The sequence below is a fragment of the Ascaphus truei genome, chromosome 23, assembly GCF_040206685.1.
Source record: "Ascaphus truei isolate aAscTru1 chromosome 23, aAscTru1.hap1, whole genome shotgun sequence".
Taxonomy (NCBI): domain Eukaryota; kingdom Metazoa; phylum Chordata; class Amphibia; order Anura; family Ascaphidae; genus Ascaphus; species Ascaphus truei.
Window position 1 is genome coordinate 6,045,062 of NC_134505.1, and position 71,549 is coordinate 6,116,610.

General features: G+C 53.1%; 2 protein-coding genes across 5 annotated transcripts; both read left to right on the forward strand.

Moving 5' to 3' along the window:
* The first annotated feature begins 1,389 nt into the window (after positions 1-1,389).
* PHB1 (prohibitin 1) lies at positions 1,390-9,672 on the forward strand. The gene is made up of 7 exons (XM_075580346.1): positions 1,390-1,516; positions 4,138-4,262; positions 4,345-4,506; positions 6,197-6,339; positions 6,728-6,844; positions 8,571-8,666; positions 8,879-9,672. Exons 2-7 carry the CDS (start codon positions 4,175-4,177, stop codon positions 9,089-9,091), a joined length of 819 nt encoding a protein of 272 aa, XP_075436461.1. The 5' UTR covers positions 1,390-1,516; positions 4,138-4,174; the 3' UTR covers positions 9,092-9,672.
* A 3,351-nt stretch (positions 9,673-13,023) lies between these two features.
* KAT7 (lysine acetyltransferase 7) lies at positions 13,024-38,898 on the forward strand. 4 transcript variants are annotated; one of them, XM_075580347.1, is made up of 15 exons: positions 13,024-13,165; positions 17,277-17,412; positions 23,889-24,065; positions 24,242-24,481; positions 25,643-25,725; positions 25,893-26,000; positions 26,237-26,335; positions 29,330-29,440; positions 31,166-31,357; positions 33,315-33,404; positions 33,502-33,642; positions 34,874-34,967; positions 35,811-35,957; positions 36,436-36,542; positions 38,386-38,898. In XM_075580347.1, the coding sequence occupies exons 1-15, from the start codon at positions 13,151-13,153 to the stop codon at positions 38,485-38,487; spliced, it is 1,842 nt and encodes a 613-aa protein (XP_075436462.1). In that variant the 5' UTR covers positions 13,024-13,150; the 3' UTR covers positions 38,488-38,898. The 4 variants fall into 4 exon arrangements, with proteins under 4 accessions (XP_075436462.1, XP_075436463.1, XP_075436464.1 ...); XM_075580348.1 differs by having other exon boundaries at positions 25,911-26,000; XM_075580349.1 differs by lacking the exon at positions 23,889-24,065.
* Positions 38,899-71,549: the final 32,651 nt, after the last annotated feature.

Genomic DNA, 71,549 nt, shown 5'->3' on the forward strand with positions numbered 1-71,549 from the left:
ATTTCTCCACTTTTAATTAAAAGTAAATTGGGTACTAGGCATGGATGTCCCCTTTCCCTGCTCCTTTTTGCCCTTGTTATGGATTCTTTAGCTATCCAAAGTCTAACCCTAACATTAAAAGCATTCCTACTTGAGACACTGACTTTAAAATCGTTGCTGGTGATGTTCTTCTGAACTTCAGCTATCCATTCATTTCTCTCCCTAACTTTTTGGCCAAATTTCTTATAGTAAGTGTTAGTTAGATCCTCCAGGCCCGTGGACCTTACAATACATCACATTTTTAATAAAAAATGCTTTTTCGTAATAAAAAAAATCCTAAAAATGAGTGGTAGATCTTATTCACTACTTCGGGAAATCACTTCTTGTACAATTTGGATGGGATCCGTTGTGTTATATCCACTGAGAAATCCCGCGTGTTCTCTAGGCTGGGAAATGCTAATTATTGGACCTTGTTTCAAAGAATATCTCTCTGTATAAAGCTCCTTTACTTCCCTTTTTCAGTCTAGGGGTACCAGGGGTCCAGTATTGAACCGGACTGTCGTGTATTTGGACACTGTCCAGTAAGATATTAGAGTTAATACTGGACATGTATGTGTATACTGGTATTACCTCTCTGGACATAGTGACCTGACCGGCTTGGGGGGGGGGAGCAGGGCTGGTGCTAGGGGGCTGGGCAGCTTCCTCCATCCTGATTGGCTGCGGCTGCGTAGTGCAGCCAATCAGAAGGTGTCAGGAGCCTGGGGGAGGGGCCAATGAGAGGAGGAAACAGCATGGAGCGGAGAGAGGTGAGAGGGGTGTGTGTCTCTTGAGTGTGTCGCACCTTTCACCATGGTGCCCTGTATTTTTGGAGAAGCCACCAGGCACCCCTATTTTTCACTCTTGATCACAAACGTCGCTGCCAAATACTCCCAGATAAATATTGACACGGAATTATAATATGGCCGCCGGCGGGAATTATAACCCCGCCACAATCACAACTGCCTCGAAATTGCAGCCGCGGCCTGTCCTCGAGACCCTAATGAGGGCAGCGTGCTGTATATTTAGGCTTCATGGGATGTTAAGGGGTTAAAATGAACTGAAAGGTGACTAATGGGTGAGTGCTTAGTAGGTAGCTCAAGAGACGGTTCTGAAATCCAACCAATGGGATCAGCAGTCATCCACTGGATCTGTTACAAATGGCCACCATTCTCTACAATGAGGCATCTGAGGGAATGTGTTGGCATCTTTCCCAGATCAAAGATGGCCGCCAATGCCCTTCCCCCCATGTGACCTTACTGCCTCGGCGTGCGCACAGAGAACTGTATGATGGCCAATCATTGGGCGCGTTTTTCTTTTCAGCCCGCGGCGCCCGCTGGGTGTTGTAGTCCTTGGAGCCTAGGAAAGGCAGGGCGGCGGGTGAGTTCCAGTACTACAACTCCCAGCAGCCAACGCGCTGGTGGCAATTTAGCGTGACGGCGACGGCGGCGCATGCGCATTGGGAGCGGCGTGTCTCATGTGGAGGTCAGAGCTCGGGGAGGTGAGTGCGGGATATAGGGTGAGATATAGGGTCACCCCACTGGGGGCAGGTTATTAGGGTGAGATATAGGGTCACCCCGCTGGGGGCGGGTTATTAGTGGGAGATATAGGGTCACCCCGCTGGGGGCGGGTTATTAGTGGGAGATATAGGGTCACCCCGCTGGGGGCGGGTTATTAGGGGGAGATATAGGGTCACCCCGCTGGGGGCGGGTTATTAGGGTGAGAAATAGGGTCACCCCGCTGGGGGCGGGTTATTAGGGGGAGATATAGGGTCACCCCGCTGGGGGCGGGTTATTAGGGGGAGATATAGGGTCACCCCGCTGGGGGCGGGTTATTAGGGGGAGATATAGGGTCACCCCGCTGGGGGTGGGTTATTAGGGTGAGATATAGGGTCACCCCGCTGGGGGCGGGTTATTAGTGGGAGATATAGGGTCACCCCGCTGGGGGCGGGTTATTGGGGGGAGATATAGGGTCACCCCGCTGGGGGTGGGTTATTAGTGGGAGATATAGGGTCACCCCGCTGGGGGCGGGTTATTAAAGGGAGATATAGGGTCACCCCGCGGGAGGCGGGTTATTAGGGGGAGATATAGGGTCACCCCGCTGGGGGCGGGTTATTAGTGGGAGATATAGGGTCACCCCGCTGGGGGCGGGTTATTAGGGTGAGATATAGTGTCACCCCGCTGGGGGCGGGTTATTAGGGTGAGATATAGGGTCACCCCGCTGGGGGCGGGTTATTAGGGGGAGATATAGGGTCACCCCGCTGGGGGCGGGTTATTAGGGGGAGATATAGGGTCACCCCGCTGGGGGCGGGTTATTAGGGTGAGATATAGGGTCACCCCGCTGGGGGCGGGTTATTAGTGGGAGATATAGGGTCACCCCGCTGGGGGTGGGTTATTAGGGGGAGATATAGGGTCACCCCGCTGGGGGCGGGTTATTAAAGGGAGATATAGGGTCACCCCGCGGGAGGCGGGTTATTAGGGGGAAATATGGGGTCACCCCACTGGGGGCGGGTTATTAGGGGGAAATATGGGGTCACCCCACTGGGGGCGGGTTATTAGGGGGAAATATGGGGTCACCCCACTGGGGGCGGGTTATTAGGGGGAAATATGGGGTCACCCCGCTGGGGGCGGGTTATTAGGGTAAGATATAGGGTCACCCCGCTGGGGGCGGGTTATTAGGGGGAGATATAGGGTCACCCCGCTGGGGGAGGGTTATTAGGGGGAGATATAGGGTCACCCCGCTGGGGGCGGGTTATTAGGGTGAGAAATAGGGTCACCCCGCTGGGGGCGGGTTATTAGGGGGAGATATAGGGTCACCCCGCTGGGGGCGGGTTATTGGGGGGAGATATAGGGTCACCCCGCTGGGGGTGGGTTATTAGTGGGAGATATAGGGTCACCCCGCTGGGGGCGGGTTATTAAAGGGAGATATAGGGTCACCCCGCGGGAGGCGGGTTATTAGGGGGAGATATAGGGTCACCCCGCTGGGGGCGGGTTATTAGGGGGAGATATAGGGTCACCCCGCTGGGGGCGGGTTATTAGGGGGAGATATAGGGTCACCCCGCTGGGGGCGGGTTATTAGGGGGAGATATAGGGTCACCCCGCTGGGGGCGGGTTATTAGGGGGAGATATAGGGTCACCCCGCTGGGGGCGGGTTATTAGGGGGAGATATAGGGTCACCCCGCTGGGGGCGGGTTATTAGGGTGAGATATAGGGTCACCCCGCTGGGGGCGGGTTATTAGTGGGAGATATAGGGTCACCCCGCTGGGGGTGGGTTATTAGGGGGAGATATAGGGTCACCCCGCTGGGGGCGGGTTATTAAAGGGAGATATAGGGTCACCCCGCGGGAGGCGGGTTATTAGGGGGAAATATGGGGTCACCCCACTGGGGGCGGGTTATTAGGGGGAAATATGGGGTCACCCCACTGGGGGCGGGTTATTAGGGGGAAATATGGGGTCACCCCGCTGGGGGCGGGTTATTAGGGTAAGATATAGGGTCACCCCGCTGGGGGCGGGTTATTCGGGGGAGATATAGGGTCACCCCGCTGGGGGAGGGTTATTAGGGGGAGATATAGGGTCACCCCGCTGGGGGAGGGTTATTAGGGGGAGATATAGGGTCACCCCGCTGGGGGAGGGTTATTAGGGGGAGATATAGGGTCACCCCGCTGGGGGCGGGTTATTAGGGTGAGATATAGGGTCACCCCGCTGGGGGCGGGTTATTAGGGGGAGATATAGGGTCACCCCGCTGGGGGCGGGTTATTAGGGTGAGATATAGGGTCACCCCGCTGGGGGGTGGGTTATTAGTGGGAGATATAGGGTCACCCCGCTGGGGGGTGGGTTATTAGTGGGAGATATAGGGTCACCCTGCTGGGGGCGGGTTATTAGGGGGAGATATAGGGTCACAACGCTGGGGGTGGGTTATAGGGTGAGATATAGGGTCACCCCCCCTGGGTTCAGTTTATTAGGGTGAGATATAGGGTCACCCTCCCCCCCCGGGGGGTCGGTTATTAGGGTCACACATAGGGCTGACACTTTGCTGCTGGTAATTTGGGGTAAGATTGGGGCGTGGGGATGTCCTGTGTGACCCACGTTCCCCCTCCCGTGGCTGACACGTGGTGTCTGTGTAGGGTCAGTAGAGAAAGCAGACGGAACCCACAGTGACCAATGGCAGCCCGGCTCTTCGAGACGGTCGGCAAGCTCGGCCTGGGATTGGCTTTGGCCGGAGGGGTCGTGAACTCTGCTCTTTATACTGGTGAGTGACCTGCCGCCCCACCCTCCTTTGCCCAAACGCCACTCCCCCCCCACCCCTCACACTCCCTTTCCTCCTCCCCCAGTGGACGCCGGACACCGCGCTGTCCTCTTCGATCGCTTCCGTGGGGTGCAGGACATCGTTGTAGGGGAGGGAACCCACTTCCTCGTCCCCTGGGTGCAGAAGCCCATCATCTTCGACTGCCGCTCTCGCCCTCGTAACCTCCCCGTCATCACGGGAAGCAAAGGTGAGGGACCTCCCTGATCCCGGGAACCGGACGGGATTCTATGGGTGTCACCGACGGGCGAGCAATTCATTAGGGTCTAGCATGGGCAGCCCCACGTAGGAGCAAAGTGACCCAATGACAGGGACGTGTGTAATGGGTTAAAGGGTCAGTCCCACGGAGGGGCAAAGTGACCTAATGACAGGGACGTGTGTAATGGGTTAAAGGATCAGTCCCACGTAGGGGCAAAGTGACCTAATGACAGTGACGTGTTTAATGGGTTAAAGGGACAGTCCCACGTAGGGGCAAAGTGACCTAATGACAGGGACGTGTGTAATGGGTTAAAGGGTCAGTCCCACGTAGGAGCAAAGTGACCTAATGACAGGGACGTGTTTAATGGGTTAAAGGGTCAGTCCCACGTAGGGGCAAAGTGACCTAATGACAGGGACATGTTTAATGGGTTAAAGGGTCAGTCCCACGTAGGGGCAAAGTGACCTAATGACATGGACGTGTTTAATGGGTTAAAGGGACAGTCCCACGTAGGGGCAAAGTGACCTAATGACAGGGACGTGTTTAATGGGTTAAAGGGGCAGTCCCACGTAGGGGCAAAGTGACCTAATGACAGGGACGTGTTTAATGGGTTAAAGGGTCAGTCCCACGTAGGGGCAAAGTGACCTAGTGACAGGGACGTGTTTAATGGGTTAAAGGGACAGTCCCACGTAGGGGCAAAGTGACCTAGTGACAGGGACGTGTTTAATGGGTTAAAGGGACAGTCCCACGTAGGGGCAAAGTGACCTAATGACAGGGACGTGCTTAATGGGTTAAAGGGTCAGTCCCACGTAGGGGCAAAGTGACCTAATGACAGGGACGTGTTTAATGGGTTAAAGGGTCAGTCCCACGTGGGGGCAAAGTGACCTAATGACAGGGACGTGTTTAATGGGTTAAAGGGACAGTCCCACGTAGGGGCAAAGTGACCTAATGACAGGGACGTGCTTAATGGGTTAAAGGGTCAGTCCCACGTAGGGGCAAAGTAACCTAATGACAGGGACGTGCTTAATGGGTTAAAAGGTCAGTCCCACGTAGGGGCAAAGTGACCTAATGACAGGGACGTGTTTAATGGGTTAATGGGTTAAAGGGACAGTCCCACGTAGGGGCAAAGTGACCTAGTGACAGGGACGTGTTTAATGGGTTAAAGGGACAGTCCCACGTAGGGGCAAAGTGACCTAATGACAGGGACGTGCTTAATGGGTTAAAGGGTCAGTCCCACGTAGGGGCAAAGTGACCTAATGACAGGGACGTGTTTAATGGGTTAAAGGGTCAGTCCCACGTGGGGGCAAAGTGACCTAATGACAGGGACGTGTTTAATGGGTTAAAGGGACAGTCTCACGTAGGGGCAAAGTGACCTAATGACAGGGACGTGCTTAATGGGTTAAAGGGTCAGTCCCACGTAGGGGCAAAGTAACCTAATGACAGGGACGTGCTTAATGGGTTAAAAGGTCAGTCCCACGTAGGGGCAAAGTGACCTAATGACAGGGACGTGTTTAATGGGTTAAAGGGTCAGTCCCACGTAAGGGCAAAGTGACCTAGTGACAGGGACGTGTTTAATGGGTCAGTCCCACGTACGGGCAAAGTGACCTAATGAGAACGGGGCCTGTGTGGGTGAGGCGTGATAGCGGGGCCTGTGTGGGTGACGTGTTCCTGGCGCCCCCTGCAGATATGCAGAATGTGAATATCACGCTGAGGATCCTGTTCCGCCCGATAACCACCGAGCTCCCGCGGATCTACATGACGATCGGGGAGGATTACGATGAGCGCGTCCTGCCATCCATCACCACCGAGATCCTGAAGTCTGTGGTGGTAAGTGGTGTGGGGGGGGGGGGGGATCTTCCATACACTCCCTCTACCCCCTCCTCCCCCTCCCTGACACCTCTCTCTCTCGGGCCCCTCCCTGATCCCTCTCTCTACCTCCCTGACCACTCTTCCTCTGCACGCCCCCCTCCCCCCCTGACATCTCTCTCAGGCCCTTCCCTGAGCGCCTGCCTCTGCCCCTCCTCTCCCTGCCTCTGCCCCTCCTCTCCCTGCCTCTGCCCCCCCCCCCCCCCCTCTGGTGCCCCCCCACCCCCCTCTGGTGCCCCCTGACACCCCACTTCGGGCCCTTCCCTGTGCTCTCTCTCTGGTCTCTCCCCCCCCCCTCCCCACTCTCCTGTTTCGGCCGCGCTCCCTGACCCCTCTCTCTCGGCCGCAGGCCCGGTTTGACGCGGGGGAGCTGATCACACAGAGGGAGCTGGTGTCCAGACAGGTGAGCGAGGATCTCACGGAGAGAGCCGCCACCTTCGGGCTCATCCTGGACGACGTGTCGCTGGTGAGGCGCCGCGCGCTGTCCCCCCCCTCCTGCTGCCCGGGGGGGGGGGGTCTGAGAGGGGACAGGGGGTCACTGTGTTTAGGAGTCATTGACACTGTGGTTGGACATGAAAGTGGGGGGGATGTTGAAGTCCTTTACTGATGGGGTAGTGGGTTCAGGGAGCAGGATCCCAGCAGAGGTGGGACATGATGCAGGAAAAGGTTTAGGATAGACACAGAGAACCAGAGGGGTAACGTGGGGAGGCGCAGGCTGAGAGGGAAACTCGTATTCAGTATACATAAGAATAAAGGACTTCATTACCCAGAAGCCTCCACCACATCCAATCTGCCCCCTCCACTGCCAACTCAAAACTCAACTCTTCTCCATCACATTCCATGATCCCCCGTTAATCTCCTTCTATCCCTCCCCAACGCCCATGATCTTCCCTACCCTCACCCCGTCCTAAAGTCTCTCCAAAACCTTCCAGTGACCTTCCTCACCGATCCAATCGCCTCCACTGTCAGACCCATCTCCATGCTACTGACCAGACTAAATCCAGAGACCCCCACCCCTGCCCACCAACCAAGCTCCCACTGCACCTAACCCATAACCTGCCCATAATGTTCCCACCCCTACCCACCAACCAAGCTCTCACTGCATCTAACCCATAACCCGACCATAATGTTCCAACCCCTACCCACCAACCAAGCTCTCACTGCATCTAACCCATAACCCGACCATAATGTTCCCACCCTGCCCACCAACCAAGCTCTCACTGCATCTAACCCATAACCCGACCATAATGTTCCCATCCCTACCCACCAACCAAGCTCTCACTGCACTTAACCCATAACCCGACCATAATGTTCCCACCCCTACCCACCAACCAAGCTCTCACTGCACCTAACCCATAACCTGCCCATAATGTTCCCACCCCTGCCCACCAACCAAGCTCTCACTGCCCCTAACCCATAACCTGACCATAATGTTCCCACCCTGCCCACCAACCAAGCTCTCACTGCACCTAACCCATAACCTGCCCATAATGTTCCCACCCCTGCCCACCAACCAAGCTCTCACTGCAGCTAACCCATAACCTGTCCATAATGTTCCCACCCCTGCCCACCAACCAAGCTCTCACTGCCCCTAACCCATAACCTGCCCATAATGTTCCCACCCCTACCCACCAACCAAGCTCTCAATCCACCCAACCCATAACCCGACCATAATGTTCCCACTCCTGCCCACCAACCAAGCAATCTCACTGCACCTAACCCATAACCCGACCATAATGTTCCCACCCCTACCCACCAACCAATCTCTCACTGCACCTAACCCATAACCTGACCATAATGTTCCCACCCTGCCCACCAACGAAGCAATCTCACTGCACCTAACCCATAACCCGACCATAATGTTCCCACCCTGCCCACCAACCAAGCTCTCACTGCACCTAACCCATAACCCGACCATAATGTTCCCACCCCGACCCACCACCCAAGCTCTCACTGCACCTAAGTAATGTACATCACCCTGGATAAGGACGCTATATAAATGTTAATAATAAATACATTTGTACCTCATTTGACTACTCGGCAAACGTCGTCTTGTCGTAAACACTTTGCGTTTGCCACACATGTGCGCTGGCTGTTTTCCGTTCTTGTGATAGTTTGGGAATAGACCGTCCAATAAACGGGTTTAACTAACGCGTATCCGACCTCCCGCCGCCGCCGGCTTTTTCCTGTAGACGCATCTGACCTTCGGCAAAGAGTTCACCGAAGCTGTGGAAGCGAAGCAGGTGGCCCAGCAGGAGGCAGAGCGGGCCCGGTTTGTCGTGGAGAAGGTAAGCGGGGTGTCCTTTGGTCAGGTCCGAGGTGGCACCGGCCGAGGTTGGGCGGGAGAGTTCATGGGTCACCAGGAAGAAGGTGGAAGGATAACGTGGAAAGTAGAGACCAGGAGAGTGCACGGGACAGATGGGGTCATTGGGTCGCTTTGCTCCGACCCTTTGATGCGTCACTGGGTCCCTTTTTTAACCCCCGACTCTCCCACCCTCAGGCCGAGCAGCAGAAGAAGGCCGCCGTGATCTCTGCACAAGGAGACTCGACGGCAGCCGAGCTCATCGCCGTCTCGCTGGCGGACGTGGGCGACGGCCTGATCGAGCTGAGGAAGCTGGAGGCAGCAGAAGACATCGCCTACCAGTTGTCTCGATCCCGCAACGTCACCTACCTGCCTCCCGGACAGCGCACGCTGCTGCAGCTGCCGCAGTAACCAGGAGCCGGGTCCCGGGTCACTGCGTCCCCAAGAAGGACATTTTCCAGTAGGCCAAGTCACCGGGAGTGGTGCAGTTAGAGGTGGTTGTGTATGAGCACATAACCCCTTTAGTGGTCAGATTTAAGCGGTCAATGAGTTAAAAGGTCAGTCCAACGTAGTGACCTAATCACAGTTTAATGACCAATATAAGTGATGCCTGTAAAAATCTGCCGAGTATAAATATAGATCACTTTGCCCCTACGTGGGACTGACCCTTAAATGAAGTGCTCACTTAATCTCTAAGTACGGTATATAAGGTCAGTCCCATGTAGGGGCAAAGTGACCTAATGACAGTGAGGTGTTGAATGGGTTATACAAACCCATTCTGCCTTGTATAAAAGGTATTCACCAAGTTTGAGCCTATTGACCATATCGGACACCAAATTCTGCGGCCTCTGTTCTTGGTATAATGGATTAATTCCCAATTTCTCTGGAAGACGAGCTACTGCGGTTTCATCATGGAAGAGAAAAGATAAAGATTGTCAAAAACCCTCTGAATCGTTTGGAAACAATAAAAAAAGAAATGATTTCTAAATAAATACTTCCATTTGGTCAGAATTTCCTTTTCAGTGTCTCGGGTGAACAGGCGGTGAGACCGGGGGATGTCCAATGAGACCAGGCAAGCTAGACCGGGGGATGTCCCAGGAGACCGGGCAAGATAGACCTGGGGATGTCCCAGGAGACCGGGCAAGATAGACCGGGGGATGTCCAATGAGACCAGGCAAGCTAGACCGGGGGATGTCCCAGGAGACCGGGCAAGATAGACCTGGGGATGTCCCAGGAGACCGGGCAAGATAGACCGGGGGATGTCCCAGGAGACCGGGCAAGCTAGACCGGGGGATGTCCCAGTAGACCGGGCAAGATAGACCGGGGGATGTCCCAGGAGACCGGGCAAGCTAGACCGGGGGATGTCCCAGGAGACCGGGCAAGATAGACCGGGGGATGTCCCAGGAGACCGGGCAAGATAGACCGGGGGATGTCCCAGGAGACCGGGCAAGATAGACCGGGGGATGTCCCAGGAGACCGGGCAAGATAGACCGGGGGATGTCCCAGGAGACCGGGCAAGATAGACCGGGGGATGTCCCAGGAGACCGGGCAAGATAGACCGGGGGATGTCCCAGGAGACCGGGCAAGATAGACCGGGGGATGTCCCAGGAGACCGGGCAAGATAGACCGGGGGATGTCCCAGGAGACCGGGCAAGATAGACCGGGGGATGTCCCAGGAGACCGGGCAAGATAGACCGGGGGATGTCCCAGGAGACTGGGGGATGTCCCAGGAGACCAGGCAAGATAGACCGGGGGATGTCCCAGGAGACCAGGCAAGATAGACCGGGGTATGTCCCAGGAGACCAGGCAGTTAGACCGGGAGATGGCGGGGCTGTCCCGGGAGAACAGGCAGTTACACTGAGGGGGTTGTCTGGTGGGGAGAACAGGTAGTTACACCGGGAGATGGGGGGCTGTCCTAAGGACAGCACCAAACGTCTTGGCTGGAGGAACCTCTACAGCTCTTGCGTTGGAAAGACCATATTTTGCTTGTATGTTCATGAAATATAGTAATGTTCCCGATTTTTCAAATAAGCGAGTTATTCTACTTCTGCCCACATCTCGCCATCTAGAGAAACTGAAGTGGGAAGGGAGATGGTCAGTACCACCTTAGTAACACGTTTGGCCCAATAGAAAAAAAAGAGCATTGAGTGGAGGGAATATCGCAAGCTTCCCTGGGCCATATGGGTACCCAAAACTAAAGTAAGTTGGCAAGAGGAAAGGAAGGTAGCAATGTACGTTCAATTTCTACCCAATGAGGGTGGGTGGACATATGCCAATCATGGAGGACAGCGATATGAGCCGCTACTAGACGTAATGTGAAGTTGGGAAGGTCTCCCATAGCTGTAGGGGTTTGCAAAATGGCTGTGGCTCAAATGGGTCAGGGTGGGAGAGTGTCTGGAGAAGACATTAGGTGGGAATCTGTCATGGGATGAATGGGAAAACAGGTCTTCCAATATCTCTAGGAGCTCGATTTGTACAAATATAAAAGAAAATGGCTACAAAATTCTTTCCCGATGGTTGATGGTTCCTACGAGACGCCACAAAATGTTTCCAAATTCTTCCAATGGGTGCTGGGGAGACTGGGTTATATCCCACATATGGTGGTTGTGTCCCATGGTCTGACTTGTGAGACTTATCAAATCTCTCACCGGGGGGTGAGATACCAAGGGATCCGTTTATTGCGCTTCTGTATCCAGTAAGAAAATCCAGGGGGGGATCCCCAAACCGTTCCAGATTCTGATCTCTCGTATAGTGTCCGCGAAACATTGGAAATAGGAGGAACCCTCCCCCGTCCTTTTAATATCATTCTTCTTAAACTGCAGGAGGTTAACTTGATGGAGCATCTCCCTAGCCTAATACACCCAACCTTCGATGCATTTAGTAATGTGTGGCGTCCATGGGCGGTTTCACGTCATGAAACAGCCTGACGGCACATTTAATAGTCACGGGGGAGTTCTACCTTCTGTTTTGTTCTTTTCATGGAGAGTTCAATACACACGTGTAACTAAGTCTTTATAAAGGTTTGTGTGCTGGTATTTAATCCCATCTCCCCCAACCTGCTACCATCTTCCCCAACCCATTCCTACCTGCCTAACTTGTTCCCATCCATCTCCCCCCAACCTGTTCCCATCCATCTCCCCCCAACCTGTTCCCATCCATCTCCCCCCAACCTGTTCCCATCCATCTCCCCCCAACCTGTTCCCATCCATCTCCCCCCAACCTGTTCCCATCCATCTCCCCCGCTTAAGAGGAGCGGGGAAATTGGAAGTGACCAATGGGAATCGGACGGGGCGGGGCTAGGGGCCGGCCTCGGTTCCCTCAGAGATAGGAGCCTGAAAGTCCAGGGATGAAAAAATGGCTCCCCGACCTGAGTCCATGCTCTTTCCCCAGGGTCCCCAAGCACTTTGTGTCCCCCAAATGAGGTTACAGCCCAAGCCATCAGTGATATACACCACCGCAGAATCAACACGGGGAATAAACAGGGCCGCCACCACTCCGGGTTTCACCCGGAGACTACGGGTTTTGGCCACGTATCCTCCAATCTACGGGTTAACTTGTAAAACCTCCGGCTGGCGGCCGCGTCTCCCGGCACCTCCCGTCAGCAGGGCCTCGCGGCGTCAAATGCCACCGTGTTGCCGCGGCGGACGGGAATGCCACGTAACATCACAGCGTCACGCGACGCCGTGAGAACGCCATAGGGCGTCCCGTGGTCACGGCCACTTGACGCCGCGGCGTGACGTCACGTAGCGTTCCCGTTGGCGGCGGCCATGTGGACGGGAAGTTGCAGGTGGCAACCCTGGGAATAAACTGCCAACATGGGGGGGGGGGACCCGCAGCAACTATGTGAAGGTAAAAAATTCCTTGTTTTTGTTCTCAATTTTTATTCTCAATAAAGTTTCAGAAAAAAAAAAAAGAAGTGAGGAGCCATGTAGGTGGGCGGAGCCGACGCGCAAGGCATGTGAGTGGGCGGGTTTCGAAGCGCGAGGCATCTGTGAGTGGGCGGAGCCAATGCGCGAGGCACGTAGGTGGGCGGAGCCGAAACACTAGATTTAATGTTAGTGGGCGGAGCCGAAGCGCGAGGCATCTGTGAGTGGGCGGTGCCGAAGCGCGAGATTCAATGTTGGTGGGCGGCGGTGGGACTCGTTCGTGTGGGCGGGGTTACCGAAGCGCGAGACGCAGAGCAGGTGGGCGGGGCCGACGAGGCGCGAGACGCACGAGAAGGCCCCGCTCACACAGACAGCGCTACACGACGTGCGGGCGCGGCTTGAAGAAGGAGACGCAGAGCAGGTGGGCGGGGCCGGCGAGGCGCGCGGGGTTCAGAGACGGGGGGAGGGGGAGGAGGCATTAACAGGGGGGAGGAGCCGCGCTTGCGCGCGAGGGCGGCGCGAGACATCCGTTACTAGACGTTGCTCGAGACCCGGGCCCGCGCCGCGCACGCCGTGAGAAGGTGGCGGGGGGGAGCCCCAAGCGATGCCCTGGAGGAAGGTGAGGTGGAAACGGGGGTGAGGGGGAGAGAGAGCGCGGACTCCGAGGGGGGGAGAGCGCTGCTGGGTGCAGGCTCCGAGGTGGTGAGGAGAGCGGGGTGTCGGGTACACGGGGGTCCAGGCGGGGGGAGGCGGGAATAACGCAGCTATATCAAGGCCCTGTGCGGCGGGGGGCCCGCTGCGTGCGCTGATTGGCTGGTTTCTAGCCTGGGCGGGCGCTGATTGGCTGGCCCTCTTCCGGCGCCGCTGCTGATTGGCCGCTGATGCTTTCAGTCAGAGCCCGGGCCTCGCGGGGGGCGACGCAGTCATTGAATCCACGGAGCGCCAATAACCCGCTGCTCCCGCCCCCCCGCGCGCGCTGATTGGCTGCTGCTCCGAGGCGGCCTTACTGATTGGCCAAAGCCCTGTCTAGCTGCGGTGTGATTGGCTTGGGTATTTAATCTCAAGTGTTCTCATTGGCTGCCCCATCCGTTCTATAGAGTAAGGGCGTGATGAAAACACAAGCAAGGAAATAACGTGTCTGTGTGTGTCACCGGTGTGCGCAGGCTCTCCAGCGGTGTCAGTGTGTGTATGAGCAAAGTGTACTAAGACATGTATAAGGGGACAGTCTCTCCTAGGGGCAAAGTGTACTAATGGCAGTGACATGGTTAAGGGGTCAGTCTCTCCTAGGGGCAAAGTGTACTAATGGCAGTGACATGGTTAAGGGGTCAGTCTCTCCTAGGAGCAAAGTGTACTAATGGCAGTGACATGGTTAAGGGGACAGTCTCTCCTAGGGGCAAAGTGTACTAATGGCAGTGACATGGTTAAGGGGACAGTCTCTCCTAGGAGCAAAGTGTGCTAATGGCAGTGACATGGTTAAGGGGTCAGTCTCTCCTAGGGGCAAAGTGTACTAATGGCAGTGACATGGTTAAGGGGTCAGTCTCTCCTAGGGCAAAGTGTATTAATGGCAGTGACATGGTAAGGGTTCAGTCTCTCCTAGGGGCAAAGTGTACTAATGGCAGTGACATGGTTAAGGAGTAAGTCTCTCCTAGGGGCAAAGTGTACTAATGGCAGTGACATGGTTAAGGGGTCAGTCTCTCCTAGGGGCAAAGTGTACTAATGGCAGTGACATGGTTACGGGGTCAGTCTCTCCTAGGGGCAAAGTGTACTAATGGCAGTGACAGGGTTAAGGGGTCAGTCCCTCCTAGGGGCAAAGTGTACTAATGGCAGTGACATGGTTAAGGGGTCACTCTCTCCTAGGGGCAAAGTGTACTAATGGCAGTGACATGGTTACGGGGTCAGTCTCTCCTAGGAGCAAAGTGTACTAATGGCAGTGACATGGTTAATGGGTCAGTCTCTCCTAGGGGCAAAGTGTACTAATGGCAGTGACATGGTTAAGGGGTCAGTCTCTCCTAGGGGCAAAGTGTACTAATGGCAGTGACATGGTTAAGGGGACAGTCTCTCCTAGGAGCAAAGTGTACTAATGGCAGTGACATGGTTAAGGGGACAGTCTCTCCTCGGAGCAAAGTGTACTAATGGCAGTGACATGGTTAAGGGGACAGTCCCTCCTAGGGGCAAAGTGTACTAATGGCAGTGACATGGTTAAGGGGTCAGTCTCTCCTAGGGGCAAAGTGTACTAATGGCAGTGACATGGTTAAGGGGACAGTCTCTCCTAGGAGCAAAGTGTACTAAGACATGTATAAGGAGTCAGTCCCTCCTAGGGGCAAAGTGTACTAATGGCAGTGACATGGTTAAGGGGTCAGTCTCTCCTAGGAGCAAAGTGTACTAATGGCAGTGACATGGTTAATGGGTCAGTCTCTCCTAGGGGCAAAGTGTACTAATGGCAGTGACATGGTTAAGGGGTCAGTCTCTCCTAGGGGCAAAGTGTACTAATGGCAGTGACATGGTTAAGGGGACAGTCTCTCCTAGGAGCAAAGTGTACTAATGGCAGTGACATGGTTAAGGGGACAGTCTCTCCTCGGAGCAAAGTGTACTAATGGCAGTGACATGGTTAAGGGGACAGTCCCTCCTAGGGGCAAAGTGTACTAATGGCAGTGACATGGTTAAGGGGTCAGTCTCTCCTAGGAGCAAAGTGTACTAATGGCAGTGACATGGTTAAGGAGTAAGTCTCTCCTAGGGGCAAAGTGTACTAATGGCAGTGACATGGTTAAGGGGTCAGTCTCTCCTAGGGGCAACGTGTACTAATGGCAGTGACAGGGTTAAGGAGTAAGTCTCTCCTAGGGGCAACGTGTACTAATGGCAGTGACATGGTTAAGGAGTCAGTCTCTCCTAGGGGCAAAGTGTACTAATGGCAGTGACATGGTTAAGGGGTCAGTCTCTCCTAGGGGCAACGTGTACTAATGGCAGTGACATGGTTAAGGGGTCAGTCTCTCCTAGGGGCAAAGTGTACTAATGGCAGTGACAGGGTTAAGGAGTAAGTCTCTCCTAGGGGCAAAGTGTACTAATGGCAGTGACAGGGTTAAGGGGTCACTCTCTCCTAGGGGCAAAGTGTACTAATGGCAGTGACATGGTTACGGGGTCAGTCTCTCCTAGGGGCAAAGTGTACTAATGGCAGTGACAGGGTTAAGGGGTCAGTCCCTCCTAGGGGCAAAGTGTACTAATGGCAGTGACATGGTTAAGGGGTCAGTCTCTCCTAGGGGCAAAGTGTACTAATGGCAGTGACATGGTTAAGGGGTCAGTCTCTCCTAGGGGCAAAGTGTACTAATGGCAGTGACATGGTTAAGGGGTCAGTCCCTCCTAGGGGCAAAGTGTACTAATGGCAGTGACATGGTTAAGGGGTCAGTCTCTCCTAGGGCAAAGTGTACTAATGGCAGTGACATGGTTAAGGGGACAGTCCCTCCTAGGGGCAAAGTGTACTAATGGCAGTGACATGGTTAAGGGGTCAGTCCCTCCTAGGGGCAAAGTGTACTAATGGCAGTGACATGGTTAAGGGGTCAGTCCCTCCTAGGGGCAAAGTGTACTAATGGCAGTGACATGGTTAAGGGGTCAGTCTCTCCTGGGGGCAAAGTGTACTAATGGCAGTGACATGGTTAAGGGGTCAGTCTCTCCTAGGGGCAAAGTGTACTAATGGCAGTGACATGGTTAAGGGGTCAGTCCCTCCTAGGGGCAAAGTGTACTAATGGCAGTGACATGGTTAAGGGGTCAGTCCCTCCTACGGGCAAAGTGTACTTACCTTTAATGGTTCTGGGACAGGGTGGGAAAAGGAAACGCTCCCCCAATCAGAGACCGCTGGTTGCCCGTGTCGCTGGTTGCCCATGTAAGGTTGTTGTACAGAGGTAAAACCGCACTTTGTCACACTGTGGAGGAGTGCAGCTGTGGGCACGGGGGGAGAGGGATGAGATGGAAAAGCGGGTGTTATACTGAGGTGTAACCGCACGCTTGTCACACTGTAGAGGAGTGCAGCTGTGGGCACGGGGGGAGAGGGATGAGATGGAAAAGCGGGTGTTATACAGAGGTGTAACCGCACGCTTGTCGCACTGTAGAGGAGTGCAGCTGTGGGCACGGGGGGAGAGGGATGAGATGGAAAAGCGGGTGTTATACAGAGGTGTAACCGCACGCTTGTCACACTGTAGAGGAGTGCAGCTGTGGGCACGGGGGGACAGGGATGAGATGGAAAAGCGGGTGTTATACAGAGGTGTAACCGCACGCTTGTCGCACTGTAGAGGAGTGCAGCTGTGGGCACGGGGGGAGAGGGATGAGATGGAAAAGCGGGTGTTATACAGAGGTGTAACCGCACGCTTGTCACACTGTAGAGGAGTGCAGCTGTGGGCACGGGGGGAGAAGGATGAGATGGAAAAGCGGGTGTTATACAGAGGTGTAACCGCACGCTTGTCACACTGTAGAGGAGTGCAGCTGTGGGCACGGGGGGAGAAGGATGAGATGGAAAAGCGGGTGTTATACAGAGGTGTAACCGCACGCTTGTCACACTGTAGAGGAGTGCAGCTGTGGGCACGGGGGGAGAAGGATGAGATGGAAAAGCGGGTGTTATACAGAGGTGTAACCGCACGCTTGTCACACTGTAGAGGAGTGCAGCTGTGGGCACGGGGGGAGAAGGATGAGATGGAAAAGCGGGTGTTATACAGAGGTGTAACCGCACGCTTGTCACACTGTAGAGGAGTGCTGGAAGCAGTCCGGATGGGACAGAAGATTCCGACATGGAGCACACAGACAGCTCGGAAAGCGACGGGAACTGCCGGGGTCCGGCCCGCGTCACGCGATCCACCGCCAGACTGAGTCAGAGCTCACAAGGTGAGTGTGACCCTCGTCACCCTGCCCCCATCCATGTGTATTAGCTGTCAGCGGCGCCCTGAGAGCGCAGCGCGGTGGTGCACAGTCTTTGAAGTGGGTGATCTTGGTTGGAATCCCTGTTTCGGCGCCCCTGGCACCCGCCCTTTTCTCGTGGCGTGGTTACCTGCTGAGTAACTTGCACATATACGTACGTTACGGCTGAGTTCGTGGAACCATCTCGCGTGGCGCGTTGGCATGATCGGCGATTCCCCTTCCGGCAGCGCCAATAACCCTGTACACACCGCCAGTAAGGCCTCGGCCATGTTACCTGCTGGCGTGCTGAGGGTGCTTTCCCTGGCCTTAGTCAGCGCGCCGTCAGGGGGCGGGCCCGTGACGTCACGGAGCTGGTTCGCCCTCATTGGGCGAACTGCTCACATGACCGGCCCTGCGCTCCGGCAAGCAGGGAAATGTAAAATTCTGGTAAGACCTGCGCTTCCACGCGCTTGCGAAAGCGCAGGCGAGCCCCTACTAAAGCCGCTCTAATTGCGACTGTAGGGGCTCAGTGCTGAGCGGGAGCGCGCCTCAGCGCGCCTCCGCCAGAAAGCAGCAACCATGGACGAGGCCTAATGGTGATACCAGAGTGTCCTCTGCCCCCCCACATCCCTCTCTCTCTCGCCCGTTCTGGTCTCCCGGGGTCAGGCTGCCTGCTCCCGTCTCCCGGGGGGGGTCAGGCTGCCTGCTCTCGTCTCCCGGGGTCAGGCTGCCTGCTCCCGTCTCCCGGGGGGGGTCAGGCTGCCTGCTCTCGTCTCCCGGGGTCAGGCTGTCTGCTCCCGTCTCCCGGGGGGGGTCAGGCTGCCTGCTCTCGTCTCCCGGGGGGGGGGTCAGGCTGCCTGCTCTCGTCTCCCGGGGGGGGGGTCAGGCTGCCTGCTCTCGTCTCCCGGGGGGGGGGGGCGGGTCAGGCTGCCTGCTCTCGTCTCCCGGGGGGGGGGGGGGGGTCAGGCTGCCTGCTCTCGTCTCCCGGGGGGGGGGGGGGGTCAGGCTGCCTGCTCTCGTCTCCCGGGGGGGGGGGGGGGTCAGGCTGCCTGCTCTCGTCTCCCGGGGGGGGAGGTCAGGCTGCCTGCTCTCGTCTCCCGGGGGGGGGGTCAGGCTGCCTGCTCTCGTCTCCCGGGGGGGGGTCAGGCTGCCTGCTCTCGTCTCCCGGGGGGGGGTCAGGCTGCCTGCTCTCGTCTCCCGGGGGGGGGGGGGGGTCAGGCTGCCTGCTCTCGTCTCCCGGGGTCAGGCTGCCCAGTCTCTCGTCTCCCGGGGGGGTCATGGCTGCCCGCTCTCGTCTCCCGGGGGGGGGGGTCAGGCTGCCCGCTCTCGTCTTCCGGGGGGGGGGTCAGGCTGCCCGCTCTCGTCTCCCGGGGGGGTCAGGCTGCCCGCTCTCGTCTCCCGGGGGGGGGTCAGGCTGCCCGCTCTCGTCTTCCGGGGGGGGGGGTCAGGCTGCCCGCTCTCGTCTCCCGGGGGGGGGGTCAGGCTGCCCGCTCTCGTTTCCCCGGGGGTCGGGTCGCCGCCGTTCTCTCTCGTTTCCCCGGGGGTCGGGTCGCCGCCGCTCTCTCTCGTTTCCCCGGGGGTCGGGTCGCCGCCGCTCTCTCTCGTTTCCCCGGGGGTCGGGTCGCCGCCGCTCTCTCGTTTCCCCGGGGGTCGGGTCGCCGCTGCTCTCGTTTCCCCGGGGGTCGGGTCGCCGCCGCTGCTCTCGTTTCCCCGGGGGTCGGGTCTCTCCGCCGCTCTCTCGTTTCCCCGGGGGTCGGGTCTCGCCGCCGCTCTCTCGTTTCCCCGGGGGTCGGGTCAGGTCGCCGCCGCTCTCTCGTTTCCCCGGGGGTCGGGTCTCGCCGCCGCTCTCTCGTTTCCCCGGGGGTCGGGTCTCGCCGCCGCTCTCTCGTTTCCCCGGGGGTCGGGTCTCGCCGCCGCTCTCTCGTTTCCCCGGGGGTCGGGTCTCGCCGCCGCGCTCTCGTTTCCCCGGGGGTCGGGTCGCCGCCGCTCTCTCATTTCCCCGGGGGTCGGGTCTCGCCGCCGCTCTCTCATTTCCCCGGGGGTCGGGTCGCCGCCGCTCTCTCATTTCCCCGGGGGTCGGGTCTCGCCGCCGCTCTCTCGTTTCCCCGGGGGTCGGGTCTCGCCGCCGCTCTCTCGTTTCCCCGGGGGTCGGGTCGGGTCGCCGCCGCTCTCTCGTTTCCCCGGGGGTCGGGTCGCCGCCGCTCTCTCGTTTCCCCGGGGGTCGGGTCTCGCCGCCGCTCTCTCGTTTCTCCGGGGGTCGGGTCTCGCCGCCGCTCTCTCGTTTCCCCGGGGGTCGGGTCTCGCCGCCGCTCTCTCGTTTCCCCGGGGGGTCGGGTCGCCGCCGCTCTCTCTCGTTTCCCCGGGGGTCGGGTCTCGCCGCCGCTCTCTCGTTTCCCCGGGGGTCGGGTCTCGCCGCCGCTCTCTCGTTTCCCCGGGGGTCGGGTCGCCGCCGCTCTCTCTCGTTTCCCCGGGGGTCGGGTCCCCGCCGCTCTCTCTCGTTTCCCGGGGGTCGGGTCGCCGCCGCGCTCTCGTTTCCCCGGGGGTCCCCGCCGCTCTCTCTCGTTTCCCGGGGGTCGGGTCGCCGCCGCTCTCTCGTTTCCCCGGGGGTCGGGTCGCCGCCGCTCTCTCGTTTCCCCGGGGGTCGGGTCGCCGCCGCTCTCTCGTTTCCCCGGGGGTCGGGTCGCCGCCGCTCTCTCGTTTCCCCGGGGGTCGGGTCTCGCCGCCGCTCTCTCGTTTCCCCGGGGGTCGGGTCGCCGCTCTCTCATTTCCCCGGGGGTCGGGTCTCGCCGCCGCTCTCTCGTTTCCCCGGGGGGCCGGGTCTCGCCGCCGCTCTCTCGTTTCCCCGGGGGTCGGGTCGCCGCTCTCTCGTTTCCCCGGGGGTCGGGTCGCCGCCGCCGCGCTCTCATTTCCCCGGGGGTCGGGTCTCGCCGCCGCGCTCTTGTTTCCCCGGGGGTCGGGTCTCGCCGCCGCTCTCTCGTTTCCCCGGGGGTCGGGTCGCCGCCGCTCTCTCATTTCCCCGGGGGTCGGGTCGCCGCCGCTCTCTCGTTTCCCCGGGGGTCGGGTCGCCGCCGCTCTCTCGTTTCCCCGGGGGTCGGGTCGCCGCCGCTCTCTCGTTTCCCCCGGGGTCGGGTCTCGCCGCCGCTCTCTCGTTTCCCCGGGGGTCGGGTCGCCGCCGCTCTCTCGTTTCCCCGGGGGTCAGGTCGCCGCCGCTCTCTCGTTTCCCCGGGGGTCAGGTCGCCGCCGCTCTCTCGTTTCCCCGGGGGTCGGGTCTCGCCGCCGCTCTCATTTCCCCGGGGGTCGGGTCGCCGCCGCTCTCTCGTTTCCCCGGGGGTCGGGTCTCGCCGCCGCTCTCTCATTTCCCCGGGTGTCGGGTCGCCGCCGCTCTCTCGTTTCCCCGGGGGTCGGGTCGCCGCCGCTCTCTCGTTTCCCCGGGGGTCGGGTCGCCGCCGCCGCTCTCTCGTTTCCCCGGGTGTCGGGTTGCCGCCGCTCTCTCCTTTCCCCGGGGTCGGGTCGTTGCCGCCGCTCTCTCCTTTCCCCGGGGTCGGGTCGTTGCCGCCGCTCTCTCGTTTCCCCGGGGGTCGGGTCGTTGCCGCCGCTCTCTCCTTTCCCCGGGGTCGGGTCGTTGCCGCCGCTCTCTCGTTTCCCCGGGGGTCGGGTCGTTGCCGCCGCCTCTCTCGTTTCCCCGGGGGGTCGGGTCTCGCCGCCGCTCTCTCATTTCCCCGGGGGTCGGGTCTCGCCGCCGCTCTCTCGTTTCCCCGGGGGTCGGGTCTCGCCGCTCTCTCGTTTCCCCGGGGGTCGGGTCTCGCCGCCGCTCTCTCTCGTTTCCCCGGGGGTCGGGTCTCGCCGCTCTCTCGTTTCCCCGGGGGTCGGGTCTCGCCGCCGCTCTCTCTCGTTTCCCCGGGGGTCGGGTCTCGCCGCCGCTCTCTCTCGTTTCCCCGGGGGTCGGGTCTCGCCGCCGCTCTCTCTCATTTCCCCGGGGTCGGGTCTCTCCGCCGCTCTCTCATTTCCCCGGGGGTCGGGTCGCCGCCGCCTCTCTCGTTTCCCCGGGGGTCGGGTCTCGCCGCCGCTCTCTCGTTTCCCCGGGGGTCGGGTCTCGCCGCCGCTCTCTCGTTTCCCCGGGGGTCGGGTCTCGCCGCCGCTCTCTCGTTTCCCCGGGGGTCGGGTCCCCGCCGCCGCTCTCTCGTTTCCCCCGGGGTCGGGTCTCCGCCGCCGCTCTCTCGTTTCCCCCGGGGTCGGGTCGCCGCCCTCTCGTTTCCCCGGGGGTCGGGTCTCGCCGCCGCTCTCTCGTTTCCCCGGGGGTCGGGTCCCCGCCGCCGCTCTCTCGTTTCCCCCGGGGTCGGGTCGCCGCCCTCTCGTTTCCCCGGGGGTCGGGTCTCGCCGCCGCTCTCTCGTTTCCCCGGGGGTCGGGTCTCGCCGCCGCTCTCTCTCGTTTCCCCGGGGGTCGGGTCTCGCCGCTCTCTCGTTTCCCCGGGGGTCGGGTCTCGCCGCCGCCTCTCTCGTTTCCCCGGGGTCGGGTCTCGCCGCCGCTCTCTCTCCTTTCCCCGGGGTCGGGTCTCGCCGCCGCTCTCTCATTTCCCCGGGGGTCGGGTCCCCGCCGCCGCTCTCTCGTTTCCCCGGGGTCGGGTCTCTCCGCCGCTCTCTCATTTCCCCGGGGGGTCGGGTCTCGCCGCCGCTCTCTCATTTCCCCGGGGGTCGGGTCGCCGCCGCTCTCTCATTTCCCCGGGGGGTCGGGTCTCGCCGCCGCTCTCTCATTTCCCCGGGGGGTCGGGTCTCGCCGCCGCTCTCTCATTTCCCCGGGGGGTCGGGTCTCGCCGCCGCTCTCTCATTTCCCCGGGGGTCGGGTCTCGCCGCCGCTCTCTCGTTTCCCCGGGGGTCGGGTCTCGCCTCCGCTCTCTCGTTTCCCCGGGGGTCGGGTCGCCGCCGCTCTCTCGTTTCCCCGGGGGTCGGGTCCCCGCCGCCGCTCTCTCATTTCCCCGGGGGTCGGGTCTCGCCGCCGCTCTCTCATTTCCCCGGGGGTCGGGTCTCGCCGCCGCTCTCTCGTTTCCCCGGGGGTCGGGTCTCGCCGCCGCCCTCTCGTTTCCCCGGGGGTCGGGTCCCCGCCGCCGCTCTCTCGTTTCCCCCGGGGTCGGGTCGCCGCCCTCTCGTTTCCCCGGGGGTCGGGTCCCCGCCGCCGCTCTCTCGTTTCCCCCGGGGTCGGGTCGCCGCCCTCTCGTTTCCCCGGGGTCGGGTCGCCGCCCTCTCGTTTCCCCGGGGGTCGGGTCGCCGCCGCTCTCTCATTTCCCCGGGGGGTTGGGTCTCGCCGCCGCTCTCTCATTTCCCCGGGGGTCGGGTCTCGCCGCCGCTCTCTCGTTTCCCCGGGGGTCGGGTCTCGCCTCCGCTCTCTCGTTTCCCCGGGGGTCGGGTCGCCGCCGCTCTCTCGTTTCCCCGGGGGTCGGGTCTCGCCGCCGCCCTCTCGTTTCCCCTGGGGTCGGGTCCCCGCCGCCGCTCTCTCGTTTCCCCGGGGGTCGGGTCCCCGCCGCCGCCCTCTCGTTTCCCCGGGGGTCGGGTCCCCGCCGCCGCTCTCTCGTTTCCCCCGGGGTCGGGTCGCCGCCCTCTCGTTTCCCCCAGGGTCGGGTCGCCGCCCTCTCGTTTCCCCGGGGGTCGGGTCGCCGCCCTCTCGTTTCCCCCGGGGTCGGGTCTCTCCGCCGCTCTCTCATTTCCCCGGGGGGTCGGGTCTCGCCGCCGCTCTCTCGTTTCCCCGGGGGTCGGGTCGCCGCCGCTCTCTCGTTTCCCCGGGGGTCGGGTCGCCGCCGCTCTCTCGTTTCCCCGGGGGTCGGGTTGCCGCCGCGCTCTCGTTTCCCCGGGGGTCGGGTCTCGCCGCCGCTCTCATTTCCCCGGGGGTCGGGTCGCCGCAGCTCTCTCGTTTCCCCGGGGGTCGGGTCAGGTCGCCGCGCTCTTGTTTCCCCGGGGGTCGGGTCGCCGCCGCTCTCTCGTTTCCCCGGGGGTCGGGTCGCCGCCGCTCTCTCGTTTCCCCGGGGGTCGGGTCGCCGCCGCTCTCTCGTTTCCCCGGGGGTCGGGTCTCTCCGCCGCTCTCTCGTTTCCCCGGGGGTCGGGTCGCCGCCGCTCTCTCGTTTCCCCGGGGGTCGGGTCCCCGCCGCCGCGCTCTTGTTTCCCCGGGGGTCGGGTCGCCGCCGCTCTCATTTCCCCGGGGGGGGGGGTCAGGCTGCCGCTCTCTCGTTTCCCCGGGGGTCGGGTCAGGTCGCCGCTCTCTCGTTTCCCCGGGGGTCGGATCCCCGCCGCCGCTCTCTCGTTTCCCCGGGGGTCGGATCCCCGCCGCCGCTCTCTCGTTTCCCCGGGGGTCAGGTCGCCGCCGCCGCTCTCGTTTCCCCGGGGGTCGGGTCAGGTCGCCGCTCTCTCGTTTCCCGAGGTCATGGCGTGAGCGGGTTTGGCGGCAACACATGAAACTGTGGTTTGTGTTGAACCAGATTCCAGCCCCGGCGGCAATGCGCAACCGTTTGGAGCAGAAGACACGGCCTACTCCACTCGGAGGGTCACCCGCAGCCAGCAGCAGCCCGCCCCCGTGACTCCGAAAAAATACCCCCTCCGACAGGCCCGCTCGTCGGGATCGGAAACCGAGCAGGCGGCCGACTTTTGTGACAGAGGTACGGGGGTGTGCGGCGGAGCGCCGATCGCCGGCGGCTGCTTGTCTCGCTGTCTGCGTCGTAGGATTAGAGGCACGCAAGGAGTGTCCGTTTCTGTGTGTGTGTGCGTAGATATATATCTCCGAGCACCAACCTCGTCCAAAGTCAGAATCTTTCGTGTTTTTGTCGGTAAACAGACGCTAAAAACGCCGGCGACCACGACGAGTCGCCGCCCCGCACCCCGACGGGGAACGCCCCGTCGTCCGAGTCGGACATCGACATCTCCAGCGCCAACGTGTCGCACGACGAGAGCCTGGCCAAGGACCTGTCGCTGAAGGACTCGGGCAGCGACCTCTCGCACCGGCCCAAGCGCCGGCGCTTCCACGAGAGCTACAACTTCAACATGAAGTGCCCCACGCCGGGCTGCAACTCGTTAGGTAATCCGGTGTGTGTGGTGTGTGTGTGTGTGGTGTGTGTGTGTGGTGTGTGTGTGTGGTGTGTGTGTGTGTGTGTGGTGTGTGTGGTGTGTGTGTGTGTGTGTGTGGTGTGTGTGGTGTGTGTGTGTTCCGTGTTCCAATAATCCCATCCATTCATCTAGGCGCCACACTAAAGGGTTATGAAGGCCTGTTCCCCATACTACAGCTCAACCTGTTATAACGCGATCCGCTACAGCGCGGATCCACTTATAGCGCGATGTACGCGTGGCTCCCAATTTATCGTATGTAGGAATACTGTACAACACGATTATTGGTGCCTTAAATACTTTATTGTACAATGCATACAACGGTACATTATTTCCAGTGTTCGACAAACCTATACATTTGCTCGCCCCGGGCGAGTGGATTTAACCCCCGGGCGAGTAAATATTGGCCCAAGCAGCACACGTTTGGTACTAGGTGGCGAGTAGATTTTTTTGTGTGGCGAGTAGATTTTTTGGTGATTTGTCAACCACTGATTATTTCTAACGCGATCCGCTTATAACGCGGTGTGATTCTTTGGACCCCAAGCACAGCGTTATAAGGGGGTTGATCTGTATACAGTGGGAGCTCTGTTTCCCTGGGTTACTGGTGCTGACGGTGTATTTTAATGCCTACATTTGTGTCCAATCCCCCCCCCCCCCCCCCCATCACTTGGCAACCATTCGTAGACCTGACATGACCCCAAGCTGCGTGGCGGAGCGACCCAGCCATGCGGACACACTAGCAGTGCAGGCTTTTAGGCCTAGCCCAATGGGAAGTTCCAGAACAGCTAGGGAAGGAGATAAGCTTGGGGGATCTGCTGGAGATGGGTCGTACTACACCAGGGGAGGGTCCACTGCGGTCCTCCAGGGCCACCAACAAGGCCAGGTTTTCCGGATATCCCAGCTTCAGCGCAGGTGGCGCAATCGTTCCCAGCTTCAGCACAGGTGGCGCAATCGTTCCCTGCTTCAGCACAGGTGGCTCAATCAGCCCCTGCTTCAGCACAGGTGGCTCAATCAGTCCCAGCTTCAGCACAGGTGGCGCAATCAGTCCCAGCTTCCTCACAGGTGGCGCAATCGGTCCCAGCTTCAGCGCAGGTCCCTCTGTTTTACACTATGGCTTCTGTCCGTCTCTCCCTAGGCCACCTCACGGGGAAACACGAGCGGCATTTCTCCATCTCGGGGTGCCCCCTGTATCACAACCTGTCGGCCGACGAGTGCAAGGTAACCCCCTATGTCTTGTAACCCAACCCCGTGAGTCTTGGCACTTTGTGTACGCGAGGTGACGGGGGGGAGGGGACTGGGGGGGGGGGCGGGGGGGTTCGTGCTGATGTAGTGCGTACGCGTTCCACAAGGAGGTTGGTCTGACACATCCGTGATTACATTTACAGACTTGTGCTGAATTTCAGGTAAGAGCACAGAGCCGGGACAAGCAGGTAGAAGACCGGCTGTTGTCCCACAGACAGGATGAGAATAACAGGCATGCTACAAGGCACCAGGTAAGAACGTTACCTTCTCCCCCCCGGCTCTGGCCCAGGTCAACCGGCTTATCACGTCTCCCGAGATGGCGGCCACCACTGGAGGATTCTGGGAAGGGGGAAATGGAGCATGTAGGGGGCGAGAGGCCTTAAAGGGGTTTGTTTTGTTGGCTGACCCTTGGTATGGGGGAGGGGGGAGGGGGGGGGCATGCCGGGGGTTTGGAAGACACTGGAATATGGTTGCTCTTGTTTTTCAGGCTCCCACAGAGCGGCAGCTGAGGTACAAAGAGAAAGTGACAGAGCTGAGGAAGAAACGCAACTCTGGCCTAACGAAGGAGCAGAAAGAGAAGTACATGGTATGAAGCAAGCGGCACTGGCCCCCCATCTCTGTGCCAGCCCGGGGAGCCGGGGTTACAGGCCCCCCATCTCTGTGCCAGCCCGGGGAGCCGGGGTTACAGGCCCCCATCTCTGTGCCAGCCCGGGGAGCCGGGGTTACAGGCCCCCCATCTCTGTGCCAGCCCGGGGAGCCGGGGTTACAGGCCCCCATCTCTGTGCCAGCCCGGGGAGCCGGGGTTACAGGCCCCCCATCTCTGTGCCAGCCCGGGGAGCCGGGGTTACAGGCCCCCATCTCTGTGCCAGCCCGGGGAGCCGGGGTTACTGCCCCCCCATCTCTGTGCCAGCACGGGGAGCCGGGGTTACTGCCCCCCCCATCTCTGTGCCAGCCCGGGGAGCCGGGGTTACTGCCCCCCCATCTCTGTGCCAGCCCGGGGAGCCGGGGTTAAAGGCCCCCATCTCTGTGCCAGCCCGGGGAGCCGGGGTTACTGCCCCCCCCCATCTCTGTGCCAGCCCGGGGAGCCGGGGTTACTGCCCAACCCCATCTCTATGACAGCCCGGGGAGCCGGGGTTACTGCCACCCCATCTATGTGCCAGCCCGGGGAGCCGGGGTTACTGCCCCCCCCCCCATCTCTGTGCCAGCCTGGGGAGCCGGGGTTACTGCCCCCCATCTCTGTGCCAGCCCGGGGAGCCGGGGTTACTGGCCCCCCCATCTCTGTGCCAGCCCGGGGAGCCGGGGTACTGCCCCCCCATCTCTGTGCCAGCCCGGGGAGCCGGGGTTTCTGCCCCCCCCCATCTTTGTGCCAGCACGGGGAGCCGGAGTTACTGCCGCCCCATCTCTGTGCCAGCACGGGGAGCCGGGGTTACTGCCCCCCATCTCTGTGCCAGCCCGGGGAGCCGGGGTTACTGCCACCCCATCTCTGTGCCAGCCCGGGGAGCCGGGGTTACTGTCCCCCCCCCCCATCTCTGTGCCAGCCCAGGGAGCCGGGGTTACTGCCCCCCATCTCTGTGCCAGCCCGGGGAGCCGGGGTTACTGGCCCCCCCATCTCTGTGCCAGCCCGGGGAGCCGGGGTTACTGCCCCCCCATCTCTGTGCCAGCACGGGGAGCCGGGGTTACTGCCCCCCCATCTCTGTGCCAGCCCGGGGAGCTGGGGTTACTGCCCCCCCATCTCTGTGCCGAGCTGGGGTTACTGCCCCCCATCTCTGTGCCAGCACGGGGAGCCGGGGTTACTGCCCCACCATCTCTGTGCCAGCACGGGGAGCCGGGGTTACTGCCCCCCCCCCCATCTCTGCCAGCCCGGGGAGCCGGGGTTACTGCCCCCCCCATCTCTGTGCCAGCCCGGGGAGCCGGGGTTACTGCCCCCCCCATCTCTGTGCCAGCCCGGGGAGCCGGGGTTACTGCCCCCCCATCTCTGTGCCTGCACGGGGAGCCGGGTTTACTGCCCCCCATCTCTGTGCCAGCCCGGGGAGCCGGGGTTACTGCCCCCCCATCTCTGTGCCAGCCCGGGGGAGCCGGGGTTACTGCCCCCCATCTCTGTGCCAGCCCGGGGAGCCGGGGTTACTGCCCCCCCATCTCTGTGCCAGCCCGGGGAGCCGGGGTTACTGCCCCCCCCATCTCTGTGCCAGCACGGGGAGCCGGGGTCACTGCCCCCCATCTCTGTGCCAGCACGGGGAGCCGGGGTTACTGCCCCCCCCCCATCTCTGTGCCAGCCCGGGGAGCCGGGGTTACTGCCCCCCATCCCTGTGCCAGCCCGGGGAGCCGGGGTTACTGCCCCCCATCCGTGTGCCAGCCCGGGGAGCCGGGGTTACTGCCCCCCCATCTCTGTGCCAGCACGGGGAGCCGGGGTTACTGCCCCCCCATCTCTGTGCCGAGCCGGGGTTACTGCCACCCCATCTCTGTGCCAGCCCGGGGAGCCGGGGTTACTGCCCCCCCATCTCTGTGCCAGCACGGGGAGCCGTGGTTACTGCCCCCCATCTCTGTGCTAGCCCGGGGAGCCAGGATTACTGCCCCCCCCCATCTCTGTGCCAGCCCTGGGAGCCGGTGTTACTGCCCCCCCATCTCTGTGCCAGCACGGGGAGCCGGGGTTACTGCCCCCCATCTCTGTGCCAGCACGGGGAGCCGTGGTTACTGCCCCCCCATCTCTGTGCCAGCACGGGGAGCCGGGGTTACTGCCCCCCATCTCTGTGCCAGCACGGGGAGCCGGGGTTACTGCCCCCCCCATCTCTGTGCCAGCTGGCTCTCCTGTAAGTACTAATGGCAGTAACATGAGGAACGGGTCAGCCCCCCCTAGGGGTAACGTGTCCTAATAGCAGTGACATAGTTAAGGGGTCACATCTGGCGATGCCTGTCTTTAATAAACACACTTGAGACAGTCTGTATACAGGGAATAATATCCTGTGCGGTGTATTGTGTGTAAGAGTTGGAGGATTGTACAGTGTTATCCAGAACACGGGTGTGCAAAGGGGGGGACTGGGGCGGGGGAGGGGGGGCGCGGCGGTTACAGGTGCCCCGCGCTTCCTCAAAGGCATTTAAATGAAATGCCGGGGATCGCGTGAGGCCTCTGTAAAACTCTCTGCGTCATGTCGTCATGGCAACCCGGCGTCAAATGACGCCGTGGGGGTCACCTGATAATGCGTTGCCAACATGACGTCACATGACCCAGCAGCGTCATTTGACGCCGGGGAGGGGAGGGGGGGAACGAACAGAAGGGCAGACCCGGCAGGGGGGCGCAGGTAGAAAACTTTGCGCACCCCTGATCTTGCAGACTAGTGGTTAGAGTGCAAGCTCTGAGGACCACAGAGGTCCCTTGTCCTGGCGGCTGTGTAAGCGGTGTGTGTAAAGATGGGACTGTGACTCTCTGTAAGGAGTAGGGGAGCGTACTCTGTGTCTGTATGTCCTGCCGGGACAGGAACGTCTCGCGGGCGGCCGCTCCGAACCTGAGGCTGGTGCAATGAGCGGGTACTCGTTACCCTGTGTCTGTACCCGGGCGGTAAGGGGAACATCTTGTGCTCGGCAGGAACACCGGCAGAACTACGGCAACACCAAGGAGCCCCTTCTGGAGAACCTGACCAGCGAGTACGACCTTGAGCTGTTCCGAAGGGCGCAGGCCCGAGCGTCGGAGGACCTGGTAATGCGCGCAGACGTGCGGCGCGGTACAGTGTGGGGTACAGGGAGCTGTATATTACACACACGGAAGGATATACAGGCGCAGACACATACAGGAAGTAATGAGGGCCTGATCCCGAGAGCTTACACTCTACAGAGCATAACCAGGAAACGTGGCGGCTCATTGTGGGGCGGAGTGTAGATCAGGATGGAGTATATGTGCTGGGTCGCATTGTAACCATAGGAATATGGCGTTCACTATCACAACTCTGTGTGTCTCTGTGTCTCTCTGTGTCTCTCTGTGTCTCTCTGTGTCTCTCTGTGTCTCTCTGTGTCTACCTCTCTCTGTGTCTGCCTCTCTCTGTCTCTCTGTGTCTCTCTGTGTCTCTCTGTGTCTGCCTCTCTCTGTGTCTGCCTCTCTCTGTGTCTGCCTCTCTCTGTGTCTGCCTCTCTCTGTGTCTGCCTCTCTCTGTGTCTGCCTCTCTCTGCCTCTCTCTGTCTCTCTGTGTCTCTCTGTGTCTGCCTCTCTCTGTGTCTGCCTCTCTCTGCCTCTCTCTGTGTCTGCCTCTCTCTGTGTCTGCCTCTCTCTGTGTCTGCCTCTCTCTGCCTCTCTCTGTCTCTCTGTGTCTCTCTGTGTCTGCCTCTCTCTGTGTCTGCCTCTCTCTGCCTCTCTCTGTGTCTGCCTCTCTCTGTGTCTGCCTCTCTCTGTGTCTGCCTCTCTCTGTCTCTCTGTGTCTCTCTGTGTCTGCCTCTCTCTGTGTCTGCCTCTCTCTGCCTCTCTCTGTGTCTGCCTCTCTCTGTGTCTGCCTCTCTCTGTGTCTGCCTCTCTCTGTGTCTGCCTCTCTCTGTCTCTCTGTGTCTCTCTGTGTCTGCCTCTCTCTGTGTCTGCCTCTCTCTGTGTCTGCCTCTCTCTGTGTCTGCCTCTCTCTGTGTCTCTCTGTGTGTCTCTCTGTGTCTGCCTCTCTCTGTGTCTGCCTCTCTCTGTGTCTGCCTCTCTCTGTGTCTGCCTCTCTCTGTGTGCGCGTCTCTGTGTGCGCGTCTCTGTGTGCGCGTCTCTGTGTGCGCGTCTCTGTGTGCGCGTCTCTGTGTGCGCCTCTCTGTGTGCGCGGCTCTGTGTGCGCGTCTCTGTGTGCGCGTCTCTGTGTGCGCGTCTCTGTGTGCGCGTCTCTGTGTGCGCGTCTCTGTGTGCGCGTCTCTGTGTGCGCGTCTCTGTGTGCGCGTCTCTGTGTGCGCGTCTCTGTGTGCGCGTCTCTGTGTGCGCGTCTCTGTGTGCGCGTCTCTGTGTGCGCGTCTCTGTGTGCGCGTCCCTGTGTGCGCGTCCCTGTGTGCGCGTCCCTGTGTGCGCGTCCCTGTGTGCGCGTCCCTGTGTGCGCGTCCCTGTGTGCGCGTCCCTGTGTGCGCGTCTCTGCGTGCGCGTCTCTGCGTGCGCGTCTCTGCGTGCGCGTCTCTGTGTGCGCGTCTGTGTGCGCGTCTCTGTGTGCGCGTCTCTGTGTGCGCGTCTCTGCATATATTCCTGCCGTTTCTATGTGCCCCTATGTCATTGCACATTATAATAGGGGAGAGATTATAAAATGGGACACACCGGGTGTATAGTTTCCCCTTGGCGTCCCACCACCTTCCCGATGTGCCGGCTCTTGGGACTCCAGGGATTAATTAGCCGCTTAACGAGGTGCTGCAGTGCGTTTGGCTACTCCTCGGATGTTATTGTCGCCCCCCCTCTGCAATCCTGTTCCTCTCTCCTCCGCAGGAAAAGCTTCGCCTCCAGGGCCAGATCACGGAAGGGAGCAACATGATCAAGACCATCGTGTTCGGGCGCTACGAGCTGGACACGTGGTACCACTCGCCCTACCCCGAGGAGTACGCCAGGCTGGGCCGCCTGTACATGTGCGAATTCTGCCTGAAGTACATGAAGAGTCAAACTATACTAAGGAGGCACATGGTGAGCGCGCTCCCCCCCGCACCCCGCACCCCGCGGCAAGTAACCGCCCCGCGCGGTCATCTCCCCCACGGCTTGTAACGTACCGCGTGGCCTCTCTCCCCTGCGGATAGTAACCGTACCATTAGGGCACTTTGCCCCTATGTGGGACTGTCCCTTTAACCCATTACACACGTCCCTGTCATTAGGTCACTTTGCCCCTACGTGGGACTGTCCCTTTAACCCATTAAACACGCCCCTGTCATTAGGTCACTTTGCCCCTACGTGGGACTGACCCTTTAACCCATTAAACACGTCCCTGTCACTAGGTCACTTTGCCCCTACGTGGGACTGACCCTTTAACCCATTAAACACGTCCCTGTCACTAGGTCACTTTGCCCCTACGTGGGACTGTCCCTTTAACCCATTAAACACGTCCCTGTCATTAGGTCACTTTGCCCCTACGTGGGACTGACCCTTTAACCCATTAACCACGTCACTGTCATTAGGTCACTTTGCTCCTACGTGGGACTGACCCTTTAACCCATTAAACACGTCCCTGTCATTAGGTCACTTTGCCCCTACGTGGGACTGTCCCTTTAACCCATTAAACACGCCCCTGTCATTAGGTCACTTTGCCCCTACGTGGGACTGACCCTTTAACCCATTAAACACGTCCCTGTCACTAGGTCACTTTGCCCCTACGTGGGACTGACCCTTTAACCCATTAAACACGTCCCTGTCACTAGGTCACTTTGCCCCTACGTGGGACTGTCCCTTTAACCCATTAAACACGTCCCTGTCATTAGGTCACTTTGCCCCTACGTGGGACTGACCCTTTAACCCATTAACCACGTCACTGTCATTAGGTCACTTTGCTCCTACGTGGGACTGACCCTTTAACCCATTAAACACGTCCCTGTCATTAGGTCACTTTGTCCCTACGTGGGACTGACCCTTTAACCCATTAAACACGTCCCTGTCATTAGGTCACTTTGCCCCTACGTGGGACTGTCCCTTTAACCCATTAAACACGTCCCTGTCATTAGGTCACTTTGTCCCTACGTGGGACTGACCCTTTAACCCATTAAACACGTCCCTGTCATTAGGTCACTTTGCCCCTACGTGGGACTGACCCTTTAACCCATTAAACACGTCCCTGTCATTAGGTCACTTTGCCCCTACGTGGGACTGCCCCTTTAACCCATTAAACACGCCCCTGTCATTAGGTCACTTTGCCCCTACGTGGGACTGACCCTTTAACCCATTAACCACGTCACTGTCATTAGGTCACTTTGCTCCTACGTGGGACTGACCCTTTAACCCATTAAACACGTCCCTGTCATTAGGTCACTTTGCTCCTACGTGGGACTGACCCTTTAACCCATTAAACACGTCCCTGTCATTAGGTCACTTTGTCCCTACGTGGGACTGACCCTTTAACCCATTAAACACGTCCCTGTCATTAGGTCACTTTGCCCCTACGTGGGACTGTCCCTTTAACCCATTAAACACGCCCCTGTCATTAGGTCACTTTGCCCCTACGTGGGACTGACCCTTTAACCCATTAACCACGTCACTGTCATTAGGTCACTTTGCTCCTACGTGGGACTGACCCTTTAACCCATTAAACACGTCCCTGTCATTAGGTCACTTTGTCCCTACGTGGGACTGACCCTTTAACCCATTAAACACGTCCCTGTCATTAGGTCACTTTGCCCCTACGTGGGACTGACCCTTTAACCCATTAAACACGTCACTTTGCCCCTACGTGGGACTGACCCTTTAACCCATTAAACACGTCCCTGTCATTAGGTCACTTTGCCCCTACGTGGGACTGACCCTTTAACCCATTAAACACGTCCCTGTCATTAGGTCACTTTGTCCCTACGTGGGACTGACCCTTTAACCCATTAAACACGTCCCTGTCATTAGGTCACTTTGCCCCCTACCCTGTAACGTGTCTCCCCTTTATCGGCAGGCTAAGTGCGTGTGGAAACACCCCCCAGGAGACGAGATTTACCGCAAGGCGTCCATCTCGGTCTTCGAAGTGGACGGGAAGAAAAACAAGGTATTGCCGTCGCTGCCCCTGGGTGGGGGGACCCCCCGCATCTTATTTTCGGGCTCACGTCCCGTCCCCCCCTCACCGTGTCTGTGTCGCCCCCCAGATTTACTGCCAGAACCTGTGCCTTCTCGCCAAGCTCTTCCTGGACCACAAGACGCTATATTACGACGTGGAACCGTTCCTGTTCTACGTCATGACGGAAGCCGACAACACCGGCTGTCACCTCATCGGCTACTTCTCCAAGGTGCGACGGCCGCCCGCCTGACCCAAGGGGTTCAATGGGGCCGCCCGAAAAAGCCACACGTTTTACACACTCCCTTTATTCTTATTTATACCGACCATCGGGTTGATGCAAGCGGGGTCCCCCACATATGAAACCCGTTCATCCCCGCTCCGTGGGAACCCTCTGCTTGGTAGCTCTGGTTAGTTGGGGGTTCATGTAATGGCGGCGTTTGGAAGCCTCCCACGTCCCGCGGTGACGTCGCCTGTATATAAAACACACATTCCCAGCTAGCTCAAACTCCCACACCCACCACGTGATGAATATATATTGATGTCAACCAGAGAGCTACTGAGCGTGGCAAATGCATACAAGAGGAGACAGGGGGTGCCCAATGCTACATCCCATTGACAGAACATATATAATGAACAGTATAAAGTAAAATACTTCAATAATAATATTAAATACGTGGTTATTTGGGTAACCCTTTGGCCAAAGCGTCATAAGCCTGCATACCAACGTCAAGGTGTAACCAAACTGATCTGCCTCCTGTATATAAAACAGCCTGATCACAGGAGATCCCCGTCCTCCCATTACCACAGAGATATTCCCTGTAACGTGTTATACACACACCCGTAGTCATGGGATTAATGTACGTAGGTTCAAGCTCATATATTTGAACTATTAAACAAGCCGCTGCCGTTACTTAACTTTGGCCCTGAGAGGAGAACATCGTTGAGTCGGTAATAAGTTCTTTACAGGTTCAAATGGTGAATACAGAGCTTTCCAAACCTCGCAGGTCTCTTCTTCACGTGTACAGAGCTTCCCAAACCTCACAGGTCTCTCCTAAATGTGTACAGAGCTTTCCAAACCTCGCAGGTCTCTTCACATGTACAGAGCTATTCACACCTCACAGGTCTCTTCTTCACCTGTACAGAGCTTCCCAAACCTCACAGGTCTCTTCTTCCCATGTACAGAGCTTCCCAAACCTCACAGGTCTTTTCTTCACATGTACAGGGCTTCCCAAACCTCACAGGTCTCTTCTTCACATGTACAGAGCTTCCCAAACCTCACAGGTCTCTTCTTCACATGTACAGAGCTTCCCAAACCTCACAGGTCTCTTCTTCACATGTTCAGAGCTTTCCAAACCTCACAGGTCTCTTCTTCACATGTACAGGGCTTCAGTTGATGTATATGAGGCGTCTGACACGCAGATGACAGCGACGTATTAATGACCCAATTCTTTGATTTTTAGGAGAAAAATTCCTTCCTAAACTACAACGTGTCCTGTATCCTGACGATGCCGCAGTACATGCGCCAAGGCTACGGCAAAATGCTCATAGATTTCAGTAAGTTTCCCCCTTCAGTACACACCGTCACAAGCGCAGCACTGCTCCAGGAAGTCGTCACGCACCCCCCGCACCACCACCCCCCGCACCACCACCCCCCGCACCACACCCCCTCGCACCGCACCCCCCGCACCGCACTCCCCGCACCACCACCCCCTGCACCACCCCCCCCTGCACCACCCCCCCCTGCACCACCCCCCCCTGCACCGCCCCCCCCTGCACCGCCCCCCCCTGCACCGCCCCCCCCTGCACCGCCCCCCCCTGCACCGCCCCCCCCCTGCACCGCCCCCCCCTGCACCGCCCCCCCCTGCACCGCCCCCCCCTGCACCGCCCCCCCCTGCACCGCCCCCCCCTGCACCGCCCCCCCCTGCACCGCCCCCCCCCCTGCACCGCCCCCCCCTGCACCGCCCCCCCCCCTGCACCGCCCCCCCCCCTGCACCGCGCCCCACGCCTCACACGCGCCCCACGCCTCACACGCGCCCCACGCCTCACACGCGCCTCAGATTTTGTGTGGAAAGTCCTTTACCGAAAGGAGTTGTGGGTACAATGAGCAGCCTCCCAGCAGCGGGGGTGGGGGTGAAAATGATACAGCAAAGGGATTAGGACAGGCACCTAAATATACGAAAGCGCCTGTGATCTCACAGGGTCGCAGACGTCGCAGCAGGGAGGGGGACGAGCTGGCGGGGCGGGACATGGCACCTTATCTGCCGACGGACCTTCTGTTCCCTGATTAAGCCAGCATTTTCCCGGGCCGCGCAGAGACTACGACCCCCCGACCTTGTAGTGACACCAGGCGACGGACGGCCCCCGGTAGTGACCTCCGACGCCCTCCTCTGTCCCCAGGTTACTTGCTGTCCAAAGTGGAGGAGAAGGTGGGCTCCCCGGAGCGGCCGCTCTCCGACCTGGGGCTCATCAGCTACCGCAGCTACTGGAAGGAGGTGCTGCTCCGGTACCTGCACACCTTCCAAGGCAAGGAGATCTCCATCAAAGGTGAGGCAGGGGGGAGAGGGAGCGGTGTGCGCGCGGGCGGCGGGGGGGGGGGCCGCGGGCCCCGCGTAACGGTAACGGGGAGAGTATGTAAAGGGCCCTTACTCTATATCCACCGACGCGTGTGTGTTGGATCCAGAATTACCCTCCAGGGTTGGATCCTCGGCGGTCTACCACGATGCAGCGTATAATGGGGCCGAGTATCTGTTAATGGCAGGGGCCTGCTGTGTATACAAAATGCAGAGTGTCGGCGAGCCGCAGTGTATAGCTATAAAGAGTATAGGCGCGCAGGTATCTTCTATTAAACCCGCTGGACTTGTGTGTAATGAAGGAGTGTGCGCACGATGACTCGGCGCCTGCGCACGAACGCCCCGCCCCCGTGCGGAAGCCCTTTGCGACGCGCTCACCCTGTTACCCCGCTCCCGTGGTGCGGGCCTCCCTCGGAGGGTCTCCGCCCCCGGGGGGGTTCTGTGTGTTGCAGAGATCAGCCAGGAGACGGCCGTGAACCCCGTGGACATAGTCAGCACGCTGCAGTCCCTGCAGATGCTCAAGTACTGGAAAGGGAAGCACCTCGTGCTGAAGCGGCAGGTAAAGAAGCTCCACCGCTGTCCCGCCGCCGTCACCGTGCCCCCCCCCCCCCCCCCAAAACCTACATTAATGGGAGGAACGAGGGATTCTCTGGGGGTGTCATTGCTGGAAGTGCGAACGCCGTCCCGTTCCCCCCCCGAGCGACCATCCCAGTGCCACACACACCAACCACACACCCACACACCCACACACACACCAACCACACACCCACCAACCACACACCCACACACACACCAACCACCCACACACCACACACCACACACCAACCACCCACACACCACACACCAACCACACACCACACACCAACCACCCACACACCACACACCAACCACACACCACACACCAACCACCCACACACCACACACACACCAACCACACACACACACACCAACCAACCACCCCCCCCCACCCACACACCAACCAACCACACACACACCCCCACCCACACACCAACCACCCACACACCACACACCAACCAACCACACACACCCCCACCCACACACCAACCACCCACACACCAACCAACCACCCCCACACCCCCCCACCCACACACCAACCACCCACACACCAACCACACACCCACCAACCACACACCACACACCACACACCACACACCCACCAACCACACACCACACACCCACCAACCACACACCACACACCCACACACCACACACCACACACCCACCAACCACACACCACACACCACACACCCACCAACCACACACCACACACCCACCAACCACACACCACACACCCACCAACCACACACCACACACCCACCAACCACACACCACACACCCACCAACCACACACCCACCAACCACACACCCACCAACAACACACACCAACCACATATACACACACACCAACCACATATACACACACACCAACCACATATACACACACACCAACCACATACAAACACACACCAACCACATACACACACACACCAACCACATACACACACACACCAACCACATACACACACATACCAACCACATACACACACACCACGTCACAGTGTTCACAAATGTACGTATACCCTACCCGTGTCATTCTCTAATATCCCGCTTACTTCCATTATTTTATTTTTTGTTTTAAATGGGTCCGTTATCCGTATGTAACCGGCCATTTCCGATCTCCGTATTCCCGTGCCCGGCTCCCCCGATGAACTAAAAACCCGGGTACCTTGGTTAATAACGTGTTTAACGTATTAAGAAAGCTTCGCATTGCCATGAAATAATCCCGCTAAGCGGAGGACTTCACGGTTTCTCTCCGTGTGCCGCCATGTTCCGAGAGGACGGTTTTGTCTGCGGGCACCAGTTTGAGCTTGGGGGGGGGGGAGGTCAATGTGGGGGGGGGGGAAAGGTGCCACCAGTTTGAGCTGCGCGGGCGGTGGCCAGTTTGAGCTGCGCGCGCGGTGGCCAGTTTGAGCTGCGCGGCCGGTGGCCAGTTTGAGCTGCGCGGCCGGTGGCCAGTTTGAGCTGCGCGGGCGGTGGCCAGTTTGAGCTGCGCGGGCGGTGGCCAGTTTGAGCTGCGCGGCCGGTGGCCAGTTTGAGCTGCGCGGGCGGTGGCCAGTTTGAGCTGCGCGGGCGGTGGCCAGTTTGAGCTGCGCGGGCGGTGGCCAGTTTGAGCTGCGCGGGCGGTGGCCAGTTTGAGCTGCGCGGGCGGTGGCCAGTTTGAGCTGCGCGGGCGGTGGCCAGTTTGAGCTGCGCGGGCGGTGGCCAGTTTGAGCTGCGCGGGCGGTGGCCAGGTTGAGCTGCGCGGGCGGTGGCCAGTTTGAGCTTCCGTCACCGACGGGAACCTTTTCGACTCACCCATCCTTTCGTGTCCCTCTCACTAGGATCTCATCGACGAGTGGGCAGCGAAAGAGGCCAAGCGCTCCAACAGCAATAAGAACATGGACCCCGGCTGCCTAAAATGGACACCGCCCAAAGGAACCTAACCCCCCTCGTGTCCCGCCCTCCCGGCTGCCACGTTCCACTTCCCGCCAGCACTAGTGTCTCCGTAGACTCCCGTCTGTCGCTTCCTGACCCCGGTTTGCTTCCGTTCCGCCGTGGCATTGCAAGCGTTTGGACATCCCCCCCAGCCACGGATTTTTGGTTGGGTGTCCGCTCCCCCCCCGCCAGTGACCCGATGCCACCTTGAATGCTCGTCACCGCTCGGCCCACCTCTCCATCTGCCTCACCCCCCCCCCTCAGCAACTGTGTTACTTGTAGATCCTTGGAGTATTTATAGTGAGAGGCAGGCCGGCGGCCATCTTGTTTTAACCCGTCGCCCCACGGGCAGCGGAGCTTACCCTTAATAAAAATGTCTGTGGGGCCGATGTATTCAGGCAGAGAGACGTTTCGCTGTACCCTACCGACCCTTTTATTTACTTACCCGGCACTTGGGTTTTATTTACATTGTGGTGTAAAGAATCGTTCGCCGTCTCTGGACGTCGTTGGGCCCGGAGCGGGACAGGCGAGGTGGGGTCCATTTTATTTTACATGTGCGTCACTTAACTCATCACAAACGTCTCCTATTCCCTCCACTTAACCCCTCCCTAAATCTCCTAATACTTCAAATAACTGCTCCTTATAACTCCCTCTATTACCCCATATAACCCTCCCTATAACTCCTCCTATTACCCCATATAACCTCCCTATAACTCCTCCTATTACCCCATATAACCGCTCCCTATAACTCCTATTACCCCATATAACTTCTCCCTATAACTCCTCCTATTACCCCATATAACCCCTCCCTATAACTCCTCCTATTACCCCATATAACCCCTCCCTATAACTCCTCCTATTACCCCATATAACCACTCCCTATAACTCCTCCTATTACCCCATATACCCGCTCCCTATAACTCCTCCTATTACCCCATATAACCCCTCCCTATAACTCCTCCTATTACCCCATATAACCCCTCCCTATAACTCCTCCTATTGCCCCATATAACTCCTCCTATTGCCCCAAATTTCCTCTCCCTATAACTCCTCCTATTGCCCCATATAACCTCTCCCTATAACTCCTCCTATTACCCCATATAACCCCTCCCTATAACTCCTCCTATTACCCCATATCAACCCTCCCTATAACTCCTCATATTACCCCATATAACTGTTCCTTATAACTCCTCCTATTCCCCCATATAACCCCTCCCTATAACTCCTCCTATTACCCCATATAACCCCTCCCTATAACTCCTCCTATTACCCCATATAACCACTCCCTATAACTCCTCCTATTACCCCATATAACCCCTCCCTATAACTCCTTCTTTTACCCCATATAACCTCTCCCTATAACTCCTCTTGTTGCCCTATAACACCCCTCCTAATACCCCATATAACCGCTCCATAGAACACCTATTACCCCATATAACCCCTTCTATTACCACAAATAACCTCTCCCTATAACTCCTCCTGTTGCCCCATATAACTGATCTATATGGCCCCTCCTGTTGTCCCATATAGCTGCTGCTACGTCATGTAACTGCTCCCCTATACTTCCTCCTTGTTCTATTTACACCCTCCCTATAACGCCGCCTGCCGACTCCCCATAAAAAGTGGGAGCGCTTGCCCCCCCCCCGTACAGACAGTGACATGGCGACATCGTTTGGCTCCTGGCGCCAGTGGAAACGCAGAATCTGTTGTCTTGGCGTGCTACGCGGACCCCCCCCCCCCCCCCCACCCGCACTGGTTTCCAAGCAAGCGTTTGACCGTTACCCGGAGCCGCGTCCTCTACAAAAACGTGTCGCGTTTACAACCGGCGCAGTACTCAACAAAATGGCCGCTAAAAACCCTGACCCGTAGGCCAACAGGAAGCTGTGACATCATTCGCCCTGGCGTCTAAGCGGTTAGTGTGTTGGTGGGGGTATTACAATAACCAGGGTTCAATGATAAGTTGGGGGTTAGGGGGGGAGAGAGAGTAACCCCTGGATGGCCAGCCAGGGGTAGGTACAAAGGCTGGGTAATTAACTAAAAATGTTCCTTTAAGGAGTTCCACAGAACCAGAGGTATGGGAGGGCTGGGGAAGCTGAGCTCTCTGCAAATGTTGGAGGCTGCGTGGGATGGAGGGGCCGCGACCCATTCTTCTGCCTGCAGCGTCTCCCAGGCTCGCGCACGCCCGTAGCATGGCACCTCCCGGCGGGCACCATTTTAATGAGGAAACCGACCCTTCCGTGTGCCCGCTGGGGTCACAGTTTCCCCGTGTCCTCGGCCGTGGCTTTCTGCTCGCGGTCCCTGCGGGGAGGGGGACACCGTCTAGCTCCCAAAGCCACGCCAAGGGCTCTGCCTCGCAGAGCCGGTGTCACGGTTTGCGGGACGTCTTGCCAAGTGCGAAGGGCCGAGGGACGACGAGCATTACTTCTAAACGCTTACACATTCTATTCGGCGATCGGCTAAATGTCGCGGCAAATGTACGTGCAACTTCAGGATCGACGTGGGACTGTCCTTTTAAACCATTAAACGCGTCCCTGTCATTAGGTCACTTTGCCCCTACGTGGCACTGACCACCCCTTAACCATGTCACTGCCAGTAGTACACTTTGCTCCTAGGAGAGACTGACCCCTTAATCATGTCACTGCCATTAGTACACTTTGCCCCTTGGAGAGACTGATCCCTTAACCATGTCACTGCCATTAGTACACTTTGTCCCTAGGAGAGACTGACCCCTTAATCATGTCACTGCCATTAGTACACTTTGCCCCTTGGAGAGACTGATCCCTTAACCATGTCACTGCCATTAGTACACTTTGCCCCTAGGAGAGACTGACCCCTTAATCATGTCACTGCCATTAGTACACTTTGCCCCTTGGAGAGACTGATCCCTTAACCATGTCACTGCCATTAGTACACTTTGCCCCTAGGAGAGACTGACCCCTTAACCATGTCACTGCCATTAGTACACTTTGCCCCTAGGAGAGACTGACCCCTTAACCATGTCACTGCCATTAGTACACTTTGCCCCTTGGAGAGACTGATCCCTTAACCATGTCACTGCCATTAGTACACTTTGCCCCTAGGAGAGACTGACCCCTTAACCATGTCACTGCCATTAGTACACTTTGCCCCTAGGAGAGATTGACCCCTTCACCATGTCATTGCCATTAGTACACTTTGCCCGTAGGAGGGACTGACCCCTTAACCATGTCACTGTCATTAGTTCACTTTGCCCCTAGGAGGGACTGACCCCTTAACCATGTCACTGCCATTAGTACACTTTGCCCCTAGGAGGGACTGACCCCTTAACCGTGTCACTGCCATTAGTTCACTTTGCCCCTAGGAGGGACTGACCCCTTAACCGTGTCACTGCCATTAGTACACTTTGCCCCTAGGAGGGACTGATCCCTTAACCATGTCACTGCCATTAGTTCACTTTGCCCCTAGGATAGACTGACCCCTTAACCATGTCACTGCCATTAGTATACTTTGCCCCTAGGAGAGACTGACCCCTTAACCATGTCACTGCCATTAGTACACTTTGCCCCTAGGAGAGACTGACCCCTTAACCATGTCACTGCCATTAGTACACTTTGCCCCTAGGAGAGACTGACCCCTTAACCATGTCACTGCCATTAGTACACTTTGCCCCTAGGAGAGACTGACCCATTAACCATGTCACTGCCATTAGTACACTTTGCCCCTAGGAGGGACTGACCCCTTAACCATGTCACTGCCATTAGTACACTTTGCCCCTAGGAGGGACTGACCCCTTAACCACGTCACTGCCATTAGTACACTTTGTCCCTAGGAGGGACTGACCCCTTAACCACGTCACTGCCATTAGTACACTTTGCCCCTAGGAGAGACTGACCCCTTAACCATGTCACTGCCATTAGTACACTTTGCCCCTAGGAGAGACTGACCCATTAACCATGTCACTGCCATTAGTACACTTTGCCCCTAGGAGGGACTGACCCCTTAACCCTGTCACTGCCATTAGTACACTTTGCCCCTAGGAGGGACTGACCCCTTAACCCTGTCACTGCCATTAGTACACTTTGCCCCTAGGAGAGACTGACCCCTTAACCATGTCACTGCCATTAGTACACTTTGCCCCTAGAAGAGACTGACCCCTTAACCATGTCACTGCCATTAGTACACTTTGCCCCTTGGAGAGACTGATCCCTTAACCATGTCACTGTCATTAGTACACTTTGCCCCTAGGAGAGACTGACCCCTTAACCATGTCACTGCCATTAGTACACTTTGCCCCTAGGAGAGATTGACCCCTTCACCATGTCATTGCCATTAGTACACTTTGCCCGTAGGAGGGACTGACCCCTTAACCATGTCACTCCCATTAGTACACTTTGCCCATAGGAGAGACTGACCCCTTAACCCTGTCACTGCCATTAGTACACTTTGCTCCTAGGAGGGACTGACCCCTTAACCATGTCACTGCCATTAGTACACTTTGCCCCTAGGAGGGACTGTCCCCTTAACCATGTCACTGCCATTAGTACACTTTGTCCCTAGGAGAGACTGACCCCTTAACCATGTCACTGCCATTAATACACTTTGTCCCTAGGAGAGACTGACCCCTTAACCATGTCACTGCCATTAGTACACTTTGCCCCTAGGAGAGACTGACCCCTTAACCCTGTCACTGCCATTAGTACACTTTGCCCCTGGGAGGGACTGATCCCTTAACCCTGTCACTGCCATTAGTACACTTTGCCCCTAGGAGGGACTGACCCCTTAACCCTGTCACTGCCATTAGTACACTTTGCCCCTAGGAGGGACTGACCCCTTAACCCTGTCACTGCCATTAGTACACTTTGCCCCTAGGAGAGACTGACCCCTTAACCATGTCACTGCCATTAGTACACTTTGCCCCTAGAAGAGACTGACCCCTTAACCATGTCACTGCCATTAGTACACTTTGCCCCTTGGAGAGACTGATCCCTTAACCATGTCACTGTCATTAGTACACTTTGCCCCTAGGAGAGACTGACCCCTTAACCATGTCACTGCCATTAGTACACTTTGCCCCTAGGAGAGATTGACCCCTTCACCATGTCATTGCCATTAGTACACTTTGCCCGTAGGAGGGACTGACCCCTTAACCATGTCACTCCCATTAGTACACTTTGCCCATAGGAGAGACTGACCCCTTAACCCTGTCACTGCCATTAGTACACTTTGCTCCTAGGAGGGACTGACCCCTTAACCATGTCACTGCCATTAGTACACTTTGCCCCTAGGAGGGACTGTCCCCTTAACCATGTCACTGCCATTAGTACACTTTGTCCCTAGGAGAGACTGACCCCTTAACCATGTCACTGCCATTAATACACTTTGTCCCTAGGAGAGACTGACCCCTTAACCATGTCACTGCCATTAGTACACTTTGCCCCTAGGAGAGACTGACCCCTTAACCCTGTCACTGCCATTAGTACACTTTGCCCCTGGGAGGGACTGATCCCTTAACCCTGTCACTGCCATTAGTACACTTTGCCCCTAGGAGAGACTGACCCCTTAACCCTGTCACTGCTATTGGTACGTTACAGCACGGCGCAGTACTGTTTATTAGCACTAGATGGCAGTAGAGTTCTGCTGTAGTTTTAGCATGACACATCTTCCTACCTCCATAAAGTTTCCTTTCTGTGCGTTGCCGCCTCTTCCCCGTCACTCGCATCATTCGCCACTCTGCCCTCCCCACCCTCAACTCTGCATTTGTCCTCCTCGAGTCAGTCGCACCACTCCGCCCTGCGCGTCTCTCCACCAAGCCACCTCAACCCTGGGCCTCACCTGCCAACTCCTAACACTCCCGCCTCTCCCTTCCCGCAGCCGAGGGATTGGGAAATCTTTCCACTCCCCACCCTCCATGGCCACCTTCTTTCTGTTTCATATCCTCACTCGCCACCTTCCAATCCCTCCTCCACCAATGCACCTCCACCAATGAACCTCCACCCATCCCTCCTCCACCAATGCACCTCCACGCCCAACTTCTATCCACCCTACACCATCTGCTATGACCCCCATGTCGCTCGCCTAGGCCATCCTCCCCCCTCTCAGCAACGGACCTGGCCTCCTACTTCTCAAGTGCTTCCTTCCACCACTGCTGCCCCTCCTCCCGCCTCCACCCAACACCCCTACCCACTCCTTGCCCTCCTTCTGCCCGAGCTCTGACGATAATCTCGTCTCGATCGTCAAAAACGCTCTCAATCCACCCCATCCCATTCCACACTCCCTCTCCTCCTCCTTCAACCTCTCGCTATCCGGCGGACAATACCCAGACTCCTTCAGTAGTCATCAGTCTCCTCAAAAATAAAACATCTCTGCTCTACCATCAAACTTTCACCCTATCTCACTCCTTCCATACTTTCCCCAAACTCCCCTTAGTGCATCGTTCATAACCAACGCTCCACCACCATCCGTACCCATTCCCATTGTCCAGTCTGGCTGCCGTCAGTCACACTCTACTGAAACTCTCCCACCGCTCCTACTCTTGTCACCTTCAACAATTCATCCCCTCCGTCCACCAGCCTCCAAGTGGGTGTGCCCCAAGGCTCCATCCTTGGTCCTCTCCTCTCTTGCCACTTCACTGCCACCCTCTTTGACCTGATCTCCTACGGATTCAATGTCCATTTTTTTTTATTGCTTCAGGCGACATCCAAATCTACTTCGTCCCACTATTTCCATCCGAACTTTCCACACATATGTCTGCCTGCCTTTCTGCCATTTCCACCTGGATGTCCTCAAACTTCCTACAAATGAACCCAGCTGAGACTGAAGTCCTTCACTTCCCTGCTTCCCCCTATCCCCATCATCATCATCTTTCCCCTTCTGCTCTAAACGTTGGAGTCACCTTTTGACCCTTTCCTCCTCTTCGCCCAACACATCCCTTCCATCGCTACCACCTGTCGCTACCACCTATACAACAAAAAAAACAGACAAGGATGCACACAGCTACTTCCAACGTGACAAAAATACACAGTGCAATACCTATATATTCTCTTGAAAAAAGGGTCATTTAGTTTAACCCATTGGTCAAAGCGCCTTAAGCCTGCTGCCACTTTCAAGGCATGACCGTAGCAGGTCCTAACACTCCCTGAGTTAATATTCTTATTAACCTTTATAATTACAGGAAGAATGATCACATTGGACCTGTCGTAACCTGGCAAAATGAAACTGACCTGCCAACTTGTAAAGTAGGGAGTGGCAATCCTATACAACATAAGAAATGTGTCTACTCGTTTCTCTCTCCTCGGCCAAACTTCTCATCCACTCCCTCATCTTCATTCGTCCCCGACTACTGTAACTCCCTTCTCCTCGGTTTCCCCTCTCTGCTCCACCACACCCCTCCAACAAATACAGAACACAGCCCGCATACCCCCGCTCTGCCCGCACCACCCCTCTCCTCTCCCAACTCTACTGGCTACCCATTCAACAGCGTTCCCTCTTCAAATGCCTCATCCTGGTCTACACATCTCTCCATGATCTTGCTCCTCCTTACCTTTCAGTACTCATCTCTCGCTACAGCTGTTCCGTCCTGACTGCCACAGCCCTCACTCCCCCACCCACCCAAGCCGCCTCTCGATTCAAGTCATTGGCCTTACCCCTCCATTTGAACAAGTTCCCCCACCACATCCAATCTGACCCCTCCACTGCCAACTCAAAACTCATCTCTTCATCTCATTCCATGATCCCTTGTTAATTTCCTTCTATCCCATCCCCTCCCTCACCCCACCCTCCCCAAATGACCATCTTCCCTACCCTCACCCCTTCCTAAAGTCTCTCCAGAGTCACCTACCTCACCGATCGCCTCTATTGTCCCCCACCGTCTGGACCATCACCATGCCACCGACAAGACTAAATCCAGAGACCCATTCCCACCAACCAAGCAAGCTCTCAATGCACCTAACCCATAACCCGACCATAATGTTCCCATCCCTACCCACCAACCAAGCAATCACTCACTGCACCTAACAAAGTGACCTAATGACAGAGACGTGGTTAAAGGGTCAGTCCCACGTAAGAACAAAGGGTCCTAACGACAGGGACGTGTTTAATGGGTTAAAGGGTCAGTTCCACGTAGGGGCAGTGACCTAATGACAGGGACGTGTTTAATGGGTTAACGGGTCAATCCCACGTAGGAGCAAAGTGACCTAATGACAGGGACGTGTTGTAGTGTGTTAAAGGGTCAGTCCCACGTAGGGGCAAAGTGACCTAATGACAGGGATGTGTTTAATGGGTTAACGGGTCAGTCCCACGTAGGGGCAAAGTGACCTTATGACAGGGATGTGTTTAATGGGTTAACGGGTCAGTCCCACGTAGGGGCAAAGTGACCTTATGACAGGGACGTTTTTAATGGGTTAAAGGGTCAGGAGGGGCAAAGTGACCCTGCCCCCGCCTCTCTCCCACACCTCCCTCTTTCTCTCCCACACCTCCCTCTTTCTCTCCCTCTTTCTCTCCCCCTCTTTTCCTCCCTCTCTCTCTTCCTATTTCTCTCCTACCTCTCTTTTTCCCCTCCCCCTCCCTCCTCTTCCACCTTCTCTCTCTTCCCCCCAACATCTTTCTCCCTCGTCCTCCCTCTTCCTTTCTCTCTCTTCCTCCCCCTCTCTCTCTCTCTTCCTCCCCCTCTCTCTCTTCCTCCCTCTCTCCCTCTCTCTTCCTCCCCCTCCCTCTCTCTTTCTACCTCCCTCTGTCACTCTCTCTCTTCCTCCCTCCCTCTGTCTCTCCTCACTGTCTCCCCTCATTCCTCTCCCCCCCCCCTCCCTTCCTTTGAAGTCTCTTCCTTGAAGGATACATCAAACAGTCTGAGAACTTGGAATGTAATTATAGGGCTTGTTTCGGGTCTCTTTTGAAACCTGCGATGATTCCATCCCACTAACCAGAACGATATCCCATAAGACCTCCCAGTCCCGTGCATTCAACGTCTCAGCCCCGGGGCCGGTCGGGACCACATGGAAACCCCAAAGAAAAGGAGAAGAGATTTCTAACGCTTCCCAGAAAAAGACGGAAAACCTCAGTTTCTTCCTTCTCGCTCGGGAGTGTCTAGAACACGTTTACAAATGTTATATAGTATCCTATTAATGTGTATGGGGGTAAATGATGTGTGTAAGAGGGTGATCCTATTAAAGTGTATGGGGTAACTGATGTGTGTAAGAGAAGGATCCTATTAATGTGTATGGGGGTAACTGATGTGTGTAAGAGGGTGATCCTATTAAAGTGTATGGGGTAACTGATGTGTGTAAGAGAAGGATCCTATTAATGTGTATGGGGGTAACTGATGTGTGTAAGAGGGGGATCCTATTAATGTGTATGGGGGTAACTGATATGTGTAAGAGGGGGATCCTATTAATGTGTATGGGGGTAACTGATGTGTGTAAGAGGGGGATCCTATTAATGTGTATGGGGGTAACTGATATGTGTAAGAGGGGGATCCTATTAATGTGTATGGGGGTAACTGATGTGTGTAAGAGGGGGATCCTATTAATGTGTATGGGTGTAACTGGTGTGTGTAAGAGGGGGATCCTATTAATGTGTATGGGTGTAACTGGTGTGTGTAAGAGGGGGATCCTATTAATGTGTATGGGTGTAACTGGTGTGTGTAAGAGGGGGATCCTATTAATGTGTATGGGGGTAACTGATGTGTGTAAGAGGGGGATCCTATTAATGTGTATGGGGGTAACTGATGTGTGTAAGAGGGGGATCCTATTAAAGTGTATGGGGGTAACTGATGTATGTAAGAGGCTAATCCTATTAATGTGTATGGGGGTAACTGATGTGTGTAAGAGGGGGATCCTATTAATGTGTATGGGGGTAACTGATGTGTGTAAGAGGGGGATCCTATTAATGTGTATGGGGGTAACTGATGTGTGTAAGAGGGGGATCCTATTAATGTGTATGGGGGTAACTGATGTGTGTAAGAGGGGGATCCTGTTAATGTGTATGGGGGTAACTGATGTGTGTAAGAGGGGGATCCTATTAATGTGTATGGGGGTAACTGATGTGTGTAAGAGGGGGATCCTATTAATGTGTATGGGGGTAACTGGTGTGTGTAAGAGGGGGATCCTATTAATGTGTATGGGTGTAACTGGTGTGTGTAAGAGGGTGATCCTATTAATGTGTATGGGGTAACTGATGTGTGTAAGAGGGGGATCCTATTAAAGTGTATGGGGGTAACTGGTGTGTGTAAGAGGGGGATCCTATTAATGTGTATGGGGGTAACTGGTGTGTGTAAGAGGGGGATCCTATTAATGTGTATGGGGTAACTGATGTGTGTATGAGGGGATCCTATTAGTGTGTATGGGGGTAACTGATGTGTGTAAGAGGGTGATCCTATTAATGTGTATGGGGGTAACTGATGTGTGTAAGAGGGTGGTCGTATTAATGTGTATGGGGGTAACTGATGTGTGTAAGAGGGTGGTCGTATTAATGTGTATGGGGGTAACTGATGTGTGTAAGAGGGCGATCCTATTAATGTGTATGGGGGTAACTGATGTGTGTAAGAGGCTGATCCTATTACAGTGTATGGGGGTAACTGATGTGTGTAAGAGGGTGATCCTATTAAAGTGTATGGGGGTAACTGATGTGTGTAAGAGGGTGATCCTATTAATGTGTATGGGGGTAACTGATGCGTGTAAGAGGGGGATCCTATTAATGTGTATTGGGGTAACTGATGTGTGTAAGAGGGGGATCCTATTAAAGTGTATGGGGGTAACTGATGTGTGTAAGAGTGTGATCCTATTAATGTGTATGTGGATAACTGATGTGTGTAAGAGGGTGATCCTATTAAAGTGTATGGGGTAACTGATGTGTGTAAGAGAGGGATCCTATTAAAGTGTATGGGGGTAACTGATGTGTGTAAGAGGGTGATCCTATTAATGTGTATGGGGGTAACTGATGTGTGTAAGAGGGTGATCCTATTAAAGTCTATGGGGGTAACTGATGTATGTAAGAGGGGGATCCTATTAAAGTGTATGGGGGTAACTGATGTATGTAAGAGGGGGATCCTATTAATGTGTATGGGGTAACTGATGTGTGTAAGAGGGGGATCCTATTAATGTGTATGGGGGTAACCGATGTGTGTAAGAGGGGGATCCTATTAATGTGTATGGGGGTAACTGATGTATGTAAGAGGCTGATCCTATTAATGTGTATGGGGTAACTGATGTGTGTAAGAGGGGGATCCTATTAATGTGTATGGGGGTAACTGATGTGTGTAAGAGGCTGATCCTATTAATGTGTATGGGGTAACTGATGTGTGTAAGAGGGGGATCCTATTAATGTGTATGGGGGTAACCGATGTGTGTAAGAGGGGGATCCTATTGAAGTGTATGGGGGTAACTGATGTGTGTAAGAGGGGGATCCTATTAATGTGTATGGGGGTAACTGATGTGTGTAAGAGGGGGATCCTATTAATGTGTATGGGGGTAACTGATGTGTGTAAGAGGGGGATCCTATTAAAGTGTATGGGGGTAACTGATGTATGTAAGAGGGGGATCCTATTAATGTGTATGGGGTAACTGATGTGTGTAAGAGGGGGATCCTATTAATGTGAATATGGGTAACTGATGTGTGAAAGAGGGGGATCCTATTAAATTATACGGGGGTAACTGATGTGTGTAAGCGTTTATTATATCTCTCTGCGTGTTATTATATCTCTCTGCGTGTTATTATATATCTCTGCGTGTTATTATATCTCTCTGCCCGTTATTATATCTCTCTGCGCGTTATTATATCTCTGCGCGTTATTATATCTCTCTGCATGTTATTATATCACTCTGCGTGTTATTATATCTCTCTGCGTGTTATTATATCACTCTGCGTGTTATTATATCTCTGCACGTTATTATATCTCTGCGCGTTATTATATCTCTCTGCGTGTTATTATATATCTCTGCGTGTTATTATATCTCTCTGCGCATTATTATATCTCTGCGCGTTATTATATCGCTCTGCATGTTATTATATCACTCTGCGTGTTATTATATCTCTGCACATTATTATATCTCTCTGCGTGTTATTATATCTCTCTGCGTGTTATTATATCTCTGCGTGTTATTATATCTCTGCGCGTTATTATATCTCTCTGCATGTTATTATATCACTCTGCGTGTTATTATATCTCTCTGCGTGTTATTATATCACTCTGCGTGTTATTATATCTCTGCACGTTATTATATCTCTGCGCGTTATTATATCTCTCTGCGTGTTATTATATATCTCTGCGTGTTATTATATCTCTCTGCGCATTATTATATCTCTGCGCGTTATTATATCGCTCTGCATGTTATTATATCACTCTGCGTGTTATTATATCTCTGCACATTATTATATCTCTCTGCGTGTTATTATATATCTCTGCGTGTTATTATATCTCTCTGCGCATTATTATATCTCTGCGCGTTATTATATCGCTCTGCATGTTATTATATCACTCTGCGTGTTATTATATCTCTCTGCGTGTTATTATATCTCTCTGCGTGTTATTATATCTCTCTGCGTGTTATTATATCTCTGCGTGTTATTATATCTCTGCGTGTTATTATATCTCTCTGCGTGTTATTATATCTCTCTGCGTGTTATTATATATCTCTGCATGTTATTATATCTCTGCGTGTTATTATATCTCTCTGCGTGTTATCTCTCTGCGTGTTATTATATCTCTGCGCGTTATTATATCTCTCTGCGCATTATTATATCTCTGCGCGTTATTATATCGCTCTGCATGTTATTATATCACTCTGCGTGTTATTATATCTCTGCACGTTATTATATCTCTCTGCGTGTTATTATATCTCTCTGTGTGTTATTATATCTCTGCACGTTATTATATCTCTGCACGTTATTATATCTCTCTGCGTGTTATTATATATCTCTGCGTGTTATTATATCTCTCTGCGTATTATTATATCTCTGCGCGTTATTATATCGCTCTGCATGTTATTATATCACTCTGCGTGTTATTATATCTCTGCACGTTATTATATCTCTCTGCGTGTTATTATATATCTCTGCGTGTTATTATATCTCTCTGCGCATTATTATATCTCTGCGCGTTATTATATCGCTCTGCATGTTATTATATCACTCTGCGTGTTATTATATCTCTCTGCGTGTTATTATATCTCTCTGCGTGTTATTATATCTCTCTGCGTGTTATTATATCTCTGCGTGTTATTATATCTCTGCGTGTTATTATATCTCTCTGCGTGTTATTATATCTCTCTGCGTGTTATTATATCTCTCTGCGTGTTATTATATATCTCTGCATGTTATTATATCTCTGCGTGTTATTATATCTCTCTGCGTGTTATCTCTCTGCGTGTTATTATATCTCTGCGTGTTATTATATATCTCTGCGTGTTAATATATATCTCTACCTTTTATTATATATCTCTACGTGTTATTATATATCTCTGCGTGTTAATATATATCTCTGCGCGTTATTATATCTCTCTGCGTGTTATTATATCTCTGCGTGTTATTATATATCTCTGCGCGTTATTATATCTCTCTGCGTGTTATTATATCTCTGCGTGATATTATATCTCTGCGTGTTATTATATCTCTGCGTGTTATTATATCTCTGCGTCTTATTATATCTCTCTGCGCGTTATATCTCTCTGCGTGTTATTATATCTCTCTGCGTGTTATTATATCTCTCTGTGCGTTATTATATCTCTCTGCGCGTTATTATATATCTCTGCGTATTATTATCTCTCTGCGTGTTATTATATCTCTCTGCGTGTTATTATATCTCTCTGCGCGTTATTATATCTCTCTGCGCGTTATTATATCTCTCTGCGCGTTATTATATCTCTGCCCGTTATTATATCTCTCTGCGCGTTATTATATCTCTCTGCGTGTTATTATATCTCTCTGTGTGTTATTATATCTCTGCACGTTATTATATCTCTCTGCGTGTTATTATATATCTCTGCGTGTTATTATATCTCTCTGCGTGTTATTATATCTCTGCGTGTTATTATATCTCTGCGTGTTATTATATCTCTCTGCGTGTTATTATATCTCTCTGCGTGTTATTATATATCTCTGCGTGTTATTATATCTCTGCGTGTTATTATATCTCTCTGCGCGTTATTATATCTCTCTGCTTGTTATTATATCTCTCTGCGTGTTATTATATCTCTCTGCGTGTTATTATATATCTCTGCGTGTTATTATATCTCTGCGCGTTATTATATCTCTCTGCGCGTTATTATATCTCTCTGCGTGTTATTATATCTCTCTGTGTGTTATTATATCTCTGCACGTTATTATATCTCTCTGCGTGTTATTATATCTCTCTGCGCATTATTATATCTCTGCGCGTTATTATATCGCTCTGCATGTTATTATATCACTCTGCGTGTTATTATATCTCTCTGCGTGTTATTATATCTCTGCGCGTTATTATATCGCTCTGCATGTTATTATATCACTCTGCGTGTTATTATATCTCTCTGCGTGTTATTATATCTCTCTGCGTGTTATTATATCTCTCTGCGTGTTATTATATCTCTGCGTGTTATTATATCTCTGCGTGTTATTATATCTCTCTGCGTGTTATTATATCTCTCTGCATGTTATTATATCTCTCTGCGTGTTATTATATATCTCTGCGTGTTATTATATCTCTGCGTGTTATTATATCTCTCTGCGTGTTATCTCTCTGCGTGTTATTATATCTCTGCGTGTTATTATATCTCTGCGTCTTATTATATCTCTCTGCGCGTTATATCTCTCTGCGTGTTATTATATCTCTCTGCGTGTTATTATATCTCTCTGCGCGTTATTATATCTCTCTGCGCGTTATTATATATCTCTGCGTATTATTATTTCTCTGCGTGTTATTATATCTCTCTGCGTGTTATTATATCTCTCTGCGCGTTATTATCTCTCTGCGTGTTATTATATCTCTCTGCGCGTTATTATATCTCTGCGTGTTATTATATCTCTGCGTGTTATTATATCTCTGCGTGTTATTATATCTCTCTGCGCGTTATTATATCTCTCTGCGCGTTATTATATCTCTCTGCGCGTTATTATATCTCTCTGCGCGTTATTATATCTCTCTGCGCGTTATTATATCTCTGCGTGTTATTATCTCTCTGCGCGTTATTATATCTCTCTGCGTGTTATTATATATCTCTGCGTGTTATTATATCTCTCTGCGTGTTATTATATCTCTCTGCATGTTATTATATCTCTCTGCGTGTTATTATATATCTCTGCGTGTTATTATATCTCTGCGTGTTATTATATCTCTCTGCGTGTTATCTCTCTGCGTGTTATTATATCTCTGCGTGTTATTATATCTCTGCGTCTTATTATATCTCTCTGCGCGTTATATCTCTCTGCGTGTTATTATATCTCTCTGCGTGTTATTATATCTCTCTGCGCGTTATTATATCTCTCTGCGCGTTATTATATATCTCTGCGTATTATTATCTCTCTGCGTGTTATTATATCTCTCTGCGTGTTATTATATCTCTCTGCGCGTTATTATATCTCTCTGCGCGTTATTATATCTCTCTGCGCGTTATTATATCTCTGCGTGTTATTATATCTCTGCGTGTTATTATATCTCTCTGCGCGTTATTATATCTCTCTGCGCGTTATTATATCTCTCTGCGCGTTATTATATCTCTCTGCGCGTTATTATATCTCTCTGCGCGTTATTATATCTCTGCGTGTTATTATCTCTCTGCGCGTTATTATATCTCTCTGCGTGTTATTATATCTCTCTGCGTGTTATTATATCTCTCTGCATGTTATTATATCTCTCTGCGTGTTATTATATCTCTCTGCGTGTTATTATATCTCTGCGTGTTATTATATCTCTCTGCGTGTTATTATATCTCTCTGCGTGTTATTATATCTCTGCTCGTTATTATATGTCTCTGCGTTTTATTATACGCGTTATTATATCTCTCTGCGTTTTATTATATATCTCTGCGTGTTATTATATATCTCTGCGTGTTATCATATCTCTCTGCGTGTTATCATATCTTTCTGCGTGTTATTATATCTCTGCGTATTATTATATCTCTCTGCATGTTATCATATCTCTGCGTGTTATTATCTCTCTGCGTGTTATTATATCTCTGCGTGTTATTTTATATCTCTGCGTGTTATTATATATCTCTGCGTGTTATCATATCTCTCTGCGTGTTATTATCTCTCTGCGTGTTATTATATCTCTGCGTGTTATTTTATATCTCTGCGTGTTATTATATATCTCTGCGTGTTATTATATCTCTCTGCGCGTTACTATATATCTCTGCGCGTTATTATATCTCTCTGCGCGTTATTATATCTCTCTGCGCGTTATTATATCTCTCTGCGCGTTATTATATATCTCTGCGTATTATTATATCTCTCTGCGTGTTATTATATCTCTGCGTGTTATTATATCTCTCTGCGTGTTATTATCTCTCTGCGTGTTATTATATCTCTGCGTGTTATTTTATATCTCTGCGTGTTATTATATATCTCTGCGTGTTATTATATCTCTCTGCGCGTTACTATATATCTCTGCGCGTTATTATATCTCTCTGCGCGTTATTATATCTCTCTGCGCGTTATTATATCTCTCTGCGCGTTATTATATATCTCTGCGTATTATTATATCTCTCTGCGTGTTATTATATCTCTGCGTGTTATTATATCTCTCTGCGCGTTATTATATATCTCTGCGTGTTATTATATCTCTCTGCGTGTTATTATCTCTCTGCGTGTTATTATATCTCTGCGTGTTATTTTATATCTCTGCGTGTTATTATATATCTCTGCGTGTTATTATATCTCTCTGCGCGTTATTATATATCTCTGCGCGTTATTATATCTCTCTGCGCGTTATTATATCTCTCTGCGTGTTATTATATCTCTGCGCGTTATTATATCTCTCTGCGTGTTATTATATCTCTGCGTGTTATTATATCTCTCTGCGTGTTATTATATCTCTGCGTGTTATTATATCTCTGCGCGTTATTATATATCTCTGCGCTTTATTATATCTCTGCGCGTTATTATATCTCTCTGCGTGTTATTATATCTCTCGGCACGTTATTATATCTCTGCGCGTTATTATAGCTATCTACGTGTTATTATATCTCTCTGCGTGTTATTATATCTCTCGGCACGTTATTATATCTCTGCGTGTTATTATATGTCTCTGCGTGTTATTATACGCGTTATTACATCTCTCTGCGTGTTATTATATCTCTCTGCGGGTTATTATATCTCTCTGCGTGTTATTATATCTCTCTGTGTGTTATTATATCTCTCTGCGTGTTATTATATGTCTCTTTGTGTTATTATATCGCCCTACGTACTATTATATATCTCTCTGCGTGTTATTACATCTCTCTGTGTGTTATTATATCTCTGCGTGTTATTATATCTCTGCGTGTTATTATATCTCTCTGCGTGTTATTATATCTCTCTGCGTGTTATTATATCTCTCTGCGTGTTATTATATCTCTGCGTGTTATTATATCTCTCTGCGTGTTATCTCTCTGCGTGTTATTATATCTCTGCGTGTTATTATATATCTCTGCGTGTTAATATATATCTCTACCTTTTATTATATATCTCTACGTGTTATTATATATCTCTGCGTGTTAATATATATCTCTGCGCGTTATTATATCTCTCTGCGTGTTATTATATCTCTGCGTGTTATTATATATCTCTGCGCGTTATTATATCTCTCTGCGTGTTATTATATCTCTGCGTGATATTATATCTCTGCGTGTTATTATATCTCTGCGTGTTATTATATCTCTGCGTCTTATTATATCTCTCTGCGCGTTATATCTCTCTGCGTGTTATTATATCTCTGCGTGTTATTATATCTCTGCGTCTTATTATATCTCTCTGCGCGTTATATCTCTCTGCGTGTTATTATATCTCTCTGCGTGTTATTATATCTCTCTGCGCGTTATTATATCTCTCTGCGCGTTATTATATATCTCTGCGTATTATTATCTCTCTGCGTGTTATTATATCTCTCTGCGTGTTATTATATCTCTCTGCGCGTTATTATATCTCTGCGTGTTATTATATCTCTGCGTGTTATTATATCTCTGCGTGTTATTATATCTTTCTGCGCGTTATTATATCTCTCTGCGCGTTATTATATCTCTCTGCGCGTTATTATATCTCTCTGCGCGTTATTATATCTCTCTGCGCTTTATTATATCTCTGCGTGTTATTATCTCTCTGCGCGTTATTATATCTCTCTGCGTGTTATTATATATCTCTGCGTGTTATTATATCTCTCTGCGTGTTATTATAATCTCTCTGCATGTTATTATATCTCTCTGCGTGTTATTATATATCTCTGCGTGTTATTATATCTCTGCGTGTTATTATATCTTTCTGCGTGTTATCTCTCTGCGTGTTATTATATCTCTGCGTGTTATTATATCTCTGCGTCTTATTATATCTCTCTGCGCGTTATATCTCTCTGCGTGTTATTATATCTCTCTGCGTGTTATTATATCTCTCTGCGCGTTATTATATCTCTCTGCGCGTTATTATATATCTCTGCGTATTATTATCTCTCTGCGTGTTATTATATCTCTCTGCGCGTTATTATATCTCTCTGCGCGTTATTATATCTCTCTGCGCGTTATTATATCTCTCTGCGTGTTATTATATCTCTGCGTGTTATTATATCTCTCTGCGCGTTATTATATCTCTCTGCGCGTTATTATATCTCTCTGCGCGTTATTATATCTCTCTGCGCGTTATTATATCTCTGCGTGTTATTATCTCTCTGCGCGTTATTATATCTCTCTGCGTGTTATTATATATCTCTGCGTGTTATTATATCTCTCTGCGTGTTATTATATCTCTCTGCATGTTATTATATCTCTCTGCGTGTTATTATATCTCTCTGCGTGTTATTATATCTCTGCGTGTTATTATATCTCTCTGCGTGTTATTATATCTCTCTGCGTGTTATTATATCTCTGCTCGTTATTATATGTCTCTGCGTTTTATTATACGCGTTATTATATCTCTCTGCGTTTTATTATATATCTCTGCGTGTTATTATATATCTCTGCGTGTTATTATATCTCTCTGCGTGTTATCATATCTTTCTGCGTGTTATTATATCTCTGCGTGTTATTATATCTCTCTGCGTGTTATCATATCTCTGCGTGTTATTATCTCTCTGCGTGTTATTATATCTCTGCGTGTTATTTTATATCTCTGCGTGTTATTATATATCTCTGCGTGTTATTATATCTCTCTGCGTGTTATTATCTCTCTGCGTGTTATTATATCTCAGCGTGTTATTTTATATCTCTGCGTGTTATTATATATCTCTGCGTGTTATTATATCTCTCTGCGCGTTATTATATATCTCTGCGCGTTATTATATCTCTCTGCGCGTTATTATATCTCTCTGCGCGTTATTATATCTCTGCGTGTTATTATATCTCTCTGCGCGTTATTATATATCTCTGCGTGTTATTATATCTCTCTGCGTGTTATTATATCTCTGCGTGTTATTATATCTCTCTGCGCGTTATTATATATCTCTGCGTGTTATTATATCTCTCTGCGTGTTATTATCTCTCTGCGTGTTATTATATCTCTGCGTGTTATTTTATATCTCTGCGTGTTATTATATATCTCTGCGTGTTATTATATCTCTCTGCGCGTTATTATATATCTCTGCGCGTTATTATATCTCTCTGCGCGTTATTATATCTCTGCGTGTTATTATATCTCTCTGCGTGTTATTATATCTCTGCGTGTTATTATATCTCTCTGCGTGTTATTATATCTCTGCGTGTTATTATATCTCTGCGCGTTATTATATATCTCTGCGCTTTATTATATCTCTGCGCGTTATTATATCTCTCTGCGTGTTATTATATCTCTCGGCACGTTATTATATCTCTGCGCGTTATTATAGCTATCTGCGTGTTATTATATCTCTCTGCGTGTTATTATATCTCTCGGCACGTTATTATATCTCTGCGTGTTATTATATGTCTCTGCGTGTTATTATACGCGTTATTACATCTCTCTGCGTGTTATTATATCTCTCTGCGGGTTATTATATCTCTCTGTGTGTTATTATATCTCTCTGCGTGTTATTATATGTCTCTTTGTGTTATTATATCGCCCTACGTACTATTATATATCTCTCTGCGTGTTATTACATCTCTCTGTGTGTTATTATATCTCTACGTGTTATTATATCTCTCTGCGTGTTATTATATCTCTGCGTGTTATTATATATCTCTGCGTGTTATTATATCTCTCTGCGCGTTATTATATCTCTCTGCGTTATTATATATCTCTCGTGTTATTATATCTCTGCGTGTTATTATATCTCTGCGCGTTATTATATCTCTCTGCGTGTTATTATATCTCTGCGTGTTATTATATCTCTGCGTGTTATTATATCTCTGCGTGTTATTATATCTCTGCGTGTTATTATATCTCTCTGCGTGTTATTATATCTCTCTGCGTGTTATTATATCTCTCTGCGTGTTATTATATCTCTCTGCGTGTTATTATATCTCTCTGCGTGTTATTATATCTCTCTGCGTGTTATTATATCTCGGTGTGTTATTATATCTCTCTGCGTGTTATTATATCTCTCTGCGTGTTATTATATCTCTCTGCGTGTTATTATATCTCTGCGTGTTATTATATCTCTGCGTGTTATTATATCTCTCTGCGCGTTATTATATCTCTCTGCGTGTTATTATATCTCTCTGCACGTTATTATATCTCTCTGCGTGTTAATATATCTCTCTGCGTGTTATTATATCTCTCTGCGTGTTATTATATCTCTCTGCGTGTTATTATATCTCTCTGCGTGTTATTATATCTCTCTGCGTGTTATTATATCTCTCTGCGTGTTATTATATCTCTCTGCGTGTTATTATATGTCTCTTTGTGTTATTATATCACCCTACGTACTATTATATATCTCTCTACGTGTTATTACATCTCTCTGTGTGTTATTATATCTCTGCATGTTATTATATCTCTCTGCGTGTTATTATCTCTCTGCGTGTTATTATATCTCTGCGTGTTATTATATATCTCTGCGTGTTATTATATCTCTCTGCGCGTTATTATATCTCTCTTCGTTATTATATCTCTGCATGGTATTATATTTCTCTGCGTGTTATTATATCTCTCTGCGTGTTATTATATCTCTGCGTGTTATTATATATCTCTGCGTGTTATTATATATCTCTCGTGTTATTATATCTCTGCGTGTTATTATATCTCTGCGTGTTATTATATCTCTCTGCATGTTATTATATCTCTGCGTGTTATTATATCTCTCTGCGTGTTATTATATCTCTCTGCGTGTTATTATATCTCTCTGCGTGTTATTATATCTCTCTGCGTGTTATTATATCTCTCTGCGTGTTATTATATCTCTCTGCGTGTTATTATATCTCTCTGCGCGTTATTATATCTCTCTGCGTGTTATTATATCTCTCTGCGTGTTATTATATCTCTCTGCGTGTTATTATATCTCTCTGCGTGTTATTATATCTCTCTGCGTGTTATTATATCTCTCTGCGTGTTATTATATCTCTGCGTGTTATTATATCTCTCTGCGTGTTATTATATCTCTCTGCGTGTTATTATATCTCTCTGCGTGTTATTATATCTCTTCGTGTTATTATATCTCTCTGCGTGTTATTATATCACTCTGTGTGTTATTATATCTCTGCGTGTTATTATATCTCTCTGCGTGTTATTATATCTCTCTGCGTGTTATTATATCTCTCTGCGTGTTCTTATGTCTCTCTGCGTGTTCTTATGTCTCTCTGCGTGTTCTTATGTCTCTGGTAGTGTAGTGGTTAAGGAGTGCACCCTGACACCCCCGTGCCTACACAGCAGCCTGAGTCATGCTGAGGCCTGGCAGAGATGGTGTGTGCCTGCAGGCAGGGTGCAGGGGCGGTGAGCTCGGATCGGGGAGGCGCCGCGATCTTTGTGTGATTACCGCTTTGCGCTTTGAGGACGGTGCCGGCAGGTCTGGGAAGGGGGTTTGTATTAGGGGATTTCTCTGGGCCAGGCCGAGAGACACACACACACACACACACACACACACACACACACACACACACACACACACACACACACACACACACACGCACACGCACACGCACACGCACACACCATGTATGTATGTATGTATACACACACACACACACACCATGTATGTATGTATACACACACACACACACACACCATGTATGTATGTATACACACACACACACACACACCATGTATGTATGTATACACAGACACACACACACCATGTATGTATGTATACACAGACACACACACACACACACCATGTATGTATGTATACACACACACCATGTATGTGTATATACACACACACACACACACACACACACACACACACACACACTGTATGTATGTATACACACACACACACACACACACACCATGTATGTATGTATACACACACACACACACACCATGTATGTATGAATACACACTCACACACCATGTATGTATATACACACACACACACACACACACACCATGTATCCATGTATGTATACACACACACACACACCATGTATGTATACACACACACACCATGTATGTACACACACACACACACACACACGGTGAGTTTGTGTGCTAGGTGCCCTCTCACAGAGGTTAGCGTGCGATGCAGGAGGAAGCAAACCTGTCTTGTTTATACCCACAGCGAGTGATGCAAGAAAATGTCAGCGCCCGAGGCACGCAGGCATGGGACGTCTCCTTATTTATTTTATTTACCGTCGTCTTCCTCCCTTTGGGTTCATCTCCAGCCCGATGAATCTGACACAGGGGCTTGCTCGCTCTCCGAATATAACAGAAAGTTTTTGGCCGGACCCATCCCTGTCCCTGGGAGTGATACACGGGAATACTATATTGTTTCTGTCCCAAATCTCTCACTTTAATGACCAACGCTTGGGTGAGTGTCCAATGTCCGCCTGGCAGGGCCATGGTTAAATCCGAGACCTCTCCCCCCCCCCAATGTAAATACCAATGACCACGAGATCCGTCATCCTCTCCTGAACCCTGCCAACTTTAATCCCAATTATCTCCAGGCCGTTCAGTCACCGGCTGTACCATCAACCAGCTCAGGCAGCATACTCATTATCCTCATATACCAACCGTCCTAGGACTTTGCCCCAACTGTGAGAGACCTCTCCAAGTTGGCAATGAGCCTGCCTATCCCACATTACCCTTCCTACCAACCATTACCCTTCCTACCAACCATTACCCTTCCTACCAACCATTACCCTTCCTACCAACCATTACCCTTCCTACCAACCAGTACCCTTCCTACCAACCATTACCCTTCCTACCAACCATTACCCTTCCTACCAACCATTACCCTTCCTACCAACCATTACCCTTCCTACCAACCAGTACCCTTCCTTCCAACCATTACCCTTCCTACCAACCATTACCCTGCTTATCCCACATTACCCTTCCTACCAACCATTACCCTTCCTACCAACCATTACCATTCCTACCAACCATTACCCTTCCTACCAACCATTACCCTTCCTACCAACCAGTACCCTTCCTACCAACCATTACCCTTCCTACCAACCATTACCCTTCCTACCAACCATTACCCTTCCTACCAACCATTACCCTTCCTACCAACCAGTACCCTTCCTTCCAACCATTACCCTTCCTACCAACCATTACCCTTCCTACCAACCATTACCCTTCCTACCAACCATTACCCTTCCTACCAACCATTACCCTTCCAACCATTACCCTTCCTTCCAACCATTACCCTTCCTACCAACCATTACCTTTCCTTCCAACCATTACCCTTCCTACCAACCATTACCCTTCCTACCAACCATTACCCTTCCTACCAACCATTACCCTTCCTACCAACCATTACCCTTGCTACCAACCATTACCCTTCCTACTAACCATTACCCTTCCTACCAACCATTACCCTTCCTACCAACCATTACCTTTCCTTCCAACCATTACCCTTCCTACCAACCATTACTCTTCCTACCAACCATTACCCTTCCTACCAACCATTACCCTTCCTACCAACCATTACCCTTCCTACCAACCATTACCCTTCCTACCAACCATTACCCTTCCTACCAACCATTACCCTTCCTTCCAACCATTACCCTTCCTTCCAACCATTACCCTTCCTTCCAACCATTACCCTTCCTACCAACCATTACCCTTCCAACCATTACCCTTCCAACCATTACCCTTCCAACCATTACCCTTCCTACTAACCATTACCCTTCCTACCAACCATTACCCTTCCTACCAACCATTACCCTTCCTACCAACCATTACCCTTCCTACCAACCATTACCCTTCCTACCAACCATTACCCTTCCTTCCAACCATTACCCTTCCTTCCAACCATTACCCTTCCAACCATTACCCTTCCAACCATTACCCTTCCTACCAAATATTACCCTTCCTTCCAACCATTACCCTTCCTTCCAGCCATTACCCTTCCTACCAACCATTACCCTTCCTTCCAACCATTACCCTTCCTACCAACCATTACCCTTCCTACCAACCATTACCCTTCCTTCCACCCATTACCCTTCCTTCCAACCATTGCCCTTCCTTCCAACCAGTACACTTCCTTCCAACCATTACCCTTCCTTCCAACCATTACCCTTCCTACCAACCATTACCCTTCCTACCAACCATTACCCTTCCTTCCAACCATTACCCTTCCTTCCAACCATTACCCTTCCTACCAACCATTACCCTTCCTACTAACCATTACCCTTCCAACCATTACCCTTCCTACCAACCATTACCCTTCCAACCATTACCCTTCCTACCAACCATTACCCTTCCTTCCAACCATTACCCTTCCTTCCAACCATTACCCTTCCTAGCAACCATTACCCTTTCTACCAACCATTACCCTTCCTACCAACCATTACCTTTCCAACCATTACCCTTCCTACCAACCATTACCCTTCCTTCCAACCATTACCCTTCCTTCCAACCATTACCCTTCCTTCCAACCATTACCCTTCCTACCAACTACATTACCCTTCCTACCAACCATTACCCTTCCTACCAACCATTACCCTTCCTACCAACCATTACCCTTCCTACCAACCATTACCCTTCCTTCCAACCATTACTCTTCCTACCAACCACATTACCCTTCCTACCAACCATTACCCTTCCTACCAACCATTACCCTTCCTACCAACCATTACCCTTCCTTCCAACCATTACCCTTCCTTCCAACCATTACCCTTCCTACCAACCATTACCCTTCCTAGCAACCATTACCCTTCCTACCAACCATTACCCTTCCTTCCAACCATTACCCTTCCTACCAACCATTGCCCTTCCTTCCAACCATTACCCTTCCTACCAACCATTACCCTTCCTTCCAACCATTACCCTTGCTTCCAACCATTACCCTTGCTTCCAACCATTACCCTTCCTACCAACCAGTACCCTTCCTACCAACCATTACCCTTCCTTCCAACCATTACTCTTCCAACCATTACCCTTCCTACCAACCATTACCCTTCCTACCAACCATTACCCTTCCTACCAACCATTACCCTTCCTTCCAACCATTACCCTTCCTTCCAACCATTACCCTTCCTACCAACCATTACCCTTCCTTCCAACCATTACCCTTCCTACCAACCATTACCCTTCCTACCAACCACATTACCCTTCCTTCCAACCATTACCCTTCCTTCCAACCATTCCCTTCCTACCAACCATTACCCTTCCTACCAACCATTACCCTTCTTTCCAACCATTACCCTTCCTTCCAACCATTACCCTTCCAACCAACCATTACCCTTCCTACCAACCATTACCCTTCCTACCAACCATTACCCTTCCTACCAACCATTACCCTTCCAACCATTACCCTTCCTACCAACCATTACCCTTCCTTCCAACCATTACCCTTCCTTCCAACCATTACCCTTCCTACCAACTACATTACCCTTCCTACCAACCATTACCCTTCCTTCCAACCATTACCCTTCCTACCAACCATTACCCTTCCTTCCAACCATTACCCTTCCTACCAACCATTACCCTTCCTACCAACCATTGCCCTTCCTACCAACCATTACCCTTCCTTCCAACCATTACCCTTCCTTCCAACCATTACCCTTCCTACCAACCATTACCCTTCCTTCCAACCATTACCCTTCCTTCCAACCATTACCCTTCCTACCAACCATTACCCTTCCTTCCAACCATTACTCTTCCAACCATTACCCTTCCTACCAACCATTACCCTTCCTACCAACCATTACCCTTCCTACCAACCATTACCCTTCCTTCCAACCATTACCCTTCCTACCAACTACATTACCCTTCCTACCAACCATTACCCTTCCTTCCAACCATTACTCTTCCTACCAACCACATTACCCTTCCTACCAACCATTACCCTTCCTACCAACCATTACCCTTCCTACCAACCATTACCCTTCCTTCCAACCATTACCCTTCCTTCCAACCATTACCCTTCCTACCAACCATTACCCTTCCTAGCAACCATTACCCTTCCTACCAACCATTACCCTTCCTTCCAACCATTACCCTTCCTACCAACCATTACCCTTCCTACCAACCATTACCCTTCCTTCCAACCATTACCCTTCCTACCAACCATTACCCTTCCTACCAACCATTACCCTTGCTTCCAACCATTACCCTTGCTTCCAACCATTACCCTTCCTACCAACCAGAACCCTTCCTACCAACCATTACCCTTCCTTCCAACCATTACTCTTCCAACCATTACCCTTCCTACCAACCATTACCCTTCCTACCAACCATTACCCTTCCTACCAACCATTACCCTTCCTTCCAACCATTACCCTTCCTTCCAACCATTACCCTTCCTACCAACCATTACCCTTCCTTCCAACCATTACCCTTCCTACCAACCATTACCCTTCCTACCAACCACATTACCCTTCCTTCCAACCATTACCCTTCCTTCCAACCATTCCCTTCCTACCAACCATTACCCTTCCTACCAACCATTACCCTTCTTTCCAACCATTACCCTTCCTTCCAACCATTACCCTTATATATAGATAGACACACAGACAGAAACACAGATAGATCAATATAAATACACAGATATAGATAAATAACAAAAAGATAGATAGATATGTAGCCATGCCTGGTGTGGCTATTAGTCTGCCCTCATTGGCATGCAAATCCTGGTAAGAACAGACAGTGCCAGTACCAATCATGAGTTTTCACCACACAGGCAGCTCTCCTTGAGTGACAGGGGAGGAGGTGGGACAAAGTCTGTGTTCTGCCCAATCATGGGTTCAAACCTCCCCTGTACTATACTTAATAGAGTTGCAACCCCAAATTCTTTAGTTGTCTCTACCATGAGAGAGAAAAAGGATCACACCGGCCTGCTGAACACTGGCAGGGCCTGGTCCTCTTCCCTTAGGCTAAGGCCCCGCTCCCAGAGTCAGCGCGCCCGCACAGCAGACAGGCGGGGCGCTGACATACACAGACCGCGATATACGATCCGTAGGGAGCGGGAGCCGGAGTGGGAGGTGGGCGGGAGTGGGAGGATTGACAGGGAGGGGGGGGCGTGGCTTGAGCGGAGGGACCTGCTACTCTCCCCCCCCCCTCCCTCCACGGACTCGGGCTGGAGCTGCTGATGGTAAGCAACACACACACACACACACAGGCACTCATATACACACACGCACACGCACACACACACGCAGGCACTCATATACACACACACACACACACAGGCACACACATACACACACACACACAGACACACAGACACTCACGCACTCATACACACACACACAGACAGAGGCAGGCACTCACGCACTCAGACACACACACAGACACGCACTCACCTGCTTTCACTCCACACTCCTCCCCGCTTCCCGAAGCCTCTCCTCCTCCCGAAGCCTCCCCTCCCCATTGGCTCACAGCCACACCACGTGACGCGTCAACGCTAGGGATCACCATTCTCTTGTATCCAGTAGCGGCTGACGCGCCACAGCGTGTAGTAAGCTGTGCAGCCAGGGGGGACCGGGACCGGCTCGGGAGGATTCCCCTGCTGGTGGGGAACTCGCGTGTGGCCGCCCGCGCCGCCAAGCGCAGCGGGTCCCAGGCCTTAGGGGGAGAGTGAGTGATCACCTTTTCCCCTGGTCCTGCTAGAGGGCTATGGAAGAGCAGGAACTGCTGCGGGGGCCCTTGAACCGTAGTGAAGGTCCAGGGACCACCCTAAGTCTGGAAACCAGAACAGTGGCTGTGTTGTGCAGGGCTTGCCTTGATACTGTGAGTGTGCAGAAGAATAAAACCAGTTCCTGTTGTAATATACCTCCCGCTTAGTATGTGATCTTACTGGGGGGGGGGGGTAGAGGCAACCGTTTGTACCGTAGGAGATCGCCTCCATACATCTGGAGCTGACGGCAGATGGAGGCGCTGTGTACCATGGAGTAAATGTCGGGTATATACCCCAGAAGCCTGTGCTGCAGTCCCCACAACCATCAGCGGACAACTCGGCATTCTGTGAGCCAACAGGTAGATGCACCATACACCTGGTAACAGGTAGCATGCACCATACACCTGGTAACAGGTAGCATGCACCATACACCATACACACCCTACACACCCTACACACCCTACACACCCTACACACCCTACACACCCTACACACCCTACACACCCTACACACCCTACGCACCCTACACACCATACACCTGGTAACAGGTAGCATGCACCATACACACCATACACCTGGTAACAGGTAGCATGCACCATACACCTGGTAACAGGTAGCATGCACCATACACACCATACACCTGGTAACAGGTAGCATGCACCATACACCTGGTTACAGGTAGCATGCACCATACACCATACACCTGGTAACAGGTAGCATGCACCATACACCTGGTAACAGGTAGCATGCACCATACACCATACACCTGGTAACAGGTAGCATGCACCATACACCTGGTAACAGGTAGCATGCACCATACACCATACACCTGGTAACAGGTAGCATGCACCATACACCTGGTAACAGGTAGCATGCACCATACACCATACACCTGGTAACAGGTAGCATGCACCATACACCTGGTAACAGGGGGACCTCCCAGAGGGTGGGGGAAATGTAGATAGATGGACAGACAGATAGGCAAATAGATAACAAACAGTTTTCCCGGCATAGAGGGGTTAATATTTTGGGGTGGAAGACTCTAGACGAGGAATAAACCCTTTCCGGGAGAATGTCATACCCCAGAGACACAAGCATGGGACATGCGGCGTGTTGTATAAACATCCATACCCTAATTATTATTAATAAACACACAGCCTCGTTCAGCCCGTCCCCATTAGCGGGAAACGCCGGCTGGTGCTGACTGTCACTTGAGGACACCTTATAAACTTTAATAGGGTCATTCCCTGAACATATGATGCCACCCTTTAATAAGGGCACAATCTATATTTGTGATGCCTGAGGCACAGGGAGATAAAGTGACTTGCCCAAGGTCACAAGGAGCCGACACCGGGAACTGAACCAGGCTCCCCTACTCCAAACGCAGTGCCAGTCGGTGTCTTTACTCACTGAGCCGCTCCTTCTCCTGCTTCACACTCAGTGCCAGTCAGTGTCTTTACTCACTGAGCCGCTCCTTCGCCTGCTTCACACTCGGTGCCAGTCAGTGTCTTTACTCACTGAGCCGCTCCTTCTCCTGCTTCACACTCAGTGCCAGTCAGTGTCTTTACTCACTGAGCCGCTCCTTCTCCTGCTTCACACTCAGTGCCAGTCAGTGTCTTTACTCACTGAGCCGCTCCTTCTCCTGCTTCACACTCAGTGCCAGTCAGTGTCTTTACTCACTGAGCCGCTCCCTCTCCTGCTTCACACTCAGTGCCAGTCAGCGTCTTTACTCACTGAGCCGCTCTTTCTCCTGCTTCACACTCAGTGCCAGTCAGTGTCTTTACTCACTGAGCTGCTCCTTCTCCTGCTTCACACTCAGTGCCAATCAGTGTCTTTACTCACTGAGCCGCTCCTTCTCCTGCTGCACACTCACTGCCAGTCAGTATCTTTACTCACTGAGCCGCTCCCTCTCCTGCTTCAAACTCAGCATCAGTAAGTGTCTTTACTCACTGAGCCGCTCCTTCCCCTGCTTCACACTCAGTGCCAGTCAGTGTCTTTACTCACTGAGCCGCTCCTTCGCCTGCTTCACACTCAGTGCCAGTCAGTGTCTTTACTCACTGAGCCGCTCCTTCTCCTGCTGCACACTCACTGCCAGTCAGTGTCTTTACTCACTGAGCCGCTCCTTCGCCTGCTTCACACTCAGTGCCAGTCAGTGTCTTTACTCACTGAGCCGCTCCCTCTCCTGCTTCACACTCAGTGCCAGTCGGTGTCTTTACTCACTGAGCCGCTCCTTCGCCTGCTTCACACTCGGTGCCAGTCAGTGTCTTTACTCACTGAGCCGCTCCTTCTCCTGCTTCACACTCAGTGCCAGTCAGTGTCTTTACTCACTGAGCCGCTCCTTCGCCTGCTTCACACTCAGTGCCAGTCAGTGTCTTTACTCACTGAGCCGCTCCTTCTCCTGCTTCACACTCAGTGCCAGTCAGTGACTTTACTCACTGAGCCGCTCCTTCGCCTGCTTCACACTTCGTGCCAGTCAGTGTCTTTACTCACTGAGCCGCTCCTTCGCCTGCTTCACACTCAGTGCCAGTCAGTGTCTTTACTCACTGAGTCGCTCCCTCTCCTGCTTCCCACTCAGTGCCAGTCAGTGTCTTTACTCACTGAGCCGCTCTTTCTCCTGCTTCACACTCAGTGCCAGTCAGTGTCTTTACTCACTGAGCTGCTCCTTCTCCTGCTTCACACTCAGTGCCAATCAGTGTCTTTACTCACTGAGCCGCTCCTTCTCCTGCTGCACACTCACTGCCAGTCAGTATCTTTACTCACTGAGCCGCTCCCTCTCCTGCTTCAAACTCAGCATCAGTAAGTGTCTTTACTCACTGAGCCGCTCCTTCCCCTGCTTCACACTCAGTGCCAGTCAGTGTCTTTACTCACTGAGCCGCTCCTTCGCCTGCTTCACACTCAGTGCCAGTCAGTGTCTTTACTCACTGAGCCGCTCCTTCTCCTGCTGCACACTCACTGCCAGTCAGTGTCTTTACTCACTGAGCCGCTCCTTCGCCTGCTTCACACTCAGTGCCAGTCAGTGTCTTTACTCACTGAGCCGCTCCCTCTCCTGCTTCACACTCAGTGCCAGTCGGTGTCTTTACTCACTGAGCCGCTCCTTCGCCTGCTTCACACTCGGTGCCAGTCAGTGTCTTTACTCACTGAGCCGCTCCTTCTCCTGCTTCACACTCAGTGCCAGTCAGTGTCTTTACTCACTGAGCCGCTCCTTCGCCTGCTTCACACTCAGTGCCAGTCAGTGTCTTTACTCACTGAGCCGCTCCTTCTCCTGCTTCACACTCAGTGCCAGTCAGTGACTTTACTCACTGAGCCGCTCCTTCGCCTGCTTCACACTTCGTGCCAGTCAGTGTCTTTACTCACTGAGCCGCTCCTTCGCCTGCTTCACACTCAGTGCCAGTCAGTGTCTTTACTCACTGAGTCGCTCCCTCTCCTGCTTCCCACTCAGTGCCAGTCAGTGTCTTTACTCACTGAGCCGCTCCCTCTCCTGCTTCACACTCACTGCCAGTCAATGTCTTTACTCACTGAGCCGCTCCCTCTCCTGCTTCCCACTCAGTGCCAGTCAATGTCTTTACTCACTGAGCCGCTCCCTCTCCTGCTTCACACTCACTGCCAGTAAGTGTCTTTACTCACTGAGCCGCTCCTTCTCCTGCTTCACACTCACTGCCAGTCAGTGTCTTTACTCACTGAGCCGCTCCTTCTCCTGCTTCACACTCAGTGCCAGTCAGTGTCTTTACTCAATGAGCCGCTCCCTCTCCTGCTTCACACTCAGTGCCAGTCAGTGTCTTTACTCACTGAGCCGCTCCTTCCCCTGCTTCACACTCAGTGCCAGTCAGTGTCTTTACTCACTGAGCCGCTCCTTCCACTGCTTCACACTCAGTCCCAGTCAGTATCGTTACTCACTGAGCCGCTCCCTCTCCTGCTTCACACTCACTGCCAGTAAGTGTCTTTACTCGCTGAGCCGCTCCCTCTCCTGCTTCACACTCAGTGCCAGTCAGTGTCTTTACTCACTGAGCCGCTCCCTCTCCTGCTTCACACTCAGTGCCAGTCAGTGTCTTTACTCACTGAGCCGCTCCCTCTCCTGCTTCACACTCAGTGCCAGTCAGTGTCTTTACTCACTGAGCCGCTCCCTCTCCTGCTTCACACTCAGTGCCAGTCAGTGTCTTTACTCACTGAGCCGCTCCCTCTCCTGCTTCACACTCAGTGCCAGTCAGTGTCTTTACTCACTGAGCTGCTCCTTCTCCTGCTGCACACTCACTGCCAGTCAGTATCTTTACTCACTGAGCCGCTCCCTCTCCTGCTTCAAACTCAGCATCAGTAAGTGTCTTTACTCACTGAGCCGCTCCTTCCCCTGCTTCACACTCAGTGCCAGTCAGTGTCTTTACTCACTGAGCCGCTCCTTCTCCTGCTTCACACTCAGTGCCAGTCAGTGTCTTTACTCACTGAGCCGCTCCTTCTCCTGCTGCACACTCACTGCCAGTCAGTGTCTTTACTCACTGAGCCGCTCCTTCGCCTGCTTCACACTCAGTGCCAGTCAGTGTCTTTACTCACTGAGCCGCTCCTTCTCCTGCTTCACACTCAGTGCCAGTCAGTGTCTTTACTCACTGAGCCGCTCCTTCTCCTGCTTCACACTCAGTGCCAGTCAGTGTCTTTACTCACTGAGCCGCTCCCTCTCCTGCTTCACACTCAGTGCCAGTCAGCGTCTTTACTCACTGAGCCGCTCCTTCTCCTGCTTCACACTCAGTGCCAGTCAGTGTCTTTACTCACTGAGCTGCTCCTTCTCCTGCTTCACACTCAGTGCCAATCAGTGTCTTT

Bases quoted from the DNA above. Each gene is read 5' to 3' on its own strand.
- KAT7 (XM_075580347.1), top strand. The intron at 31,358-33,314 runs GTGAGCGCGCTC...CTTTATCGGCAG, and splicing joins CTATACTAAGGAGGCACATG to GCTAAGTGCGTGTGGAAACA. The intron at 35,958-36,435 runs GTGAGGCAGGGG...TGTGTGTTGCAG, and splicing joins CAAGGAGATCTCCATCAAAG to AGATCAGCCAGGAGACGGCC.
- PHB1 (XM_075580346.1), top strand. From the start codon at position 4,175: ATGGCAGCCCGGCTCTTCGAGACGGTCGGCAAGCTCGGCCTGGGATTG. The intron at 4,263-4,344 runs GTGAGTGACCTG...CTCCTCCCCCAG, and splicing joins GAACTCTGCTCTTTATACTG to TGGACGCCGGACACCGCGCT. The intron at 4,507-6,196 runs GTGAGGGACCTC...CGCCCCCTGCAG, and splicing joins CGTCATCACGGGAAGCAAAG to ATATGCAGAATGTGAATATC.